This window comes from Vigna unguiculata, chromosome 2 (genome assembly GCF_037176805.1).
Source record: "Vigna unguiculata cultivar grain cowpea cultivar isolate G323 ecotype 2 chromosome 2, ASM3717680v1, whole genome shotgun sequence".
In the NCBI taxonomy this organism is placed as follows: domain Eukaryota; kingdom Viridiplantae; phylum Streptophyta; class Magnoliopsida; order Fabales; family Fabaceae; genus Vigna; species Vigna unguiculata.
Genome location: NC_140793.1, coordinates 33,633,902 through 33,705,990, shown reverse-complemented (window position 1 = coordinate 33,705,990; position 72,089 = coordinate 33,633,902). Strand labels below are relative to the sequence as shown.

Genomic DNA, 72,089 nt, shown 5'->3' with positions numbered 1-72,089 from the left:
GATACTTATATTGGTCACTATATTAACTAACAATATGTGGTAACTAAAATTAGTTGTTAATAAGACATTTTGTCTTATAATGTATATTATAATTATTTAATTATTTTAACTTTTATCTTTTATATATTAAATAAAATTTAATTACAGGTGTATAACATCTAGAAACACTTTTATCATCTAAATAAAATATAACTATATTAATAATTATTAAGATCAAAAAATTTATTTAATATCACACTTAATTATGAATTTTATACTTATTTATTATATCTTAATTGGTTTATTAATTATATATGTTCTAAAACACTGATTAAAATATAATAAATAAACATAAAATTCATATGTAAGTACCGTAACTCAAGACAAAGGTTAACATATAAAGGAGATTCCCCTTTTTGTGTCCACTTTTCAAAATACCGATTTTACCCTTTAAATATAATAATTTATTAAATTTTTAAAAATTGACCGTTATTTTTACAAACTTTTTATAAAATCAGATGTCTCTACTTCTTCTTTTCTTTTTTATTTATCAATGATTATTCTTTTATTTGTCCTGATATATTTCACTTTATTTTTAATAAATATAATTTATATATATATATATATATATATATATTTAAAAAATACATACACACAGACACGATAGCGCCTGTGTTACGTTAGTTCTCTATTAATTAATTACTATAGGAAATGCGGCTTTATTATTAAGTACTGTAAATAAAAAATAATTAGCCAAATGGAGAGGCTTGGGACATGAAAAATATAGAGAGCAGAAAAAAAAGGTTTCCTTGGAATCAATTTTCCACCTTCCCCTCTCATTGTTGTCAAAAGTGATTCTGACTTTCACATAATTGCCGTTTCCATTTCCTGAAACGACAATTTACCAACGAAGAAATTTCAGTATCAACCAATCCCATATACATTCATTGGAATGCTTCAAACCGTTCTTCCACATTTTTCTTTTGTTTTTAAGTGATTACACCACAAAATACAGGGGAAAACTTTTACCCGTTCTTCCCAATGATCTTTCTAAAAAAATTTACTTATGCTTTAAGGAACAAATGTTAAAAGAAATTATGTTAAAATTCGATAAAAAACAACTATATATTATAACTACGAATTTATAAATAATATGTAATCTCATAAAAAAAAACACTTGATTAATTAAATTGATTGTTCAAAAAACAAATTATGTCGTTTAGCGAAGCATATCCTTATTAGATACAGTCGCTGGACGTTGGAGTGTCTAAGTGTAATCATAGTTTTATCTTGATTAAGATGTAACTAATAATTATTGCCTAGGTGAACATTCAAAAGCATGCGTGCAATTTTGATACTTCTCAGAAACCTTCCTGCTTCCTAATTGTTGCTAAAAATAAACACGACAAAAGGGAGATATTTGGTTTTGTAAATTTAAATTTCTAAATGAATAAGGGATATGAAGTAGTTTAAGTTTTAATCAAGGATTTCAAATTTAGATTTTAAATATGTATTAGTATTAAGTATTTAAAGATATCTTTTATCATAGTCATGTTCATTTTTTATTAATTGGAAAAGGAATAGCATTATAATTGGGTTGATGATTTAGTGAGTCAACCCAACCCAGTTCACTTTTTAGTGAGCCAAAAAAATTCAAACGCGACCCGACCCACCACGGATTGGCAGATTAAACGAGTTGACTCACGTTCACTTAATTAAAAAAAATAACTTATTTATTTATTTTTTCAGTCAAAACTAAATTATAATTTTAATTAAAATATAAATAAACTTTAATACAATCCAAATACAAATCAAAATAAAAAAATATAATTATTTATGTGTTGGCTAAAAAAATAACCTAATATGACTCAAATGTAAAATTTAACATAAAAAAAAAAACTTATATGACCCTTTTATCTGCGGTTTGGTGAGCTAATCCGGCTTACCACGGGTTCAACCTGGATGTACCGGAACAAAAATCAATCTATATTGAAATTTGTAAAAAAAATTCAACCCAACCTGATCCAAACCTTTGGTAAGCCAGATTGACTTGCAAGTTCCAACCCATTGACAACTCTAATTATAATCTATAACATGAGAAAAAAAAAAAAGCAGAAGAAATGGCCTCAGCTTTTTACTTTGGCATATTTGACGTGCAATCAGAAACTGCATATAAGCTGATTAGCGTTATGATAAGGCTTGCTGGTAGACTTTTGTTTATTTTGCTCGCTCTATTATTCTTTTTTAGCTCTGTAAACCTTATTGATTGAAATATTCAACTATTCATTTTTTCCCTTTTGCTATTATAATCTTAATATCACAAAAGAAATTAAAACTACAAAAAAACTGGTGGAAACAAAGTAACAAATTTGAGAGAATATGATTTAGTGTGAAAAAAAAATCGCGATAAAAAAATATTTTATTTGTGAAAGAATTGATATTTGATAATATTTGGGATAATCTAATTTTACAATATTATTATCATTTGTATTTTTCTTTTATCAGGAACAAATTAATAAATAATTATAGTACAACACTTATGAATGTTCTAACCTTTCTATAAAAAAATACATTTTAAACATTATTATATTCTGATGACTAAATTTATATATTTCTAAAATTTAAGGACTAAAACTCAATGATGATTAATTTCAGTTTTTATTTCAGTTTTTATTGAAAGTTAAGATACTAAAAACATATTTACGCTTTAATTTTTTTAAAACATTTTTTTAGCCGAAGAGAGTTTTCTATTTCTACCATTATCGTTACATCAGTCGAGTATAAAATAGATTTAAAGCAGTACAAATTTTATCTGACAAACCATATTGAAAGATTGAGTTAATTTAAAAATTTACTTATTAAGATATATTATAGTCATCTAAAATCTATCTAAGTAAAATTCGTTATTTATCGGACATATTATACTATACTATGAAGTCTCTTTTGAATTATACATTAATATCTGGTTTTACATAAGATGTATATAACTAAAAAAAACATACAAATATCAAATGAATTTAAAATATATATTCCTTAAAAATATAAATAAATGGTGGTTTGCATAATACAAGGTGAGTGAGGATTGGGCTTGTTTATGAAGATTAAGAAAGAGATGAATAACGTAGAAAGTGGTGAAGTCTATGAATTAGGAAAGGAAAGTTCCCTGAAATTTAGGCTTTCCTAAATTTTGATGTTGTCACGCTCAATTGTGACCTTCCAACAATGGAGGCAAAAAAGAGGACGAGGAAGAGGATCGTTTCCTTATCATAAAGTTTTGAAGAGATTAAGGAAAATTAAACAACCACCACCACCACCCTTGACATGATTACCATGATTCGACCCTTCTAATTCTAATCCATCCTCGGAACCACTGCCACCAAATTTATCATACTTTCTCATATCACCCATTCTCAAACCAATATACATATGTTCATGAATTCTTCACTTTACCAACATCATATTTAGACACTTTTTGAGGACAATGATGTTTCTGCTCTGTGATATACCTGAATAACAGCAGCATCAACATTAATCGTGATTACAAGCTTAACTGTGAAGCATTAAAACCCAAAGATATTCAAAGGGTGCGATTGAAGGAAGAGAATGGATGATAAAACGCAATCATGCTTTAGCTTTTAATTTGTTTTTTGAACCAATATTGTAATTAATTAACCGCTATGCTGTCGTTTTAATTTTTTTTTTGCTGTAAATGAAAAGTCAAACAGTAATGTTTATGTAATATTTATGTAATATTATTCATTTTCGTACGTTGATTAAGTGGTGAAAGAGAAAAACAATGTAAAGGTCACCAATTATATGATCCTTTCGAATATTTAAAAGTGGTATCTGTAGTTTTATGCCTACGTGTATGATGTGTTCATTGCAATACCATTTCTTTTCATTAAATTAATGTCGATTATGACAGTGGCTACAACTCAACTTACATTAAGGGTTATGGCTTTAATTAACAAGGTAAACGATTCATTAAACTAATCCTTTTCGGGTTTTTCAAAGCAACTGTTATCTCTAATGCCAATTCACACACAAAATTGTCGTTTTTTTTAATAATAGTTTAAGTTAAACATCGTTATTATAATTTAGGTAACATCAGTTTCGTAATCAGAATTCGGAAGCCAAATAGGTATTAACTTAACCTTATAACACATTTAAATCCGAGGGCTTACCTAGGCTTTAATTCCTTTTTTATACTTAATAATTAAAATATTTTAATATGTTAATTATATATGTCATATATACTAATTAACTCTTTAAAGTAAATTTTCTATATAACTGAAAAGACATAACAATAAGCAGTAGTTACTATTTATAATATGTGTTTCTTGTCCTGATCATTATTGGGATGATAGAAATGCCATGCCTACCTAGGATATTTTCCTCTTTCGGATAAATCATTATAAAAATACCTAACATAAGTATCCAATGTTGTTCTATAATAATAGAGAAAAGAACAACAATAAGTGTCAGCTGACTAATTCATTTGTGAACTCTATAATTAGATTTGTTCTTTGACATATTCTACATAGAATTAAGTTACATAAAAGAGTTAATTATTTTAACCTTCGCGAAAGGACAATAATCCATATATGCAACTATAAAAACAAAACTTATTAATTAAAAGTTAAATATGTTTTTCTCTTTTCAACCTAAAACTTTATGGGTGAGTCTCTTTTGTTAGGGGTTTATAGAGGAGGAGGTTTCACTGGGGATATAACATCAACGAAACCTGAATCCAACCATATAAAGCACTAACATCATTCTCAACTCAAAATCTGAAGACAATAGGTTTATGGGTATTTATTTTTATATAGCGTTCTACTTTCTCATTTCTAGCCAATGTGGGACTTACACTCACACTTGAATTCCTAACCGTTTACACCCTTTACATATGTTCGTTTCAATAGTAGCTGAGAAACGCGTTTTAAACGTCAAATAAACTTAAAAAAATTTGGTTTAAAGGATTAAATTCACATATTTCTTAAAAATAAGGAACTAAATTGGTTTAAAATTTTCAAGAAAGACTAATTTTAATTTTCATTAAAAATTGAAGTACCAAAAATATATTTAACCCTTAATTAAATTCTGAAAACACACCCATTATGGGCATCGTTTGGAACAAAACTCTGGTTCATTGTAACACATTAATGGCCAACTTGTTAACAACATAAATTAATAATCAAATGTTCCTTGTTCTTTCCGAGAAAGGGGCCACACTTTAAAAAATTTATTTCCCTCGCCTGTGGTTTATTAAAAAGTGTTAAGCACGATTAAAACAAAAGAACATCATTAAACAGTGGACCACGTGGTGATAATGACACTATATTGTCGTTTTATTATCATAATTCATATTGGTAGACCTTCTCAATTTGTGGGTTCTTTACATCGTTTTTCTGTTCGCACATGCAACACTCTTCTTATATTTAATTACAAAATAGTTATTTAAGTAGGCTCCAGAAACTGCACTCATTATGCACTTCATTTTACACCATACATATCTATTCAACTTAAAGCATTTCTTATATAAAAACTATGAATCTGGTTCAAGATACGTTTAAACGTCTCTATAATCAAATTTATTCACAAATTGGGCTTCTGTAAGATTTGAACCACCGGCCCCTACAGAGTAAAGAGACATAAAGGCCAACAAATTGGTTCCATAAAACATTATATGCATTCCAACAAATTTATTCCGGAATTCATTTCATGCATTCTTTAAATACTTATTTTGAAATTTTTGTTATGAAAATTCTGTTTCAAAATTTTTGTTCTGGAAATATTATTCTAGAAATTCTAAAAAGCTTATTCGAGAAAACTTCAGTAGAAGTCTCTTTGACAGAGGATAAAAAGGTTATTTTAAAATTTTAGAGTGTGCATGAGAAAATTGAGAGTGCAGGCAGTAAAAGCCCAAAGTAGAACAAAGAAAACATTCCAGGACTAAACAACGGGGCCTTCTCCCTGCACTCCAAAAGATTCTTCTGTACCCCCCAAAATGTCTCTTACACCCTTATTAATTAGCAGTGAGAGAGTGGGTGAAAGTGCGTTCGACGCAGTAAATTTCATTTACTGCGTCACCAACTCCTACACCCCCAAACGTTATTTCTTCGGCTCCGTTTCGTTTCTTCTCCATCCCGACATTCATTTAAAATTTTTCTCTCATTCTCTGTACTTCGTGGTCCCTCAAAGTTCTGTGCTTCGTAGTCCCTTATAATTTCTCTGTCATTCCTTCATTGTCTCTGGTTCGTGGTCCTGGTTTGTATGACTTTCCTTTATTCTTTTTTAAGGAATGTTATTTATTCTCTGACTCACTCTCTTCACTCACTGTCTTTACTTTTGTGCTTCTTGTGATCGAAGGTTGTGTTGTTCTTTGAAGGAAGGAGGTTGCAAGGAACTCCGTTATCTTCTCTAAGTGGTAGTTTCCATCATCAGGTTAGCCTTCCAGGTTAAATTTTTTGTTTTTCTGTTTGCATGCTTCTGTGAAATACAAAAGCCGTTTCATAAAAAAATCATAATGTATGCAAAATGGAATACAGATTCCGTTTCATAAACCTGTGAAACGGAATCTGTATTCCGTTTCATAAAAAAATTTGCAAATTTTTTTATGAAACGGATTACAGAATCCGTTTCACAGTATTATGAAACGGAATCTGTAATCCGTTTCATAAAAAAATTTGCAATTTTTTTTGAAACGGAATACAGATTCCGTTTCATAATACTGTGAAACGGATTCTGTATTCCGTTTCAAAAAAAATTGCAAATTTTTGTATGAAACGGATTACAGAATCCGTTTCACATGCATTTTGATTTTTCCATGCTAAAATTACACCCCACCCCATTAATTTTAAACCTTACTCTCATGTTCGTAGCTGGTTCTGGGATGCTACCTTTCTTAATTTAATAAGGATTTTCTTTTTCTCTGGGAAGAGGAATCCTTTTCACAATTTTTGAAATGGAAAGTGTATGCCGTTTCCGAATCGTATTCACAAATTTATGAAATGAAAACTGTATGCCGTTTCTGATATATTTTGTTTTTTTCTTACACCCATTCATTAAAAAATTACACCCTCACCCTCACCCATTCATGCACACACCCCACTATGTGTTCCTTTACCAATTCAAATTCAATCATTAATACTCTTCTCTCCACCTCTCCAATGGAAAACCAAAAAAAACACCAAACGGAATACATATTCCGTTTTAATAAAAAAAAAAACAGAAACGGATTTGGAATTCCATTTCAGCTTTGTGGGAAACGGATTCCAAATTTCGTTTCCTTTAAAAAAAAAAAAAATACAGAAACGGATTTGGAATTCTGTTTCAGGTCTGTGGGAAACGGATTCCAAATTCCGTTTCCTTAAAAAAAAAAAAGGGGTTTGAATTCCGTTTTAGCTTTATCGATGATTTCAGTGGCAGAAGCAAACATTCTACTGGGGAACGTGATGATTTTCTTCGTCAACAGTCGGACTCAAGTTTTGAAGACAATGGTGGCAAGCAAATCCATGAGGCATATAATGTTGAAAAGGGATTGTCAGATTCAATTCCAAGTAGGCCTTTGAGAGGTGGGAAGCCAATTAATCAGCCTCCTCCACGTTTCCGAGAATCTGGTAGAGGTTCCTTTCCTCCAAGATTTGATGACAGCCATGGTGCGCCTGGTGCTTTGGACAACTCAAATAAATCTTCCAAAATTGATCTTGCATTTCAGGGCATGAATGTGGCAGAAACAAATAAGGATTTGGGGCAATCAGGAGACAATTTCCTTGACAAATTCAAGCTTGCTTTTGATGATAAAGCAGTTAATCAGTCAGAGGCTGCTGCAAGCAAGCAATCTGAAGAAGCAAAGTGGTCAGATTCCAATCCAAATGCTCAAGAGCCTGTGCCACAAGATGCTGATGAGATATTCAAGAAGATGAAGGAATCTGATTCCTCTTTACTTTATTGGGGTACGTTTTGGGGGGTGCAGAGGGCGAGAGTGTGTGCTTTTGGGGTGCAGAGACGCGGTAAAAAAAGATATCCAGTTACTCTTCATTTTTACCATGGGCAAACATGGGAATAAAATTAGTTTTGGGGGTACTGAAGATATTATTGGAGGTGTAGGGAGAAGCCCCCCTAAACAACGCTTCAGTACAATATCCATTTAGCTTGAAAGCCCATTTCTGTTAGTACCCCCAAAATGTATGCAAGAAAAAAAAGAGAGGAAAGATTCCTGAAATTTGCTTTGACATTATTACGTGCTCAATTTCAAGGATTGCAAAAAATTGAAAATAGTATGAGTACGCACGAACTAAAATAAGATTATTTTAGCCACAAGACTGAAATGAATAGTTTTTGTAATCACGATACCAAATGATTAACTAAATCTTTAACCGTCAATTTTTAAAGATAGTTTTTTTTAATCTATTAAAATAATGTATTATTAACTAAAAATCTTAATTGACGGATAATTTCTTTATAAATAATTATTTCTTTATAGATAATTATTTCGTACAAAATTATAAAATTTTTGAGAATCTTTTATAAAATTTATCGTGAAAAGTATTTTATATAAAATATTTTACAAAAAAATTAACATAAAATATAACAAAATTTGTAAACAGTTTTTGAAAAAAAAATTCAAAACAAAATTAACATAAAATATAAGTTTTTTTAGAATTGATTATTTTCTTTTTTGATATATAACTAAAATTTAGGAAACAGGAGACATTGTCTTACTTGATTCGGGTAACTTTTGGACTTATAAAATACTAGTTTTATTTTTAATTTATTTTGTTTCAACTTATTTTTGTACACCCTAATCAGAGAAAATATTTAACAGGAAAAAAGAAATGCAGGAAGAAATAATAGCATCGATAATTATGATAAATTGGAGAGAAAAAAAAATCAGTTTAAAGACGAAGTCGTATGTTAACTGAGTTTATTAGTGTGTAATCATTCCTTAGGAAACATTAGTTAATTAATCTGACAGAGACGTATGCAAGATTTGTTGTGATGCAAGTTTCCAAGAATTGTTCCCTTTCTTCTCCTTTTGTCTTCTTTCTGAGCGACCTTTATCATTGTCTTTTATTGGATTAGTAATAATCTGATATATCACATACTCATCCAACTGCAAAACAAGCGATGAGAGCTGGGAATTGGTGACACCAGCCACCACGAATATACTTCGGAACGATAAGGCTAATAATCCGATAAAGACAAATTTAAAATATCCAAACAATTCGTTACTCACTAGACTCAGAGACAGTGAAACAAATATAACATTGCTTTGAACTGCATTATAAACGTACCGTTATATACTTCTTCAGTAAGTAGGATATATGCAATTGTTTATTTAACTAAGGAAGAACGTAACATGTTGAGTTGTAGTGCAAGTGAACTATAAAATTAACTAAGTTTTCATGTCTGTATGGGAATTTAGTGGCATGGACTAGTGGGACGACACAAACAATGACACTACAACGTATGGAAGGTGTTTCTTGGTTTGTTCGTTGGCGAAGAAACCTATGTTTTCTCTTCAGGAAATGTTAATTTCTTCACTAATTGTCCTATATGTGCTGCATTCAAGTGTGTCCGGTCGTAATTTATTACTGCACTTTTCATTTCAATCCTTAAAGGTTTTTCTGCTGGGGCAGTTGCGTGTTGACAAGGAAGAACCTACAAAAGAGAGCATTAGTGTTGCTCTTTAATTATTTTATAAAATTATTCATTTACTTTATTCCTCCGTATATAAAGACAACCAGACAAAAAAGTTCCCTCTCTTTTAAATATCACTATTTTTTAATTCGCAGTTTTCTTTATTAAATAAGAAACCGAACAAGAAAATTGTATAATGGCATAAGCACACACATAATATCTTGAGCAAAACTTTCATGCAGACACAGTACTGCATGCATACACATATATAAGTATAAACAAAATTCAAGATGTATTAAAACAATAAAAAAAAAATGTACAGATTGGCGGGATTGTTTGCAGATCATATTTTACTGGAACGTGAACCTTTAGATAGATAAGTGACAAAATTTGAGTGATGATTTGAACACTCCTAATTGTTGGAATAGAAGAAAAGATTCGTGTAAAAAAAAAATCTTACGCTGAAGTCAATGAAAAAGTTGTCGGATAAATAGAAATCATATCTCAAATTTCTGAACATACATAGCATGAATTAAGGGATTGTGATGGTTGTTGATGTAAGTGATTATTGGAGAGACCAAGTGTGATATTGAAAGTGGGAAAAGCCGATACCTCTGAACACTAACGTTTTCACTCAGAAGGTATATCTTCTCCAGTATGATGTAAGATCATGACGATTTTGATTACTTTTATACAAAAGATTGGTTTAGATTGTAAACTAACAACAAATTCTCATGAAAAGGAGAGAGCTACAACTACATCAGCAAAATCTTATACATGTCAGAGCAATGAAAAAGTTTGGTTCATACGTCTTTTTGAATGCAGAATATACATATTTTGTGAGATTTGGATGGAATGTCTCAGTTGCTGTTTGGGATTTGATTATGTCTTGTCCAATAAAGGCAATACGCAATCTCAACATTTTCTGGTTTACTACTTTCTTCATAAATTTGTTCATTGATTGATTTATTAATTTGTATATATGGCTGGTAAAAGGTCAAGTGTGTTTCTTCTAATTCGTGGGATTTATTAGAAATTTTGAACCTAATCAAATCATTAAGTCCAAGTAATTGAAAGAAAAAGTTGTGGCTATATATATATATGTATATGTTTGGGATTTTATGTTCGAATTGTGTTGTGCGACTAAGGAATAAAGCTATTTGGGACACTTTGATGTTGGAAGACTCACATTCTTGAAATGACGTTGTTAAAATCAATGTAAAGAATGTGACAGTGACAGTAACGTATCATAAATTAAAAGCATTTTCTAAAACTATTTTTGAACATTTATATAGTTAGGTTGTATTATTATTTTTTAAACTTTCTTGGGTTTAATTCGTTTGTAATATCCCTTTTTTCTGAGAAATGTAAGAATTTGAAGTTATGAGGAGAAGAGGATTAAAGATTAAAAAGAAGATTCTGCGTGAGATATTTGTGTGGCGTAGAAGCCAAAGGAAGAGAAATTGTCCATAGCAAAGGTAAAAACCAGTTGTGTGGACAATAATAAATTAATCTACTACTATAATGTCAATCTCACTATGTTCCAACTGCTTATTTCAAACATTGGTGATACATTCGATTTGATGTTTTAAAGCTTAGTTTTGTCCTGATCCAGATGCTTAATTACCACATTCCCCTATTTAAACCGATTTAATTTGTTTTTAATTTGGCTCAAATTTCATCCCCATCCCCTCTATCTTTCTATCTATCTTAAATGTCAGTGACTGTACCATGGCTGCAGAGATTGGCCTAGTCTCCATGACCCAGATCCAAAAATTATCACAATCCCAACACCACAAAAAACAACAACCTCAACCAAACCCTAACACCACCACCACCACCACCACCCCCTCCTCCTCTTGGATGTGGAACCCTACCCAACAACTGCACCACCAAGAAGACGACGATGACTCATGGGAGGTCAGAGCTTTTGCAGAAGACACAAGGAACATCATGGGAACCACATGGCCTCCACGCTCCTACACCTGCACATACTGCAGAAGGGAGTTCCGCTCCGCCCAAGCTCTCGGCGGCCACATGAACGTCCACCGCCGCGACCGTGCACGCCTCAACCAACCCCCTCCTTCCTCCGCCACCGCCACCTCTTCTCTTCCCACTTCTTCACCCTACATCAACATCCCTCCTCAAGACCTCGTTGCAAATGCTGGCTTGTGCCTCCTCTATCACTTGCCGCCAAGCCCTACTGCACCACCCTTCCCTAATTCCCCCTCTACCAATGCCCTTTCTTCTTCTCCCTCTCCCTCCACTCTTCTCTCTATCTCCTCCTATCCCTCAAGCAATTTTCTGATGCAAACCTCCTTCAATTTCCCCGGTGCACCCTCAACTGGGATCAACACTGCTACTGTTTCCTCTTTCTACTCTTCCAAAGTGGACCAATCGGCAACTTCTTCCTCTTTTGCCACCGGCCACCTCGAAGAGCTTGATCTAGAGCTCCGCCTCGGCCACAAACCAACACAAACCTCATAAATCTCGCCCCCAGAAACTCAAACACATAAATAGATATAAAGCTTAAACCACGACCATATACAGTGGTATTAGCAAGTGAGAACAGAAAGTAAAGTCGCTAAAGTATTGTTATTTGGGTGATCTCGTTCTTGGGTGTGTGTCCGGAAGAGATGGACAGTGATGTTATTTGAAGATGTTTGTGATATGATATAACATTAGCAATAGGCCTGTTGGGTTTTTGTTTTGGGTTCGATTTTGTTATTTTTGTTGGTTGATTGATTTCATCTGCGTGTGATTGTTTTGTGACTGTGAAGGTGCACATGGAGGGAGGAGCAAAGCTATGGGTGGGGATGGGGAAGAAGGAGAGAGGCAGCACATGTAAATTTTTCAAAGAAAAAAAGAAAAAAATGTAAGTTGGTATTAATTTTTGGAGTAATTATGGGAGGAGATTAGGGTTTGGGAGTAAGACACTGAAAAAGGTTGCAGTGAAGTGTCATTTTCTAATTTAGAGTTGTCTAAGTACATACATATATGTCTGTCTGGGCATACATTTCCGTGGGGATTACTTTCCATCCTTCACCTGTTAAGTAATCTTAGCAATATATATAATATTTTCACTGTTCACACCTTTCTGTTTAGACAAAACTGCAAACTTCCATTGTCGTTATGTTCAATACTTCTTTTGGTTCATTGCTGATAAATTTATTGCACCTGCCTGTACCAAGCTTTGTGTAAAAAATTAAACTTCCAAGTGTTTCTAATTCTAAGAGATGAAATAACGTAAACCTTTTATGGTTATGGAATATCGACCCTAAAATTATATTTTTTAATTGATTATATTTCGTTTAATTTACTTTTTCTTAAGTGCATGATATAATTGATCCTCACTTCTTGTTATTTGCTTATCTTCAGTATTAAATTAGTCATTAATATAAAATAAAATTACACTTAATGTAAATAGTTATGATAAGGACATTCTTTTTTGGTTGTTGATGATGAAGAATTATGACGACATGCACTAGTAAAATTTAGTTGTCTTACATAAGTGATATTATTTTATGTTAGTTATGAAATCTCAAAATTTTTAATATGTAAATACAAGTAAATAAGATGACATGGTAACATAACAGATATATCATCAATTAAAAATAAATAAATAACACATAAAATATTTAATTAAAAAATATAAAAGATTTGAGTACTGAGAAGATAAAAAGAAAATTAATAGAAACTCAAATAAAAATATATAAACTTATATCAAACTTAAAACTTAACTAACTGTTTTCCTATTATAAAAGAACATTACTAATTTTACATTATTTGTTAGAAATCTCTCAAGAAACCATTATTTGATTCATGCACACACTTTAATTATTAAGTTTTAAATTATTTGAAATGAGTTAATTATCTGGTCTATTTTTTACAAATTAATAATTTGGAGTTAAGTAAAGTTTAAAATTTGTTTCATTTTAAAATAAAGATAAATAAACTTTTTCCACCACTTCAGGTCATCTTAACTATTTATGAAATATCTCATTACACAATTCATATATGAATTGTAAAGTTTATTTTTTCTAATCCTTCTACCTATTAAGTGAAGAAAATATTAACTATTTCTAAGACATTTGCCATTGTATATATTTAATGCATTCTTAAGGAAAAAAGAGGAGCATATTTTGTACATATATCATTTTAAATCTTTCTATTTTTTCAAAAAATAATTACATTTAATACATTAAAAATTGTAAGATGTATTTTATTATAGAAAAAAATTGTAAAAATCATTAAGTTATTCTATAGAATAATATGCATCTTATCAAAAATAATTTATAGGCTATATTATGGATAGTAATTTAATATTTTTCCACCCTAATTCCATTTTAGTAGTTATATAATGACTTGGTTTTATAATTACTTAATCTCTTTATATATATATATATATATATATATATATATATATATATATAAATATAAGATTCGTTTTAGTCCACACTCATTTAAATCAGTATCTTTCGTAAAATTGTATTTGGAAAGGAAAAATTCTTAGACCAATAACTTTATGACTTTATTTTCAAAAAATATCACACAAAGTCATCTGACAACTATTTTCGATCCATTCACTCAATTAACCATTATGTAAGATGCGACAAAGGATAAAGAGCGCACTCATAACTTGATTTAACTGATGATAAATAAAAGGTATTTTTCAATTCACTTACATTAACATCAAGGTTAATAACATTTTCTAATGATTTGAAATAACATCGTGTTGGTTAACTTCAACTTCGTGTAAACCAATTACTTATATCATATATTTTGTTATATTTTGTTATATATATAAAGAAAGTTATGAATAAAATAAAATAAAATAACAAGTTCGTCATGTGACATATTTCTTATATCAAAATTATATATATATATATATATATATATATATATATATATATATATATATCATTTTCACAATCCTTACAAATTCCTAAAACCTATAATATTTCATATTATAATTATATGATCCGTAATATTTCATATTGTAGTATGACTCTTAAAATTTTATAAGTCCGCATTTCAATTAAGGTCACATCAAACTTTTAAGATCAAAATGCAAGACTTGAGCGAATATTTAATGTATTATATTTGAATTCAAAATTATTGTTTTGCAAATTCATACTTTTAGCAGGAGAAAGTAATCTGTAAATGAAAAAAAAAATTGTACTGTACATTAATTTATTATATAAAAGGGTAGTTTAAAACATTTTAATAAATATCTTTTTAAAACGAGTGTCCATCGTATGTTCAATATATGTGTTAGGAAGAGTAAATTCAAGACAATAAAGTTATTTTTTAAGAAATAATGTATATCATATATGAATGCTAAAAGTAATTTAAAAAGATAAACTTAGTGCTATTCTTATATAATTAATTATTTTAATATTTATTTATTTCATAAAAAAGTTGGACAGTGTATTTATTATGAATAACTTTACCTGGTTCTTTTCCTTGTCTAAAGCCAATAAGAGTATAATTCTTCCTTTTGTTTTTTTCACCTGTCATCATTGTCATTGAAAGGATCAATGGGATATGGTATCATTGAAACAATAAAAGCCTCAAAGATTAAAATATAGTAAGATAATAAAGGGGATGTGAATTTGTGTTTGTTTGGTTAAAGGAAAACAAACCATGGAAATGAATCACATTTAAAACAAATTAATTCAGCTGTGATTATTCACTTCAATATTTTAAAAGTTTTATCATAAAATCTAAAAGGATGAAATCCCAGCTTGTTCTTGGAGGTAAAAAACTGAAAGAAGATATAAACATGTGTTCAAACTTAAACCTTAGAGTGAAGCTTCATTTCCATGAAAATGGTGTTTATCAGTTAGTTCCATGGTATAGAGTGTCATCACTGCGAGATATGAAGCAACTCAGAAGAGAGATTAAAGTAATGTAACAGTAGTACAGCAGAACTGTAGTATTATATAGGCAAATGGGTGGCTTTTTTTTTCTTCAACTTTGTAGGCCTGGTCTGTTTCTAAAGATCCACCACATCCTTTGTTAAAAGTTAATATTTACCTAAAATTTAGTATATAAAGAAAGTTTATATATTTTAAAAAAGTTACGTATTTAGGTATCAATTGATTCCACTCCTGTACTTTCTCTACTGCCAGTGTGAAGTTTACAGAAGTTGAATGTAATTTTCTGATAGCGTGTTAACAATAGATTGCGCCTCATTCTCAGATAAATTGCACATCCTCTTTTCCTTACTTGTCCCCCAGTAAAAAGACAACATCAGATGCTTTAGAGACATAATTTTAAGGAGAGAATCATATATTAACTCAGAATCAGGATACAAATTACTTAAGCTTCCACATCAAAATCCATTGAAGAGGGTTAATTAAGAAGGAGTAAGTTTTTGAAAATAGTAATGTGAAATGTTACAAAAATATTTAGTTCAATAAATAAGGAGTGGCATATGTTATGATTTCATGTTATTAGGTGACAGAAGTATGATTTCTCTCTCTTTTGTATATTTGTTTTCTGAATGAGGATGTGGACAAGCCAATGCATGTCCACCAAACATTTTCCTAAAACAAACTTAAAATGGAGACAATAAATGTGAGTCAGTGGGCTACAACTATGCAGGGGACCCCGTGGTACATGTGCATGTGTTCTTGCTAGTTATTAAGCAGCAGCATTGGCGTGCAATCTTTGTTGAGGAAGGCTTGAGCAGAAATCGTACATTTATATAGCTTTCTAGTTTTGTTGCATACTTCAATATCAATGTCTTCTCCCTGCGTGTGGTCCTAACTCCAACCCAAATATCCGAAACTTGATTCACTTTTACGTGAGTAATCATATGACCTTTGTTTCTTTGATGATGTCGTTTCATTACAGTTATAATACAAACACATGGCCCAGAACGCCACTCCAACCTCAATTCTTCCGCAATCACCACTAATTTCATCTCATAATATCAGATACTCCACACTGTCTGTGTATGTATACATTAGTCAGAGTTGTAAGTATATGTATTCATTCATAAAGGGCATGATTTCTTTATCAGTTTGAAGCCTCCAACTTTCGATAGATTAGACTATAGAGCATCACATCAGGTTTGTAGGATCCAGGTGCTGCTTGCGTCTGATTTTGACCTTCACATTCACATTTATGTCTTCACTTCTTCAGTTCATGATTAATTCCAAACAGGTATAATTAAATACTCGTCTTCATTTGATTTTGTTTGGGTGATCAAGAACTTTGATAATGTTCTGAACCGATATGTCAGATCACAAATCTAAGATGTAAAAAGATGAAAATAACCACGATTTTTTTTGTGATAATTTTTTTTTTCCAACTGTAGGTAAAAGATGAAAAAACTACGGTTTAAAATTGTAATTTCTTGGACTACTCTTTTATTACGTTACGAGTTATTTTCTTCTACACTAAGTCATGTGACTACTCTTAAGCACAATTTTATTTTTATTCTTTTCAAATACATAAATCCAACTTTAATGTAAAATTGATGCCAGTTTAAATTTTAAATATTAATACACTATGCAAAATAAATTATATTTTTAGATTAATTAAAATTTAAAATCACTGATTTTTTGTAATGACCATGTACCAATATTGATTATAAGCGGTAATACTATTTATGTCACTTAATTATACTAATGTCACGGAGAAAAAATAGCATGAATTTGATTTATATTTTTTTATGTTAACCTGCTAAAACAATATATATATATATATATATATATATATATATATATATATATATATATATATATATATATATATATAAAGTAATACTTAAATTTATTTTTTTGCATGAAGTTATTGTAAACTAAATAAATAGTGGGTAACATTATTAAAAAAATCATTAAATTTGGTTATATCTATCATTTTATTGTAATGAATTAAAAAATGTATGTTTCTATGAGATCATTAATATTAATTTAAATGTATATGATCATAAATTAATTGTTTTGACGATTTTATTTTAGTAAGTGAAGGATGGATCATATGTCTTATTCTATTGAAAGTAATGGATAAACTACACATTTTTGTTTCATGAAAAATATCATAGGAGTACATACTTTTTTTTCTTTTTTAGAACTGGTACATAGTTTGTTTCCTATTCTATTGATAGTAATGGGTGGACTACGCAGTTTTGAGAAATACCAAATGGATACACAGTTTTTTTTTTCTTTTCTAGATCTGGTACACAATTCACGAAGTTTTGTTTCATGAAAAATATCAGATGAGTACACAGTTTTTTTCTTCTCTAGAACTAGTACACATTTTTTTTTCTAAGATGTGGTTTTGTTTCATAGAAAGTAATGGATACAGACCATATAATAATTATTATAAGTAATGTTTAAATTTATTTTCTTTATATAAAGTTTTGTGAAATAAATAAACAATCAATATCATGTCATGGTACATAAATTATTAAATTTGGTTATATATGACATTTTATTATGAATTAATGAAAGGTTCAATTTTAGGTATATTTATCTAATTTGATGAGGATCATTCATCTAAATATGAGCAAAAATTGATTGTTAAATTGAGATTTTGTTTTAAAGTAAGTAAAGAATGAAAAATATTTGTTTTAAGATGATGTGAATATTATTAATATTTAAATCATGGAGAAAATATTTCAATGTAAATGAAAACTTTGTATAACATCATACTAATATATTAAAGATCTTGGTAAAAAAATTATTAAATTAAATTTGTAAAATTTTTAATATTTAGTAAAAAATTTCATCATTTTCTTTTGATAATAAAAGTAGTTAGCATAGGAAAGGGAAATTCTAGTTTATAAATACAAAAGTAATTCCTTTGTTTTGCGATAATTTTTTTCAAAAGTATATTAATCACTGTAATAAAAATTTTGAATAATGACCGACTTTAACGATAAAAATTAATTAATCTAAATATAATTTATAAATTAAAAATTATTGATAACGAAAATAATTTTAAAAAGATTATAATTAATCTCTAAATTGATTATTAATATCAATTACAATAATTTTGACTAAAAGAAATAGTTTATATTTCTAAACATGATTTTGTTTAATAAAATTGGTTTATAGTGAAAATAAATATTTAGTACTATATTTAAGTAAAGGCGTACAAGGATAAAGAGATTTAAGAGATACTAAAATTATTATTGAATTAGATGAGTATAACGGAATATACATAAAATCCTTTAATTATTTCAACTCCATTCCAAATTAAATTATAAATCGCTTCCACATGTTAAATCAACATTTATACACAGGAATCAATTCATTCACTGATCTTACATATAAAACAAAAGAATGTTCTGCACTATAAAGGAAGGATGATATTCAACGGTATCTCATAGTAGATATGTAAGCACTATCTTTATCATCCATGTTTACTTTAAGATGTGTATTTTCATTATAAAATAAATACTCAAATGATGACAATAATTCGTTACTTGATATAATAATAAAAACAAAATAAAAATAAATAAAAATATATTTTTATTTATAGATAACAAAGTTCAAATTACTTTAAAATTTACTTTTACTCATTATAAGTTATTTTTTTCGTTAAAAAACTAAACTTTACATATTACGAAATTAATTTGTAAAATAAAATTTATACTCAATGATATATTAGAGTCGATATGATCTTTTAACACATTCTTACATTTGTTTATGTTAAGACATATACATCTCTCAAATAATAGTATTAGACACTAATAAATAATCTGACAATACAAAGAAAAAAAAAAACAGATCCAACAAATAACAAATTTTATTAAAACTAAATTTCAACGTGACTTAGATATCATGTTAAAAATGAAATTAAGTCTAGTTCTTACTTTTTTAAATGAAATGTGAGATCTCTATGTTTGATTTTAGAATGAGTGAAAAATTAATCTGTGAGTAGTGTGAAAGATGTGTGTTTGTGTTATTACACGATCTGATGAGTGATGAGAGTTAGTTAAAGTTTATTTTGGTGTATGGTGTCCACATTGTAAAGAGTAATAGAGAGTGTTTGATGAAGATGTATTTGAGAATAGGACAGATTGTATATAATTAACGTTACCCTGTCGCGGTCCCCGCGAAAACCATAGGAGCGCAGGACAGCCAGCTAAGAGGAGCACATATATTTATGGCCTCTGCATAACTCTTCAACCCTCATTTCTCACCTTAATTATTGGTCCCCCTTTTCTCTTCTCTTCTCTTTTCTTCCAGTACTATACTTTCTCTATGTCTCTCTTCTCCTCTCTGCGTCTTTGCATTCATCTGTGCCTAACATCTCTACATTTTTTTTAACCAAACCCATGTTACTTTTTTAGGCTATAAACCTAACATCTCTACATACTCACAAAAAACTATATTTATTTCTAAAGCTACTGTGCATGCATGCAGTTCTTAATAAGTGTTTAAATTAATGATTATGGTTATTAATTAGTGATGGTCAGGGTGTGGGCTCCGATACCCAGTCAGTGTTCACAGATGAATAATCATTGCCCTTTCCTTATGCTTACCTTACCTGCATCTGCGAGGAACCCTATCTCTCTTTTTTTTTTTTTTTCTTTCCCTTCCTTCTAAACAATTGACTGTTCTTAACAGTGACACTTCCCGCACAGAAATAGACGTATACATTACATATACATACATGCATACATTCACATTTCTCCTCTCACTCACTCAGAATATGACAATGCCCACTTGGTCTTTTTCAATTTTCAATTCACACACATTTTTTTATTATTTTTTTATTCTTTCTCCTCTCCTTTTGTACGTATCATTCTCATCATATTTTAGCTATTATTTATATTTCCTTTAGACCATCCCAGCCTTAATGTTTTTTTTCCCTTTTTGTTGAAAAAATTAAGTTTTTTTTTTATTATATTTTGGACTAAAATACTTGCCATACAGTGGGTTTATTCAATTCAATTAGTGCTGCTGCAGAAGTGCAAAATGGAAAGTGTGAATCATAATATTAGTTTTAAATAGGAATGTGGAATGTCACAGGGCATTAAAGTTAGATTCGAGTTTTTCAATTCGTTAGTCTGTGTTTGGCTTGCTTCGCCTGATCTTTCAATTTGGTATGGTAGAGGCGAGGGATGGCAAATGCGGTGAGTCATCCGGGTTGGTCGCCAATAAAATATGTGGGACGGAGAGGGTATTTTGGTTTGTGTGGACCAATGATGGATCAATTCGTACTTGATTAGCATAATTCATATTAACTTAAATATAATTCATAGTAACTTCAATTTTTTAAATTTAGCAGTAGCACTGCAATGTCTTGTGTATGTTTTTCTTTTTGTCGTAAGTAATATCAATTATCCTGTAATAAAGATCAAGTAAGTTGAATTACAATAGAATTGTGACGTTTAGATTTTTATATTCTTAAGTAAAATGAATTGCATTATAAACTTTTGATTTGGTGGTAAGTGCAAGTTGCACAATTGTCTCATTAAAATCTTATGTGACATGTGGACTAACCCACAAATTCACAAGCCAAACCTTATACAAAGTGAGTCAGGAAAATTAACCCACATTTTTTATGTGGGACGAAACAACATGACTTATTTTTATTTTTATTTTTTTCTTTTAAGGTAAATGCGAGATAGATCGGTTCACGTTACCATCCCTAATAGAGACGAAATAGACGAAATGAGAGTCATATTTTTTTAATAAAATTAATTTTTTTTGTTATATTACTTAAAAGATCCAACTATATAATAAGATTTAAATCATTAAAATTTACGAATTAAATTTTAACTATTAATTATAACAAAATAATTTTATATGTAAGTAAGATAATTATTTTATTTTATTCTACTAGAAATATTAATTAATTAAAATTTAATATTATATATATAATATTAAATTTTATAAAAATATAAGTTTAAGGATGTTAAGAAAAATAGGTGGTGAGTAAAATTGAATCCCACAATATCTAAATAGTTCAGAAGTTTCAGATGGAGATTTTTGTTTATTACTTTTTATCTTCCGAATTTGAAAGCTGAGTAACTAGATGGGCTGGAATCGATTTTCATTCTATTGGCCCATTATAAGCTGAATCTGGGTCCTTAATTCAAGGTGGGACACCGTAGCCCAAGAACGAAGTGTGCACCGAAACCGAACGAGGAGGATAATAACGTAACGTAACTAACAGGTAGGAATGGAATAAGAGTGTAAGAAGAAGAGGAAAACTGAAAGAAGAAGAGGAAGAAGAGAAGAGAAAGATTTTGGAAATTCCATGGCGGAGAAGTTGTTAACAACATTAGGGGATCTGGAGAGGGACACGTTCGTGCCTCTTCTCTCCAAGCTGATTGGGGAATCAAAGCACGTGCAGAACAACCCGCCGGAGCTCGTTCCCGAAGAGGACAGAGTGGTGAAGCACGTGTTGGACGTTCTATTACCCTTCAGCACCACCACCGGAGGCGGTCCCTTGCTCCTCAACCACGTCACCTACACCCCCGGCCGGGGGAACCTCATCGTCGAGTACCCCGGCACCGTTCCCGGCAAAATCCTCTCCTTCGTTGGTTGCCACATGGACGTCGTCACCGCCAATCCCAACGATTGGGTATCCATTCATTCATTCTTTCTTATTTTTGTGCCATTTACCATCTCACATTATCACCACAACACGCACAACCGTTTCGATGTGATGCAGGATTTTGATCCGTTTTCACTGAGCATTGATGGGGATAAGCTTCGGGGTCGTGGAACTACTGATTGCCTGGGCCACGTGGCACTTGTCGCGGAACTCATGAAAAAGCTCGGGCAAACCAAGCCGAATTTGAAATCAACCGTCGTTGCTGTTTTTATAGCCAATGAAGAAAATTCTTCAATTACTGGTATTGGTGTGGATGCGCTTGTCAAAGATGGCCTCCTCAATAAGCTGAAGAATGGCCCTCTGTAAGTCTTTGTTATCTCTTTAATGCGTGTCTAAATTAAAATTAAAGAAATGCGTAAGTAACTCTGAATTGATCTCTTTAAAAAGCGTTATTAGCGATTTCAGTTCCACTGTTTACATTTCTGCTACTTTTAATTATGTACTGTTTCTGCTCAGGTACTGGATTGACACGGCAGATAAACAACCGTGCGTAGGAACTGGTGGTATGATACCTTGGAAACTTCAGTTCACGGGGAAGCTCTTTCACAGTGGATTAGCTCATAAAGTATGCTCTTACATTATTGTCTACAATTATGTTCTTATTTTTTGAGCAATTATATTTTCTGTCTGATAAAGTCTTCACATAGTATTGACAAAGTTCTCTGTGCTGATTATCCAAGAGGCTAGCACAATGTGACTGATCCAATCATATTTGCTTCTTGAACTCTACTTTTGTTTATGATTGCGTCCGTGCACGTTTTTTGGGGAACGGATGAAGTATGATCCTCTGAACCCCCTGCCCCAAAATTGGTTTACAATAAAAAATCTTTAAACATTTGAAATTAAAAGAATGCCTTGTGAACTGGCCATTTACCACTGGAATCTGTGAAAAAAAAATGCTCTGCTTTAGTTCAGAAGGTAAGCAAATATGAAATATAATAATTGTTTCCTCTATAACGGCATGTAAAATATGAGCAATCATAGCAAACTTGAAGATATTAAAATATTTGGGAATTGTTTCATACTTAGACTTATTATGTAGGGATTCGGTTGTGCAGAAATGCTACAGCTCAAATTAATTCCAGCTTCACATTTATGCTTAGTAATAGTTTTTACTTGATTAACTTGAAGGATCCATGACCTGTCCCTTGGAGCTGAAAACTATTGGAGTAACTGACAATACAAATTTGTTCTTACATCTATTTTAATATTAAATAGAGTCATCTGCCCATTATAAGGCCAAACTTGCTTCAGATATGTTGCAGTAGCTGTCTTGGTCTGGTAGCAATAGATATTTTAATGTGAATCTGTAATTCAACAGATTAGAGGACCTTTACAGTGGTAGGTAGGGATAGAAGCTAACAAATAATAATCTATTCTATTACCTCATGTCTATTTATTATGCATTAGATAGAGTAATAATATGCTTATATTTTTTGTTAAGGAAAGAATTTTAGTTTAGCTTATCTGCAAATTTTTTAACATTATTAAAATTTAGAATGCTGGGAAAGTAATGGGATAGATTACTGGGGATTTTAAATTTTAATTCTATCTTTTATTCACCACCAGGTCAGGTGTTAAGTAGATCTTTGATTGTTTGAGTGTTGTGGGTAGCCATGTATTCACCATCTAGACTAGTCTTAAGAGATGTAGCTTGTTTGGGCTATACGAACTGCATCCTAAGAACAATAGTATTGGTTGGTTTGTAATTGGTATCAGTACCTACGGGCTAGTTTGTGGCGTGATTGGTTTGGATTTAAAGGGTTGGGTAGTTAGCACCTGGAAGAGTTATAACTGAGGTTTGATGAGGACTGTACTGTGGTTTTATTTGTCGATATTTAGGGTATGCTTATTTGAGCACAAAATAAGAAAAAAGATGGTAAAGTAGTGAGGTAAAAAAATTAGCTATAGTACTTTATACATGGCATAACAAAAATGTGGGACCATTGGAAGAGGTTTGCTACTCTGGCACTCTAGCCCAACAATATTTGGTAAATGCTGCCTATTTCCTACTTTGAGTAAAAAATTAAATATTTCACTTCCTACCATATTATTGAAAAAATTAATTAAGGAGCAGAAAATGGTTTCGGCTGCATCCTGTGCTTGATTGTGTGTGTATCATGTTACAATTACTGGGTATCATTCCTTCAGATATAAAGGAAATATCAGTTCTACATTTGTATTTTTCTTGTGTCATATCCCTGCTGCCTGAAAATTGGGCATATTTGTTGTAAGTATCACAGTTGAAAACGTATTTTCCGTTTGGCTACTTGTAGGCTATTAATGCAATGGAGCTAGGCATGGATGCTCTAAAGGAAATCCAGTCCCGATTTTACCGAGACTTCCCACCTCATCCTCAGGAACAGGTTTACGGGTTTGCAACTCCTTCAACCATGAAACCAACCCAATGGAGCTGTAAGTTGTCTGCCTTTTGTTTTTATGAAGAACAAAACCTACACATTTCATAATTATTACATGCTTACTGCAGATCCAGGAGGTGGAATCAACCAAATTGCAGGGGAATGTACTATTTCAGGAGATGTCAGGTTAATTCTGCTCCTTGGAATTACCCTGGCCATTTATTAAGAACCGCATTGCATTACAGATATCTCTCGTTTGTTTGTTGCAGGTTGACTCCATTCTACAAGTAAGCTACATCTTTCAGTACGGTCAAATTTTTGGTTGAAAGGAAGTTATATGGGTTCATTTTTCTTTCTTTCTTTATTTTACTAGCTTATTGTAATTGCAAATTATATATTTATAGGATAACAGTTTTCAGTTTTACTTGTTTTATGTAAATAATATCATATCCAATGCGTAATGCCTTGGTCAGTGTAAAGGATGTAATGAAGAAGCTGCAAGAATACGTGGATGATATTAATAAGAATATTGAGAAGCTAGAAAGTAGAGGTCCAGTTTCAAAATATGTCCTACCCGATGAAAACTTAAGAGGAAGGTGAGATCTGTTATCCTCCCTGAACTAGCAAATTCCGGTTTAGCGTTCAACTCCAAATAGTCAGCCTTTTTACTTAAAAATCTCTAAATCACTTGTATCTTCTTTGATCTCTTGACTGGGTCGTTTTCTTTTAACTAAAGATTATCTGTAATTACTGCTTAGGCTTCCTTCCTCTTCTTTACAGCATTACTTTAAGTTTTAACGAGGCACTGTCTGGAGTTGCTTGTGATCTTAATTCTAGAGGTTTCCATGTTTTATGCAAAGCAACTGAAGAAGTAGTTGGGCACGTAAAGCCTTACTCGATTACTGGGAGTTTGCCTCTCATTCGAGAACTACAGGTGAAAGACAAAAACTCTCATTGGTTCATGAAAAGCGTTTGTATTACTTACATTGGATACTTAAGCTCCCTCTTTGTGTCACAGGAAGAAGGTTTTGATGTCCAAACATCTGGCTATGGTATGACATGCCTAAGAATAATTTGATGCATATTGAACATGGAACTAATTAAAGTACCTTACTGTATTTCACGTTATGTCCAGGTCTAATGGCTACTTACCATGCTGCGAACGAGTACTGCCTTTTCACGGATATGTCCCAAGGATATCGGGTCTTTGCGAGAATCATCTCTAAACTGGAAGATTGAGAAAAACATAGGAACTAATAATAATGCTGTTCCATGATAGGGGAAACTAGTTCTTCACCGGCCAAAGTACCTTTTTGATTCCTTGAATACTTAACGTTTCTTTCCCTTACAATGGCAGCAAATAGCAACAAGGTTTGTACACAAATGCTGTGTAAATTACTAAATTTCCTTATCATTGTCTTGCCTAGTGTTTTTTTTTAAGCATCAAATAGTAACTGCCGTACATAAAAGAAATATTTATTTCATATATTTAAAATTTATAATAAATATTTTTAAACATATAAATACTATAATTAAAACTCACAATCGCTTGTTAACATTTACATTATACTTTAAATGTATGATAAATAATTTACATTATGAGCAGTATTTTAAGATTTGGACCAGACTAGTTGATTCAATCGAAACTGGATCTAGGTCAGATATTATACTTTTAGATTGAAAATGGACAACTTCCTGCACCTCCATAATTTTAGCATGTACTCATAAATTTTTATGTTTCGGCTGGAATGGGATAATATATTTTTCATCTTGTATTATAGAATATATAATTCAATTTTTTTTTATATAATTTGGCAGAATACAAAATTTATGTAGGTGGGGGGAGATTATGGGAAAAGTCACTTTAAAATCGTTCTTAACTAATATTTTTACCTATGGATACACCGGACTTATTTAAAAGTATATATATATATATATATATATATATATATATATATATATATATATATATATATATATATATATATATATATTTATATATATATATAGAGAGAGAGAGAGATTAAATATATTTTAGTATCTAAATTTGACATATTTTTGTTTTCAAAATTCAAAAATAATAAATATAATTATTTAACTCAATTATGTTAATTTTTTATGTGTTAAATATTTTTCATACTAATATTTAAATTATAAATTATGTATACAATTTGACACGTGAAATACATATAATGGGATTAAAAATGATTAAATTCATTATTTTTAAAATTTAAAGACTAAAATGTATCAAATATATATGAATGAATTTTAATTTTATGTAAAGAAATTAAAAATATAGTTAATCATTTACTTATTATTGATCAACATAGTTTGTAGGTTAAAAAAGTAACAATAGCATTACAAATCATAATTTTATTTGAATAATAATAGTAATAATTAAAAAAATCATGGACTTGATAACTTATTCGTTTGGTTAATAATAGTAATAACTCATTCGTTTGGTTAATTGGGATGAGAAAAGCAATCCTGATTGGCGAAAGCCCATAATAGGAATACGAATTTACAAAATTTCCCTAATAAAACGTGCTACATCCACCCACTCTTTCTCTATCTTTGGTTGATGATGCGTTCTCTTTAGGCATCGCTCTTGAGTCTCTCTTCTCATCATTTCTCTTCCCGATATGCACAATTCATTTATCGCAACATCTCGTCAATTCTCCAACTCAGTCTCTCCATTTATTTCTCCCCTATTTCTCTATTTTTAGGTGTCGTTTATGGATTGAAATTTCGATTTCATACCCTTCCATTGCTAAAATATTACTAACAACTAAATTAATCATTAATTTGACACCTAAGTTGGGTGAAAAAATGATCCAATTCCCTTGTTTATTTTACTTACCAGTAATTTCGTTAAAAGAATTATTGTTTTTTGGCATTAAAACACATAAGCTCGTGTTCCTTTTTTTTTCTTGTAAAACGGACCTCTTCCTTTATTATTATTCCTTTTTACGTTCTGTTTGGTGTTTAGTAACTAGAAAATTTGTTTAGCAGTTGCTTTTAAGGGCATTCATGTGATTAAAAGAGATAATTATGTTTAACAATGGAAGGGAATACGTTTATTAATTATCTATGCTATAAACCTTGTATTGCTGACCAAAAGAACCAACGTTTTCATTATTATACCGTTTTACTAGTGGCAAAAAAGGTCACAACACTTATTTCGAAAATTGTGTAAAGAAAACCTGCATATTCTTTATGTACGAGACAAAAACTAAAATGAGTGTACATATCTTTATACAGCAACTCTAATATACACTTCTTTTTAACCAAAAACAATGATACTATTTCAAAATCTAGTTGGTGTTTTTGTCCTCTAACTTTAACTTTTGGATTCTCTGACGTAGTCTACGCCGGTGGTCATGTATCTTCCAAAGCCCATGTCCCAATATCACAGTGGAGTATATGCCATGTGTGATAATCGGAGCAAGAATGTTATCAGTCTGTCACGTTACCATTCCAAACAGAAAAAAATAAAAAATTAGTTTTTAACAAACCAAATAATTTTGAAAAAAAAAAAAATAAAGTTAAAGATTACCTGGATCCACTCAAGACCTAGGTAGAGGGCTAGTAGTCCTTCCAGAAGTGGAGAATAGATTTTTTTCATTTGCCGTTTCTCATACCAGGCTGCAAACCAAAATTAGAGTGATTCAGATCAAGACATCATAAGTAGAAAATGAACTTTTTTTAGTCAAATGATAAATGATGTTGTTCAAAGGCATTTTCTTGATCAAATGTACCATCATTACTTGTCAGTAAATTAACGGGTCAAATCTGTTCCCTTAGAGAAGATAAAAAAATATGTTCATGGAAAGAAACAAGAACTGTAATTCACTCGTCTAGAATGATTACAAATAAGGAAGATGTGAAATGATTCAAAAATTCTGCTACAGGAGAAAAGAAAAGAACAGAACCTTCAAACAGCTTTTTCAAATCTTGACGACCAGAGCGAGATTGTGTAACAGGTGCGACAACATAAGTAGGATCTGAAACAGAAAGAAAAAAGGAAAAGACATCATTAATCAGACTGAGAACATAGTAGGGGAAAGTGTTAAAAGAGAAATAAAAAAAAAAAAAAAGTGACCTTTAGGAGAGGCAGCCATGTAATAGAGAGATCCAGTAAGAACTGCTGCAAGAACTGCTGCAAATGCCTGAGCAAATGGAACAAATGGAGGCAGCACACCAGTCTACATTTTACCATACAAAAATCATAACTTAGCCATTGGAATCAAACTTTTAGCTTCATACACTTATAACATAAAAAGAAAACAGAAAAATGGGTTGTATAGTCAAGTTAAGAAATGGTTAACATACCAATGATGCCATTCCTTGAGCATCTGTTATAAGATTACTGCCTCTTAAGAATATATCAGCCAATGCCCCCTGTAGAATTGCAATAATAACTCATTAGATGCACTATATAGTGTCCTATGCAGAAAACAAATTTCACTGTGAAGAAATTTTCACCACAAAGCTCTAGTTATCCGTCCACCGACAAGTTTGAAGTACACAAAATGGATTTACGACAGTACCAGATCTAATTCGTCTGAATACATTTATTCATAATTGAATTGTTCATCATAGGTACATTAAACCCAAAAGACATTTCATTATTCCCAATTTTAAGCTTATCCAAAGATTGATCAAAACCAGAGGCAGAAGCTCCTAAACAAACCTGAACAGCAGCTCTGTAGAAGAGCTCCTCTCCAACTGAACTCGCAGCAACCATCAGTATAAACTGCATAGCACAATCAATCAGATCCTTCTTCGTCATAGAACTAGATTCAAACAATTCTGAATGTCAAAGCAAGGAAGTTTCACCAAATTACCTGCCAAGGGGACATCCCATAGAAAAAGCTCCATAGTTCTTCATCTTCTACATCTCTGATGGCACGGGCATGGGGTGATAGCTTCACAACTTCGTCCTATTAGTTCACATGTAAAGTCGTTAATTTGAGCTTTCAAAATGGGGAAAGTTTAGTTTCACAAAGGCTCAATTCGTGTGTGAACAAACTTACATCGAGTATAAACAAAAGGGCCATAATTGGAGGAGCTGCATATCCAAGCCCTTCCAAAATGGCATCTAACGATAGATGGAAACCCCCCAGAGAGTCAATTCCCGTAATCGAACAGATAAAACTCCCCGCAACAGCCATGGCACCATAAATCCCTGCAACAAGGAACTCATCACAATCAAACCCATGCTAGAAAAGGTAAAGTTCCACTCACAAACAAAATCTAACTTCCATTTTCCCAAATGGAAAATTCATTAATTTGATTGATTTAAAGAGAATCTTCCAACACTTTTACTTCATTGGCTACACAACAAAGCAACTCTGTGCTTCAGTTCAAAGAAAGTAAAAGGGAAGCAAAAAAGTTCAGAAGATTTGAAAAGTTATCGTGATGTCATCATAACTGAGCTAAACTCACCGATGCCATAACTGAGTCTGACCACAGCACCAATCTTTTCCCAAACGGGAAAGTCAGCGTCGTTGAAAGTGCTGCGGTTGAATGTGGTGACCTCCATGGCAGGAGTAGTGAACCCAGTTCGAGCCTTTCCATCATCGATTGCATCGCCGCTTCCCTCCGCCGAAGCCTTGGCACAACGCACCGAAAGCTTAGGCGCGTCGAAACACACGTTCTTCTTCTTCTTCCTGGGCTGAAATTCACAGAGCTTGGAGCAGTGAGCGAGTGCTGCAGGAAGCGATGAAGCTGAACTTGAAGGCGAAGGAGTAAGTCTCAGAGACAGCTCCATGAACAACAACGACAAGGATTGTTCAGAGAGAAGTAAAGGTGTGAGATTTGGCGTTGTTCATTAATTGCCACCAAGGTTGGAACATAGAATAACATATGACAGCATCTCCTATATTGTTATACCAATGTCTGTGTTTGTATCTCTGTGGGTGTGGTTTGTATGAGTCGTGAGGAAGAGAGAAGCTGATTTGAAGATGGAGTGGTCAACTTGGAGAAGATTGATTAGAATATCCTAACAACCAACCACAACCTGCCATGTGGAGATAACGTTGGCAACTCTCCAGTTACGTGAAATTCCATGATTTTTTATGGTTTTCCGCTTATGTTAAACCCACCAACTAATTTCCATTTGTTTTCCCATTTCCGAGGTGCTAGCTTTAAACCTACCTTAAGTAAGCTACTAATTTTTCCAGTTCTATAATCTACCTTGCTACGTAAAGCTTTCTCAAACTTCTTTCACAGTTCACCAAATTCATTAATACGGGTGGTAATTAGGGTATGTCCGGTCCGGTCCGTAGATCCGTGAGAAAAATACGGGGTTTAAGATAATGAGTTTGTAGGTTTGCAGTGATCCGGTTTGCATAAGTATGTAGTTTGCACGGACCGGTCTGTAAGTCTGTATAAAAAAAACTTGCATTTGTGTATATTAATTATTTTTTTATGGATTCTTATATTAACATTTTAAACTCTTTTATAACTGGAAAAGAAAAATATTTTGTATTTTTTAATGTACTAAAATTTAAAGAATACATTGTGTATGTCATACTATGGATATGAATATGATGAAAATGTTGAATTATTAATTTATCATCCAATTCTCCAAAATCTTTAATTAATTTTGTGAAATTCTTAAAGTTTCCCAATTTTTAAACATTGAAAATTTGATCATAAAAATTTAAAAAAAAATTAAAAAAGCGGGTCAGCCCGCAGGCCTGCGGGTCAAGTGCGGGACAAGGCGGGCCAGTGATTGCAGTCCGCATAAATTATAATTATGTGGGACGGAACGAATCAGCCCGCGATATATAGACCTTATATGAATCGAATCTAAACGAATCGGGTCGACCCGTATTATCATTCCTATTCATTAACAGTAGCACGAGATTTCATCTCAACTCAAAATAAAATGGAGTTTATAATATATAAAAGGGTAGAGATCTTATTTTACAAATTAGTTTAATATTGATACTATTGTTTTAAATATTTCATACACTTTTATGCTTGAAATTATCTATTAAACTGATATAGCTTCTAGCTGATGTCGTGTTTGGTGGAATGAGACATTTTCTTTTTCTTGAAATATCTGCATTATTGAAAATAGAATTAAAATGAGACGTGCTGATAACTCACTATCTGGGAAAATTACATTTAATGGGACAATATCTGTAAGAAAGAAATTTTTACAAGCAAAAGCAAGTTGAATTCTCAATTATTAACCATTTATTGGGTTCAGTTGTTTTTTGTAATTGGCGTCTCTCACTTTCTAATTAAATTTTTAACGGCAACGCTGAGATAATTCCTGTATTAATGGTTGTTATTTAAGATATATTAGTAGTTGATAACATTAATTGTAGATAAATTTGATTCCGTGGTCACCAAATAAGTTTCTACAAATATATCATCAATAAATCCATGTTGTCTTTTCCTTATATGGGCTAACTACCACAAAAACTATAACAATTAACATGGATTTGAACTTCAACGTGGCAAGATCCGAGCTAGGTTTTAGATTTTCATGTTGTCAATTACTTAGAATATTATGATGTTTTTTAATTTGTTTATAAATATATTCTATGTAGTTTTCATCTTGGTAAATAGAATATAAAATAGCCTCTTTTTCTAGAACATAAAACTACAATGTTAATTTCTTTTCGGAGACAATGTTAATTTATATTTTTCATACATAAAAGAAATAAAAAAATAAATTTCAATACCAATAAAAATAAAATGATAATTAAGTTGGTTAATTTGAATTAATAACTTTATATATCGATGTTCTATTCAAGAAATATACATAAACTTGAATTATTTAAACATTGGTTATAAATAACATCGTTTTTAGTTCAGGATTTTTTCCAATTACGTGATGGACTTAAATTGTTAACAGACGTAAACATTCACTTCTGTATGTACATGTTTGATATGATTAAGTATTTTATTAAGAAGCTTTAGTAAATTGAGACCGCAATAAATTAAGATTATAAAAAGAAGTGTATAATTAACTCATTTAAAAATAAGTATATGTTTTTATTGAAGTGAATAAATAATAAAATAGATAATACATAATTTAACTTTTAGCTGACAAAATTCTCAACACCTTTTCCTACGAAAACTGTAACGAACGAAAGACATAAAATGTGTCCCAAAGAAATGAAACTCAGATCTGCTTGTGAAGTCTGGCCCAGAAAAGAGCCCAAATCAAGAGCCTTTTAAGTCATCATTTTGAATGTTCTTGGTAATTACGTCCTGGGCCCATCAATTTTCAAAAGTAACCATTTATCTTTATAAAAGTGAGTTCTGGACTATGAATGTCAGAACATTCTTCCGTAATAATATTTTCGGAAAGAAATTTTTTCAATCAGAATTTTCGGAATGAAATTTTCGAAACGATTTTTTTTATAATAAAGTTTTCGAAACAAATTTCCACAATACACTTTTCAGGATGTATACAATCCATTTAGTTTTAAAGAACAGAATATTAAAGTTTGAAAAAGAAGAAAATTTCAATTTGAAATCTATTTCTAAGCCTCCAAACATATCTAATCCTTATATGTATGATGACTAAAGACTAACAAAATCAGTAATCTTAGAGATTAATTTTTTTGATGTATAATTATTTTTAACGGTGATTCTGAGTCCTCAGCGGTGCACCATTTTATGAGCAACTTTTGATTCTGATTCCTTTCTGACTCTTGTTTGTCGTTAGTGTTCATTATGATAGTACTTTTTCAAGATTCAAACCGATGAATGTTATTTGCCAACGATGGTTGTGTCATACTTACGTAACCAAAGTGGTCCGATGAAAATAACCCTACATATACATTTTCAATGCATTACTTGTTGTTTTCAATGTTCGAAAGTACCAAGTTACAAACCTAATTTTAAAATTTAAAATTTATTTAAAAATGCAACAAAAAATTAAGATTTCGGTTTGAAATGTTTTATCATTTCCTGTAAAGAGACCTGGATTATGATGTTGTTTGTTAGAAATAAATGCAAATTTTTATTTATTGATTCGATTTCTCACTGATGATCTTTAGCAAATTATTTTTCCTGGCTTACAAATGAAACCATGATTGAGTAATGTCTTCTACAATTATATCGATTTCAAAATTAAATCTAGCATTTAAAGTATTCAATGTGTACACCAATTTTAAAAATGAGTGATCCTGGGGAAAAACTTTGTATGTATGACTAAATCAAATATCTGGAAGAAAATAATGTTTTTCACAATTATTATATTCAACATAAATAAATATATACGAAGTTCTTTTACCAAAAAGTGAAGATCATCACATACAACATAGATGCGTAGGATCTATATTTTAATTATTCACCTCTTTCCAATTACTGCATTTTATTCTTATTTTAAAAGTGATTTAAATATTTTTGAAAAATATGTAATCTAAAATAATCTTACATCATAATTTAAGTTATTCTTTATAAATATAAACACTCATTTTTATATTCAAATATTCTTATTTATTACAAATGTAATCAAATTATATATATTATAAATTATGGTTAAATATGTTTTATTTTCTAAACCTTAATGCAAAATAAAAAATTATTCATGTTCGAAGTTTTTATATATTTTAATTTTTTAATTTTAAAATTGAATGAATATAGTCATCCTATGTCAATGGTATTAATATTTTTTTAATCTATTAAACGTTTTCTTGGATGGACATTAAAGTTAAAATATGTCAAAAAGTATAAAAAACTTAAACACAGCTTAGACATGCAAAAATGAAAAAAATTAACGCAATTGAACTAAAAGAGTTGTATCAAGTCATTTATAAAGTTTGATGATCAAATTATATCAAAATTTTAAATATAAACAAATCTCAATTTCACGTTAGTTTATAAATTAAAAATATATTTATCCTCTTGTTTATCAAATGCAATAGACGTATTAAAGCGTTAGCTTATAATTTATAATGTAAAAGTTGACACATTATATATTTGGTGTAATTGGGTAAATGTTATGTACTTACACTTTTTTCTTTTATTTCCTATAAAATATATTCATTATAATGTTAATTCTAATATATAATAAAATCTATGGAATTGAAACACCTAGGCTTGTATATAAACCTAGGCTATCTTTTACTTTCTACATACAATAATTGATAGGTCTTTTTCGCGGTATACATTATCAATAAGACCTAACTCAATACACATAAAATAATGAACCACCTTCAACTAAAAATAATGTAATAAATTTAGGAGTCTTTTATTAACTTTTTATCTTTATTTAATAAAAGAATTAGGCTTCTAATCATTATGAAATTACTAGTTATTCCTTTGTTAACTTGGGCAATTTGGATTTCAAGATTCGAGGCAATATATATCTCAAATGCTTCAAGTCAAACTTGTGACAGGTTAAGTTTTCGATAAATAACAGTAAAATGATTGAGTCAAATAGGATAGATAAATTTGTTCCAATTTGTCTCTGGTGACAGAAGGAACAGTGTCGCAATCTAAAAGAAGTAAAAAAATATGAATTGGGTAGAGAGGTTCTAGAATTTAAAGTGATTGAGACACTTACAAAAAATAGCATATATAAGGATCTAAACTAAAGTATCTTTTTATGTAGATTCTTACCTAGTGCTTTGCAGGGATATTGTGAAGGTAGTATTTGGTTCCATTAACAAGACTGTGTATAATATTGAAATTTGGAAACATTCTGTGGAACCAATTTAGGCACAAGCACATGGAATTATCTGTAGAGGAATATGTAGCAGTGGAAGCTTATAATTATGTACCAAAATCAACTTTCATCTACATTTTCCTAATTATGTACCAAATGCATTAACTATTGGATTGATACTCTTCATGTTCTATCCTGTTTAAACATCCATTTTTCTCATATTATACATAAACTTGTTGTATTGGTACCACACACCTTCTGTCGACTATATTTTTAATTTATATATTCATTATGTTGTTGTGGAGGGAGAAAAAGAACTATGAATAAAGTCCACTCAGCATATATTTAACTCAACTTGTCACAAGTTAACTGAGTATATAGTTGGAGAGTTGAAATGGGTTCTGATGATAATTAAATTTTAGTAACTTTCTTGATAGTAAAACAATGAAAGATCTTGCAAAAATATATTGTTGATACAATAATGAGAAGATGCATTTATTTCTTCTGACCACAGTTTGTTGTCATTCTAATCTTAAGATGTTCAAAGTTGAAAAATATATAAAATCACAAAATAATTGATTATCATCATGAACTAATCAATTATGGCCAATAAATAATTTATTGTTTACAGTTTTTCTAATAGAATGCATCTTATATGATAGATTAAGATCATAAAAGCTTTGTTTGTGGCTTATAGATAATAACTAGTATAATATTCACAACTCTTTTTAATTTTTTTTTTATAATTGTTTTAGTCACAAACAATTTTTTTTTCTCTGAAAAACATTAATAGCACTGGCACGCAGTCCTAACCCTCCTGCCACAAAAAGACGGGGCAAAAGAAAGATTTTCAATACTCAAATAGTCAAAGGCTAAAAATTCACAACCAGTCCAAAATGTTGGTTCTTCTAACAATTGTTTATTATATTAATTAATATTGATACTTCCATATAAATGAAGAGAACGAGGAAACAAAATACAAACAAAAATTAATTCAAAATTATTCTGATATATTAAATAGTATTAAAAAGTTTAAACTAATTTAAATATATTTTTTAAAATCAAGACCTTAATATACTGATGAATTCAAAATTAAATCTTTGTTACCTCATGACGTAAAAGAATTATTTAAAGAGACCAAATAAAATGCCTAGTAATAAATTTTAGTCTTGAATCTTCCTATTTAGATCTAATCTAATCTTTTTTGCCCCAGTTATGTGGTAATTGATAAATATACAGAACAATAATCGGTCATTAATGATTGTTATTTTTAGGATGGACAAGAACTATTTGTCCCACAGTTAGTATTAATTCAACTGCTGTCGACAATATGTAAATTTACCAATGGTCGTTTTGCCACATGCATTTGTAGCGGATATTCTACACACATGACGATAGTTTAAAAAAAAAAAAAAGTTGACTTAAAATAATAATGTTTTAATTATATTTTTGTCTAATTTAAAAATTTAATACATGTTACTATATTATTAAAGTGAGCTATGAACTAGGTATTTTATTTTAGATTTCAACAATTATTTTGAAACACTTTTATGCGTTGTTTTGCATAAGGTGTGCAAGTAGGTATGGGTGCACTGCAGCGTAAGAACTCACTGGACCGCTATAAAAATGGCACGGTAAGCGAGTGCAATTGAGAAATAAAGAAAAAACCTCTCAATTCTCAAAGGAAAGGTCACACATGAACGGAACAAATTTACACACCTCCATGGACGCATCAGAACCCAGCTGGTTTTCAGATTTGGTAATCGTTTTCATTCATCATCACTATTTTCTGTGATCAAACATATAATGATTTACTAATACTTTTATTTCATTTCAGCTGTTGCTGGAAACTGATGATTGCAACTTGTTCCGACAATGTCTTGAAGATGATGAAGAGTTACTTTCCCTTGAGATAGCAAGTGCCCTAGAGAACTTGCAGCCGCCGCAGCATCAGCAACCTTTGTCTTTGGAGAGTCACATGTTGTATTCTGAAACAACTAATTTGAACATCAAGCAGTTCAAAACGAATTTCTGTGGTTGGAACTCATCCCTCAACTCCACCAAACACTTTTCACCCAATCTTTCCTCTTCTTCCTCTTCCTCATCTTCACCACCCTCCCAGATTATGTTTTTAGACAACTCAAACTCATTTTCTGTGGAGAACACTCACTTTCAAGGGATTGTTTCTGCTGCGCTGAACCCGCAACCTAACAAAGGTGTTTCAGTTTCAACCCCAGAGACCGGAAAAAGATCATCAGAAAATCTGAACTATGAAACTAAAGGCCCCAAAGGCCATGGAAGCTCCAAGATATCCGGTGGTCACAGTCGGGATCATATCATCGCGGAAAGAAAACGGAGAGAGAACATGAGCCAGGGCTTAATTGCTCTAGCTGCTCTCATTCCAGGCTTAAAGAAGGTACTGTTCACTCTAAGCTACTGATTCAAATTAATCTCCAGAAATAAAATATGTTTTTTTTTATTATAAAAATATGCAAGTAAATACTATTTTTATATATAAAACTTTGTTTAACCTAATAATTATGTCAAATTGTTTTTAGTTAAATATTGTAAAGACAGAAAATCCTATTGAAGATGGTATTGTACTAAAATATGTTTAAATTTCTATTTAAAATTATAATTACAATATTCGTTTTATTTTAAAACGATCATAATTTTAGTATTTTAAAAAAAATTAAATATATTTTTATGAATAGTGATTTATTTTGAATGTTTATATTTATAACATTTTTCTTACATTAGTGTCAAAAATTTTAAAATGGTTGGAAATCCAGTTAAACCCAAAACAATAATTATCTTCACTCATGTTTACAAGATCCTTTCAACCAATATATTAATAGACTTCATGGAAATAATTTACAGCATTTACTACTATTTTTAAAAGTAATTCAATTAACTAAAGATATTAAAAAAAAAATAATGTATTATCATGCAATTATAAACAAGTACTGCATAAATGTCTTATTTAAAGGAATTGATTGATTCACCATTTACACAAATGATAGGAGATGTAAGAATCAAGCCATTTATGCTCTATTAGGTAAAAAAGAGAGAAAAAGAAACTAGCACAAGTGAAAAAAAAAAGAGTTTATTTATTATTAAAATACGTTATTCTTTATTAATATTGATATTATTTTTTAGTTATTTATTATTATTATTAGTATTATTATAAATTACATGCGTGATTGATTATAAACGTTTTATTTTTAACACATATTCTCAGTATTCTTTTCTATTCTTTTATCTTTTCCGTACAAAGTTGGTGATGTGACTTACTTTCTTATTTATTCACTTGCCTCACAAGTTTTGTTTATTTTTAAATATCTATATAAGATTTTTATATTTGAGTATAGAGAAAATATTAGTCGAAAAAAATTAAACATAATTTTATTAATAAACACAATAAGTTTTTGTGTTTATTTATTCTTTTAAGTATAATTTGGTTTGGAAACGGAAAAGAAAGAAATTAGTGTATTATACAAAGATAAAATAATTATAACTTATTTTTAAAATTATAAAATTATTCGTGTTATTATTTCTATTTTTTTTTTCAATTAAGCATGCTCATTGCACACAACACGAAATTAATATCAGAAAGGTTCATTGGATTGTAAGAAGAAAAGGTGGTTAACTGGGTAGGGTGAATAAACAGATGGACAAGGCTTCAGTGCTGGGAGAAGCTATCAAGTATGTGAAAGAGCTTCAAGAGCGTCTGAAAATTCTTGAAGAAAAGAACAACAAGAACAGAGATGAGAAGTCTGTGGTGGTGATGGTGAAGAAGTCATGGCTGAGCTACCACGATGGTTCACCTTCAGCCGCCGCCGATGGTGATAGGTGTTTCAGGGAAAGCCTCCCTCGTGTAGAAGCACGAGTGTCAGATAACGATGTGCTCCTTCGCATCCACTGCCAAAACCGAAAAGGTCTTCTGCTGAAAATACTTGTGGAGATTCAAAACCTTCATCTCTTCGTTGTGAATAGCAGTGTCCTGTCTTTTGGGGAGTCCATTATCGATATCACCATTGTTGCTCAGGTAAAGAAAAGCAAATACTTTTCTGGGTTCTTGATAATTTACAGTGATAAATGACTACCATTTTTGCAGATGGGGACGGAGTACAAGTTGACGGTAAATGACCTTGTAAAGAACCTACGCATGGCTACTTTGAAATCCATGTCATAACAAGAACATGTGGTGGTGCGGTAGGTGATAATATTAATAATACATCGGTGCACGGTTGTCCAAGAAATCATTGAATCTCAGACGCAGCATTCAATGTCCCTCTTTTCTATTTCAAAAAGGACAAATATATGTAACTTTTTTATATTATGTTTTGTTATTTTAATTAAAATCAAAGTTTCTTTTTGAGAAATATATTCAGATACAGTAAAAAAAAAAAAAAACATTAAAGAACTAGGTTTTGCTATTAAACATTTGATCCTGCTGGCCCCACATTTTTTACATCTTTAGATGAAAATAAATTGTTTGTCTTCATGATGGGTTATCTCATTGACTTGCATGTGAAACATAAGACAAAAATTTGTTTCCTGTTCTCCTAATTATGACACGAATTTTATCAGAAGATGATAATAATAATAATAGAAATTAATATTCCGACACGGGTATGTTACCTGAACATCTTAAATTTAAAATATGGATTTTGAATAGAAAGAGATATCTAAGAATAAAAGTATTTATTCATATAATTGACTCAGTTTATAAATCACAAAAATTTTAAATAAATATAATAAAATTTGGTGTTATAATATCTAACTTAAAATTGAAAGAAAATCTTAATGATATGATATAATAATAAGACATACGCTTTAGGTGAAACAAAAATATATATGATTGAGAATACTGATTATAATTTACTGTTATAACTTAGAAAACATAAAATATCATCATAGTCTAAAAAGTAGAAATTGAGAATTATTATTATTATTATTAACAAGAAATTGAGAATTATTATTATTATTAACAAAATATATATATATATATATATATATATATATATATATATTAGCTTAAGTGTATATGTATTTTTATTATAATAAAATAATATAATTTTAAAAACATATAACTTTGTAAAAATAATGATATTCAAAAGTTAAAAAAAAAATATATTAGTTAATTCTTTTTAAATTTATGTGGATTAGATATGTAAGCTTGTGCACACAGATTTATACGTTAATGCATGTTGTTCAATCTGTTTTTAGTAAATTAAAATATAATGGATTAAACCCTATTGGTATCACTAATTAAATCAAATGTATATCATATAAATATAAATATATATATATATATATATATATATATATTATATTTATAACTTTCAGTCGCGTAACCAGTAGAATTAATAATAAAAGTGGAATAGAGTATTAAAAAAAGCATATACATAACACAATATCTAATAGTTTATTTCTGTAAGGGCAGAAGAAATGTATACAGTAAGGAAATATTTACCAAACAACAATTCCTTCTATTAAGTTATATATAATATTAAATTCAAATCATATATGTAGCAGTTATTTCTAAATAAATAAATTGTTTTATTATTTTTTTAATAAAGAGAGATTATTTAATTATTTAGTTTATAAAAAATATATTTATTAAAAAATGAAGTTGTCTAATTAAAAATAACACTAAAAGTATAAAACCCAACCATTATAAAAAAAACTATATTAAAGTGGAAATTAAATTTAAAATCAACAAAGAAATCAAATCAATTACATTAATGTAGAAATAGAAATAAATTAAAAAAAAGTATAATTAAATACTAAAGAATTTGCTACATTTTATAAATATAGCACTATTTCTTGTTATAATTGTAAAATGCCACTATTTGAAATTAATAACCTGACGATAACAAAATTTATGTTCTATTACAACAAAAATAACTACATAATGTCAAAATATGCAATATCATTTAAGTATCAATAATAATAATAATATAACTTGCAATAATATATAGATAGAATAAACTACAATTGTGTGATCAAACTACAATTTCACAACTTATATAGGTAGGGAATTGTAAATGATGAAAGACAAAGTACATGTGAGGTTTAAAACTATTTTTAGACTATAAAATTTAGTATTCAGAATCAAACCATTTCTATTTTAAATTTAAACGGATAACAAACTTTTTAAATTGATGTTACCAAAGCCAAAGTTATCTTATACCTTAGGAACTAAAAATGTTATTAGGAATTTTTCACATGTCATTATAGCAAATAGTGGATTAAATATTGCCACAGTAGATTCACTGGATTATAATTGTAACAAGTAAATGGGTCATAACCCAATTCTAAACATTTTTTTCTTCTTATTTTCATATTTAAAAGACCCACTTGAAATCACCATTTATATATCTCTAAACTTCTGCTAATAACTATGAATTTCACATGAGATAGACGAATTCTTCAACTGCACTTTTTTATTAATTTTTCACAAGCAGCTCATAAAAATGTTAAAATCTCTAGTTCTAGTTGTGTTCATGTGTTCATTTCTTTTCTATCTTCATGTATTCTCTAATTGAATCAAGATCTGAAAAAGATTTGCAGTTAAGTACAGACAAATGAAGACTAAATAAGAAGTCATCGTTGCACGATGTTTGGAACTATATGTTATTGGTTTACCAGAAAGAAAAGAACATGTATGGACTAAATATAAAGATTCCTTTATGTATGCTAGATAGAAGTTTGCACAAAGAATCTAAAACAAATATATAATTCAACAGCTAATTTTTCCAGTCTGTGATACAGTTGGGTTGAAAAGCAATTCATTTATATGAGATATATTCTTTGTAATCCTTTCTGGATATGAATTGAAAAAATAAAGTATAATTTTGTGAGTTTAATTATAGAGTCTATGTTAACAAGTGTCATAACAATATTGGTTAAATTTTGATAAATAATATATCACTAAAATTATGCGATTAAGTTGTTTTGAAGAACTAAAATATACTGATCAAAATTTTATCTTGGGACGAATTTTGTAAGAAAAATAAATAATACAATCAAAATTTATATATTTAATTATTGTCATTAATACAATAAATATCAATACATAATTTAATATAACTATAATTAAAAAAAATTACACGTATTTAAATAATTATTTTTCATTTTTTTATATTTTTTAATTCATCAATAATTAAATAAAAAATAAAATTTTAACTATTTATTTATAATATGAATAATCATTTTATCGATAATATATTTATTTTAATGGATAATATATTTATTTTAATGGTGACTTCCTTTTATAAATTTTAAAAAATAAACTTGTTTTTATAAAAATTTAATAATAAAAATTAAAGGCGTAATTACTAAAATAAAAATATATGATAATTAAGTTATAAGTTAAAGCCATTTCTAAAAAATACATAGTAATTATTTTTCTTTTATATTAATAAAAAAATTATTAAATTAATATTTTATTATTAAATAAGATAAGATTTATTTTCAGAAGGTTATGTATGAAAAATTAGAAAAAAATAGAAGTTTCTGTCTAATTTCTTTTTTATTCATAAATAAAAAAAAAACATGTAAAAGTGAAAGATCAATGTAATATATTAGAAACTCAAAAAAAAAAAATATAATAACACAAATATATTAATAATATTATATTTTATTTTATATTTTATTATTTATTAACATTAATTATTATGTTTTATAAAAAAAATAAAAAATATATCTAATTTAATTTTCATGAATTTTCAATATAATTTAAAATTAAAAAAAATCAAATATATAAATTTAAAATGTTTTAAAAAAAATTAGGGAAATACCCGTGTCTAAAGAAGATTTGCTGTTGATCTTGATCAATTATGAGTTAAAAAAAAAAACACGTGCCTACAAAGAAATAGAAAACATGAAGAGAAGTTTTAATCTTTCTATTACTAATAAGGAGAATTACAGTTAGCTTTGATGCTCCCGAAGAGTTTTAAATGAAAATTCATCAAAAATATTCAATATCAATAACATTATGGTAAGAATCATATAAACAATTAAAATCACTTTTAATCTAAAATTTTAAAATGATAAATTTATAGATCACTTTATTAAGCTAATGAATTTATAATTTTTCTATATAATATTTGATTTTTTTATTTATAACAATATATAAAGAGAATTTTATCTTGTGTTTACATTTCAAAATTTCAATTTTATTCTTTAAAATATAATTATTTATTAAATTTTTAAAAATTAATCGTGATTTTTACAAGTTTTTTATAAAATCGTCTATCTCTGCTTCTTCTCTTTTTTCTTATTTATCAACCGTTATTCTCTCATTTTTTTTCTGATATATTTAACTTTATTTTTAATAAATATAATTTTATTTTATATATTAACTTAATAATATTATAATATCATTATCTACTAATATAATACTATGTATATTTAAAAAATACATACACATATATGCTGGTATTAAATAAAGAAACTTAAATTTTATCATTTAAAAAATATAATTTAAGTAAACTTGTGAATAGATAGGGATGTTTCGAGCTTGATTATTCAGAAAAACCAAAAGCAAATAATGAAAAAAAAAACGGCATGTTGCCATTTAGAAAAGTTAAACAAGTTACTAGAAATAGTAGTATTTGTAGTTTTACTTCATAAATTTTAAAATAAAATCACTTCTTATATAATATGAGATTATTTTCATTTTGGTATTTTTTTAATAAAGATTATTTCAATTATTACTTTTTGATCTTGATTTCATTCCTTGTAATTAATGTGTTTCGTTATTGTTGATAAAAATATACACACGTTGTATCAACTGCGATAAAGCTGAGGTATATACTAGAAAATTTTACCATTAGAAACCGACAGCAATAATTAAAGATGGAATATAGAATACTTTACCAGAATTATGATAAAAACTAAAAGGAAGGACGACAACTATTTTAATGGTTAATAATTCTAAACACGGATTACCTTAATCAGTGTCAGTAGCCAAAAGTTGAAAAACTGAACAATGCATTGACATAAACGCGATTATTGACCTCACTTATTTATCACGTGGAATTAATCATTCATTCTTCATTTTATGTTCGTAGTTATTTACCAGTTAATTAACTAAGCGACATGATACTAGTCATCATTTAATCCTTAATCATCCAACAGGATATTAAACACGTGGAGTGTGTCGGTTCCTGAGCTACCTTGCATATTAACATTCTCAGAGTGCATTGGATAAAAATATATATTATTTTAGTATTATATGTTTAATTTTTATTTTAATCATATATTATTTATTAGTGAATAAGTTCATTCAACAGCAATTAAATTGATACTTGTTGATGTAAATATTATAAGATATTTTCTCACTTTAAACTTGTAATACCAGTATCAATAATATTTTTAACACGGTTTTCAATATTTTTAATTATTAAACATAAGTTCAGAAAAAAAAAATCTTTAAATAAAAAATTAATATTTATACAATTTTATAATTTCTAATAATTTTTAATTGTTAATAAAAATATTGTAAAAAAACTATTAGGAAATTATGTTTCTTCCACAATTATTTTTATTTCCATAATTCTTGTACTTTCAAAACAAGGTTTATATATAAGACGAATAATGTGATAAAGGCAATCGAAAAAAATAAATTATTAAGGATGTTATGCTATTTATCATACACTTTATTTATTACGGTCAGTAATATGATAAAGAGTAGCACAAAATTAGTCTTCTAAGTCAATTGTTTTACGTTGGACTTAAAAGAGAAAACGACGAAAAAAATGTGAGGTATTTTTACAAAATAATTAAAATTATTTAAATTAAATGTCTAATAATTTGACATAAAAAAACTTAAATTAAAGTTTTTGTTTTTTTTTATTTCTTTTCTTTATCGTTTTTTGTTCATAAAGTGGTTGTGGACGTTTTAAAAGTTATTTTTGTAATTAAAATTAGTGGCGGTAAGTATTTATGAGTCCTCTTATTAAATTAGATGCTCTATATTTTCACTATACTATTGAATTTAAAATTGGATAATTTTTTTTACTTACTCCTTTTAATTCACTTTTAACCTATTATTTTAAACATCATTAGATTATCTATTTTGATTCTTTTTAATGATGTGATGTGATGATCTAATAGTGATTAGAATAATGAGTTAAAAGTAGATAAAAGGAGTGAATTAAGGTACCATTATCTTTTAAAATTATAGTTATTTTTAGATATCTCAAATTAGGACAATGCATGAATGCTTTTCATTTTTTTTATTTTGTTGTTGCTTTGTTTCGTTGTTTACAGTTTTGTTTTAAGTATTATAAATATGTTGTATTTTTTTTCTTGCATTTGTTTATTTTTATTTTCTTGTTAAAATCACTAAAAATAAATAAATAATGAGTTTTGATCCAATTTTAATTTTTCTAATGCATATTTGATAATAAAGTCCTTACATTTGATGAAATGTTTATATATATATTGAAATACAAAAAATTGATGGAGTAAAACTTCAAACCTTGTAAGTTTTGATATAAACCTAGGCTTGAAATTTGCTTAAAATGATGAGAGGAAGGGATCGGAGATCCAAAATTTCTTGAAAATCCACCATTTGCTAATAGTGTTTTTATTTTGTTAGTATTTTTTGAATTATTACTTTTTTAGATTTTAGGCATTTTACTTAATTATATTTGTCAAAAAAAATTGAAATTGTTTTTTATGTTTTCTTGTATCAAATAGAGATTTATCAAGTTTTCTATTTTAGATATTCTAGACTGTTGTTGAAAATATAAATGTGAATTTAAGTCATGCATTAAAAAAGATGAGAATATTGACCACCTCGAAAAACTAATCAACTTTCATGTTTAATTTTTTTTATTTATATCACTTTGTTATGTAGTTTTTATTTTTTTTATTTCAGATTTTTATTTAATGTAAAATCAAATAAATTAAAAATTCATATCCAACACTATCAAATTTAACGTAAATTTACATCAACATCAACATTATATGGTCCAATGTAAATTTATATTTGATATTTTGTATGACTTAAATTTAATTATAAATATCCAACATAAACGACTTTTTTTAGTAGTGTTTGCAAATAGGGGTTATAAAAATGAGTTTCTCTTATGTAAAACTTGAAGATTCAATTTTAGGTCATAAAAATAACCTAATAGTCGAGTAGAATCATAAAATTATAGGCTATCTTATTTGATATAATTGACCTTATTATTTGATTATTTCAATTGTTAATTAAAAAATATAATTAATATTATGATATTACTATCCCAAAATTCTTTAAAATATGGTATATATCAGAATTAGAAGTTACTTTTAGTCACAAAAATAAAGCTTTTCGATTAATTGTTTAATTTATATAAGCAAGAAACCGAAAAGGTGCGAAAAAACTCAAAAGTTAAACTGAAAGCATTTAATAAAATTAGTTAAAAGACGTAAAATTAAAAAAGAACATGATTAGTTACTGAATCAAACCTTAATAGAAGACAATTACATTTTTTTATGATTATAACTTTGTATTTTTTTAAAATTCATTAAAAAAATTTATAATTTAAACTTTTATTTTGATTAAAATTGAAGTAGTATTTCTGCAAAAAAAAAATATTCATTATAATTTAAAATAGTTATAATTTCTCGGTAAAAATATTTATTAAAATAAAAATAACCAATGGAATAAATTAAAGGATAATAAACAACTGTAACACAACTGTAACATTAACTCAATAATTCAAAAAATATAACAATGAAATGATAATTCAAAAATTATAGTGATAATTAAGGTTTAAACATCAAAATTTTCTTATTATTATTTTAAGACATAGACCATATGTTTACTGCCAAAGAAATATCATTGTCCTTTGTCATAATACATATTCAACTCTCATATTTATTCAGAGTAATACTTTTTCTCAAATTTATTTCAACCAATTACATATATAGGTGACATGAAATATCTATCGACACTTCTTTAAGTTATGATAAATTTTATCATCATTAAATAGAAAAAACTTTAAGTTTAGTGTAATATTACAAAATGGTGAAATTTTTATCCAGTATATTATAATCTTTGACAATTATGAGATGATTGAAAACGTATATAAGAGAGAAAACAAAGTTGAGATTCATTCGTCAGTAGGCTTACGCGAGCGATAATCCAATTCTGGTTTGAAAGTGATATACGAAAAAAAAAAACGTGTAAGCTTAGAATGGGTACTTCAGAAAGGCAACGTTAGTGAATAAAAAAAAGTGTGATGCTATGATTTGTTGGGGGCAATGTACATAGGTTAATGAATAATCATAAAATTAAGGAAGAAAAGTGATAGTGGGTGTTCAAATAATAATAAATATAATTGAGGAAAGGCATGTTGTTATTATTCTATTTGATTTGAGAGGGAGAGTGTCTGCGTTTCTTTCCAGTTTGATGGGAGTGGGAATGAACAAAGGATTGGTACGCGTATCCACACATAACCTATGCTATTATTTATAAATAGACTTATTGTTTTGAAAAATATTTAATTCTAAACAATTTGTGAGATTAATAATTTTAACATAATCACTTAGGCTTTTGTTAGACCGGAGTATATTTTTAACTTAACCATTCTATCATTACAATTACTTCAAACATAACATACTAACTAAGCGTGGTTTAGAAAGATAAGATAGATAAACACTATTGTGTTAAATCAATGGATTCTTTATTTTTTGTATGAATAATGTGCGTGAAAAAAAAAGAATATGAAACTCATGTGGTGTTTTGGTTTTGTTTGAATGAACACATTTATTACAATGAATTTGTGGTGGAGTAGCATTTTTCTCCACCCACACTTTTCAGAAGATATGAGAGGAAAATCTGTTGAATTGAAACTTGTTTATTTACGTCTTTTCTTCTTTCTCTCGTTTTTCTCTTTTGAGTCCAAATACCGGCTCTAGGTTCTGAATGATGGAGCTGCTAAAAAAGTTCGAAAAGAGAGGAAGATCAACAAAATTACACATATGATGAAACAAAAGAAGAACCCATAGTTTGACCAAACGTAAATGCGAGTGAAGACAGGGCTCAGCCGCATTCAAAAGTCACCAACTGACCACCAAAGAACATGGGATACATTTTCACACGTGCTCCTATTGACCCGGGTATGAAGCGTGTACGGTGTCCCTTTATAAAACATTTCCAACAACATCGTTTTTCTCATCTCCCAACTTCACAACCTTAATCTCTTCTCCTCAATCTCCACCCTCTCCTCCGCTCTTCCCATCTTCCATTCAAGGTACCATATTTCCCCAATCTCTTTACTCATTCATGTTTCATTTATCACTTCACCTCCTGCATATGCACATCATTTTCAGTTAACTATGCTAAGAAAGTTCATTTCTTGATCCTTCAATTATCATCTGAAATAATTAATTGATGTTTTTGTTGACTTTCAGGCCTCTATAAACGAAGGAAACTGAAGATGATGGAAATCGCGTCCACCAACTACTTGCCTGAACTTGTAAGAATGCATAGCAACTCATCATAATTCACACCAATTAGGAAAAACATATAAGCAGAGAAAGTAATCTTACTTTAACTTTTGACAGGAAATGGAGTATCCAACTTTTGTTGATCAGTACCAGATGGATTCTTTTGCATGTTCACTGGATGATTTTGACTTCGAGTCTTTCTCAGGATCCCCAGAGAGCACTCCAAATTGTTTCCCAGCTCAAAGTCCTGATCACTCATTTACCCCTCCAAGACCAACCAAGAGGCTCAACAACACATTCAGTACCTTCAAAACTTGTTCCACTGACTCAATTTCCCACAGTGTTTCCGCTTCTCCATCCTCCCAGCTCATTTCTTTTGGCCACTTTAATCCTTCACCGCGTGCTTCCCAACAATTTCGCAACTTCCATGTGAAGCCTAAAAGCGAAAACCCGTCCAGTGAGAACATGGACTTCACAGACTTCGTTTCTCAAGGTTCATATCAGGACAAAAGTTTCTTCATTTCTGATAATCGAACGAACCAGGTTGGCATAACTGCTAGGAACCCAATCCAAGCGCAAGAGCACGTAATAGCCGAAAGAAAACGAAGGGAAAAGCTCAGCCAGAGGTTCATCGCTCTTTCTGCCGTCCTCCCAGGCCTCAAGAAGGTACTCTCAGCTTGACTTTTTCTTTCTATCCAAAAGTTACAATTTATATATATGAACAATTAAGTTATGTGGGTGGTTGCATGCGCAGATGGACAAGGCTTCTGTGTTGGGAGATGCTATCAAGTACGTGAAACAACTGCGAGAGCGCGTGCAAACTCTAGAGGAGAAAACAGCAAAGATCACTACTGGTTCTTCAGTCCTGGTGAAAAGATCCATTCTCTTTGCTGACGCTGAAAATTCTGACAGCCACTGCGACAATTCACTCCCTGAAATCGAAGTAAGAGTTTCTGGGAAAGACGTACTCATCAGAACTCAAAGCGATAAACACAGTGGCCGTGCGGCAGTGATTCTCAGCGAATTAGAAAAGCTTCATTTCATTGTCCAGAGTAGCAGCCTTTTGCCCTTCGGCAATAACAATATTGACGTAACCATTATTGCTCAGGTAAAAAAATTATGTTTTAGTACTCGAGAACAATGCTCATGCAATGCAAGTGTGGTTTAGTTAATCACCATTTCAGACTACATAATAGTCTCTCATAGCTAGACCAAGACCAACATGGTATTTTTCTTTCCTGCAGATGAAGGAAAACTACATGGCAGCAAAGGATCTCCTAGGAAGGTTACGAAAGGCTTTGAAGCAAGTTGATGGAGCCTAACTGTTCAAGGAATTTGTTTATGATGTGCATGATATGTAGAAGAATAAGTTTAGTGAATAATGATTTTCATCGCAGTGCTTTATTTTTCCTTTTTCATCCATGAAGTGGATTCTGGAGTTATATATGAAGGGCCTGCGGAGTAGTTTGCATAGAGTGTACATGGGTTTGTTCTGCTCTATATGGTGTGGGGATCTTGAACAGAAGCACATGGTGCCAAGGTGTTTTCTTCTGTTGCTTTTTGCGTAGTTGATTATTCGGCTATGTTACCCTACACCAGAATAGCATTTTCAGATCTTTGGTAGTTTTTTTCCCCTCTTCAAGAGGGGTTTTTGAGAGGCTTTGACTTATCATATAGACCTCTTTCTTGTCGTTTCTCAGCTTGTGAAAAAGGTTCTGGTTTGATAGATACTAAATAGCAGACACATATTTTAAATTTGTTCCTCTTGTCGTTTTGTGCTTGGTTGCTTCTGTATAAAATTCTTCTAATTGTAGCAGCGACAAGTTGCTATTATTTTCTTCCTTAAATATACTTTTTATTCTGTTTAGTTGCATATATCTTTTTTGTGGGTCAAGTTATATATCTATATGTATCTTGCTTCAATATTCATTCATTGATATATTGTTTTGAAAATGATGGATCTACACTCCAATTCATATTTATAAAGTTAAAAAAAAAGAAAAGTGTGATAAATAACATCTTTAATTACTTCGTTCTATGCTTAAAAAAACTTTGCTTTTAATTCCTATACTTAAAAAATATACTTGTTTAGTTCTTATATATATATATATCATCTTTAATTCTTTTGACTTTTTACTTGGAATAAAATGATTGTAAAGATTAAAAGTGGTTAAAAATAATATGCGCAGCTATTTAGAAATGAAATGAATAATTAAATCTGAAATGTTATTGGTATGAATTTTGGTTCTAATAGAGGAAACCACCACTTGGTCCCACCATAGATTATGCGATCTCCTTGGTAATCTGGTAACCATTTGAATATACCCATGCCTTTCTTCGATCTACATCTATGTTTAATTATTTCATATTATTATATCATTATAGTTAATTCATAAATCAATCTACAAGTCTCTTTGTCTTTTCGAGTCATTCCAATTAAAAAATAAATGAGAAAGCAAATTTTATATACACCTGACGACTAGTTGACTTTTTACTATTACAGGTTGTTCAATTTTTATTTACGTTTTTTTATATATGAATAGAATAAATCATTCTGGCCATAACAATTTCAAAACAGTAAATTGTAGTATATGGACTGGGTCTCCTTTAGTGGGCTATACGAATTGGGTGAAATGGCTCAATTATTTTCAATTTTAATTGGGCTGAATCTCTTCCAGTTATAAGAAAGTGTATATGTTTGTATGTGTAATCTTTAGTCAAAACATGTATGTGGTTGAATTTACCTAAGAATTAAAGTAAAGGGGCACCATTTGATGTGGGCCGTGAAGCCCAACAGTATGAATGTCTAATTGTGGTATGTATAGTTGAAATAATTTGGTCTTAATTTAATATGTAACATTTTTAACTTAAAATATCCATATAATTTTTTATTGACCGTAAAACTGTATCTCATAATATCACTTTTGAAAACGAAGATTTACAAAATCTAACAACGTCAAATTATTTCTTTAATTTTTTCATTGATATTAATCATTTATTTCATCGTAACATTTTATTATAAAAAAATATGAAAAAATAAACCCCTTTTACTTCGTTCTTTTTCAAAAGAGAAATATTTTTTGTTTCTTCCCTTTCTATTCCTCTCTGAAATAAACAATAACAATGCATAAATTGCATACTAATTTAAGTTAAAAAATTGTGAAGAAAAAGCAAGTGCATTTTGTTGGGTGATAGGAATTGGTCACCCTTATCATGTAGGAAAAGGGATAAGCAGAAATTGTTGGATTCAAAACGACACAAACACGCATTTAAAACCTTCACTGTTCTCTTCCTCTTCAACCAACATCGTCATTTCTCAATCACACTTCCTACTCCGTTCATAATTTCTCATACCGATTATTTCTCGTTAAAATACCCATCCATTTATTCAACTTTTAATTCTATATACTTCATTTCCTTTTAAGAAAAAAGGTATAATTAAAAAAAATATTATATATGCACATGGAAATTTTAAAAATAGCTTGAAATGTATATTTTTTTGGTTAAAATCTGTTTTTTTTTTATAAATAACTACAGTTTATTTATTATTTTTACTGTTCTTGTTTCCGTGGACAAACGTATTTTATGTTTAAAATTAGTAAAACATTATTTGCGTCTTAAAATATCGCTAGTAGATTTGAATAATTTACGTACTTTACCAATTTTACAAAATTTAATATAGAGCTAAAAGTTATCTTTGCATTATCACAAAAAACAAGACTTTTTAATTGTGGCATTGAAATATATAAAATTGGAAAAAGTTCTATTTACAGTACTTTATTTGAAAATCTATTGCATAATTTTGAATATACAACATGATTAAAAATAAATTTGTAAATCATATTTTGGTGAATTTTGTTTCATCTAGCAAAAGATTAGGATAGGAAACAGGGACCTTTAACTTGTTTCTCAGAATTAAAGGGACAGTGACATTAAAATATATAAGACTTTGTTTTGAAGTTTGGGATACAGAATACGATGGATTTGAACGCATTCTCAATTTCAGGTCTAATTAGTTGTATTATTAGTTAGAGTGGTCCCCTAATCAATCTGCACTCTCAAAACTACTCTATAGTAATGTACTTCAGTTTATTATTAATCTTTATTTTATGCTTCATCTAACCATTTACAGTATAACAACTTAATTAAAAAACATGAAATTTTTTCATCTTTTTTGCGACGGATTTTCTCTAGTATCTTGAAGGTTTAATATCTGTATGGAGTTCACATGACGTATGAAAAATATCGAGGATGTTACATCAAAGACATTTGAAATAATGGTAGCAGTGTGAGTCGAATCTGAAAGGTGATGAATGAATCAGCAACTCAAAGTTGGGTCTCGATAATATGGAAAATTATGTAGTTTTTCTGTGGTTGCTTGTTGTAACGTTATCGCGTGGAAAGTGATTCATGCAGTGTTGCAGTAAGCATGAGGAAGAACAGTGACGTGACCTCTGGTGCCATTATGATTCAAGTGAGGTTCATAGTGTTTAATAATTAAACTAATTGGTAGGAGAAGGACAAGAAGAAAGGAAAGGAGACACGTATTAGAGAAAAAAGGTGAAGTGGGTCAACGTTGGACATCTTCGATTCAAAACTACCATTGTCCTTTTGGCATCATTGGTATCTGCTTCCTCCTGTTCCTTATTATCAATATCAGGACATCGCTAACTTTCTTTATTTTCAGTTTTGGCAATTGCAACCCTAATCAAAACTCTCATCATTTACAAAATTCCTACGATTCTGGGGGTGTGGCTAACCTGCATACTCTCGTGTTGTGTTTCTTTTGATTTATGGTTTATAATGATGGAAAGACATGTGCGGTGATGGAAAAAATCAACGTATGGTCTATGAGCTTCCCTTTGTCAACAAAAATACTATGAATAGAATCAATTATTAATATCTTATATGTGTATGATATATAATATATATAATCTCAAATAATTTAATGACTATAACTAATTTGTATGAAATATATAAATCAAATAATGGTATTAAAAATGTTCGGAATGACTGAGTGTATAACCATAACCAAAATAGGTCATCATACACACTGATTAACTACATAACCATAACAAAAAAAGAGTTACCATACACATGAAAGGAAATATACCATATAGTAAAAAAAAAAAAAAAAACTTACACTTGAGAGAAGATTGTTGGAAATAGTCTAAATGTAAGTCAAAAGTCCCATATAAACAAAAGTAAACAATATATAAGAATAAAGATTTATAACACCATTACCTTAAAATATTGATGTAAAAGTGGTATAAAATACCTTATAGGTGTAAAATTAGTGTCATATAGAATTACCATCTCTCGATTACTATAACCAACATATGAAAAATATATAAACCCATCAATTATCAATACTACTTTCAACGTGGATTTGCATGGAATGGTAGAGATTCATTCAACATGGCAGAGATGCCTTCTTCATTTGTGAGTGGTGTGTATGATTGCTAGTGGTAAAGGGTGTGTAGTTTTTGTTGATTATGTGAGAGTTGTAAAATTATAAAATTATAAATTAAAAAATTTTAAAATAAGAAAATAATATGGGACTATAGTTTAATAAGGAGGCATAACAAGACATCAATTATGTCACCAATTTAACGCTTACATTACTCATTCAACATAAAAATAAAAATTAATAAACTAATTAAAAAGTAATAAATTTATGGAGAATTCAATAAACCACAAATATTTAATAAGAACTCAACTAAAAAAATTTTCAAAATTATCAAAAACTTAAAATATAATTAAATTTTAAAAGTATTCATCATAATTTTACCAAATATTTGTAAAATTGTTCTCAAATTTTTTTGGTTATTTTGTAAAACCAAAACATATTCACTCTCACAAATTAGAAGATGAAAAATAAAATGAATTTTTTAAGTACTTTAGACTTCAATTCCCTATACTACTTTATATTTATATTTATAGATTTCGATTCCCTTAACAACCAAAGTCTATTATCCTTTCATAATTTTAAAATTGTCATCGTTTTTCTTGAAAAACAAACCACACAAAAAATTCCAAAAATATATTTTACACTACTCTATATAATTCAAAACTTTCAAATCAATTTTATTAAAACAAGATTAATTTTCCATAACTCCACCAAATTTTCGTATAATAATGGAAACTTAGCAATTAACAACTCAAAGTGATAATTCTAACACATATAAAATAAACCAAAACAATACTAAAAATTATTACCTTAATAAAAATTAAAAAAGAAATCAATCATCTATGAATAAATCCTAAACTCCTGCATGAATTAATTATACCATAAATTTCTAAAATTCCAAAGTTTTAATTTCATACATTCTATTAGATTTTTAATGTATCTTGTTTTCACGTTATAAGTATATCATCATTATTATAGAACATTCCTTCCCAACCTTACAAATAAAAATCCAAATATACATTCCAAAAACACATTGCATAAATATAAAACTAATTTCTAAAATAATATCTACCACTCTCATGAGTTCAAAATCAACTTATTTTTTATTTACCATCATCATTAGTTTATATGAAGTTAATTTCTTATAGCTCATTTTCATGCTCTGTGTGAAACTATGCATACAATCTTAAGATTGCCAAATCAACTCATTCTAATGAACGTTGTCCTAATTTGTTATGATTCTAAGAGAAATATTTTATATTAATTGAATATATAAGTACGAGGAATATTTATTTTTTCTTTAAATTGAATATGAGGTGAAGATATAAATAATTTTTTAGGTTAAAATAAAAAGACCATATTATGTGCATAAAATCTTATTTCTAGATCATTTGCATGAGAAGTTAAGGTTAGGATGAATGAGAAACAATAATGATGTATGCTAAGTGGGTTGTTTAAAAGAATAGAGTTGGTGAGGAGGTGGATCCACCACATCCACCGCTTCTGCACCAACTTCAGAGATTCAGCGATCACCATGGCTTGCCGTGGGTCAATGATTGATGGTTAATTCTATTTTCCTTTTTGCCCTTTTTTCAAAAAGGTAAAAAGAGTTGAATTAGAATTCATAACTTGAGAAAATTCCCTCTCCTTTAAGATAAGAGACGGGGCCTGAGTGAGTTTCAGTTCTTTCTCTTTCTAGCTTCTACCCTTCACCTACACTCTCTTCTCTTCTCTTCTCTTCTCTTCTCTTCTCTTCCTTACCCCAATGCGTGTCCTCTTTCTATTTCTGTTTTTCCATCTTCATCAAACCCTTTCGTTGCCATTCTCAGACTACAACGCCCTTATCTCTATTCGTTCAGCCATTACCGACGATGCCACTCCACCCGTTCTCTCTTCCTGGAATGCCTCCACCTCTCACTGTTCCTGGCTCGGCGTCACATGTGATGCCCACCGCCACGTCGTCGCTCTCAACCTCACCGGACTCAACCTCTCCGGGACTCTCTCTGCCGACATAGCTCACCTCCCATTCCTCTCCAATCTCTCGCTCGCCGACAATAAGTTCTCCGGCCCCATCCCCCCGGCGCTCTCGTCCCTCTCTGCCCTCCGCCTCCTCAACCTCTCCAACAATGGCTTTAACCAAACCTTCCCCCCGGAGCTCTCGCGCCTCCAGAGCCTCGAGGTCCTCGACCTCTACAACAACAACATGACCGGCGCACTCCCTCTCGCCGTCGCGCAGATGCTTAACCTCCGCCACTTGCATCTCGGCGGGAACTTCTTCTCCGGCCGGATCCCGCCGGAGTACGGGCAGTGGCCGCGCCTCGAGTACCTTGCTGTCTCCGGAAACGAGCTCGACGGGAAAATACCGCCGGAGATCGGGAACCTGACCAGCCTCCGGGAGCTCTACATCGGCTACTTCAACACCTACGTGGACGGCATTCCGCCGGAGATCGGAAACTTGTCAGAGTTGGTGAGGCTGGACGCCGCGTATTGTGGTTTGTCCGGCGAGATTACACCGGCGCTGGGTAAGCTGCAGAAGCTGGACACGCTGTTCCTTCAGGTGAATGCGCTAACAGGGCCTCTGACGCCGGAGCTGGGGAACCTGAAGAGCCTGAAATCGATGGATTTGTCTAACAACATGCTCTCCGGCGAGATTCCCGCGAGTTTCAGCGAGCTCAAGAATATCACGCTGCTGAACCTGTTCAGGAACAAGCTTCACGGAGCAATACCGGAGTTTATAGGGGACCTTCCGGCGCTGGAAGTGGTGCAACTGTGGGAAAACAACTTCACAGGTAGCATTCCTGAGGGTTTAGGCAAGAACGGGAGACTGAACGTTGTTGATCTTTCTTCTAACAAATTAACCGGGACTTTGCCTCCTTACCTCTGTTCTGGGAACACTCTTCAGACTTTGATAACTCTCGAGAATTTCTTGTTTGGTCCAATTCCGGAAGCGCTTGGGAGTTGTAAATCCCTTACTCGGATTCGAATGGGAGAGAACTTTCTAAATGGGTCCATTCCGAAAGGGCTTTTTGGACTTCCCAAACTGACCCAGGTTGAGCTTCAGGATAATTATCTCTCTGGAGAGTTTCCGGAGGCGGGTTCTGTAGCTGTTAATCTTGGTCAGATAACTCTATCTAACAATCAGCTTTCTGGGGCCTTGCCTCCTTCTATTGGCAACTTCTCCAGCGTGCAGAAGCTCCTTCTTGACGGTAACATGTTTTCGGGTCGGATACCTCCTCAGATTGGGAGGTTACAACAGCTCTCAAAGATTGATTTTAGTGGCAACAAGTTCTCGGGTCCTATTTCACCTGAGATCAGTCAATGTAAGTTGTTGACTTTTCTGGACCTTAGCCGCAATGAACTCTCCGGAGAGATCCCAAATGAGATTACTGGAATGAGGATATTGAATTACCTTAATCTCTCGAGTAATCATTTAGTGGGTAGCATTCCCTCTTCAATATCCTCGATGCAAAGCTTAACTTCTGTTGATTTTTCGTACAACAATCTGTCTGGTTTGGTGCCCGGTACGGGTCAGTTCAGCTACTTCAACTACACGTCTTTCCTTGGAAACCCTGACCTCTGTGGTCCCTATTTAGGTGCTTGCAAGGATGGGGTTACCAATGGTGCACATCAACCTCATGGTAAGGGACTCTCGTCTTCTGTGAAGCTTCTACTTGTTGTCGGTTTGCTTTTATGTTCCATTGCTTTTGCTGTGGCGGCAATATTTAAGGCTCGATCACTGAAGAAGGCCAGTGAGGCTCGTGCATGGAAGTTGACTGCATTCCAACGTTTGGACTTCACTGTTGATGATGTTTTGCATTGCTTGAAGGAGGATAATATTATAGGCAAAGGAGGTGCAGGCATTGTATACAAAGGGGCTATGCCTAACGGGGATCATGTTGCCGTGAAAAGGCTTCCCGCTATGAGTAGAGGCTCTTCCCACGACCACGGGTTCAATGCGGAGATTCAGACACTTGGGCGAATCCGACACAGGCACATTGTTAGACTGCTGGGTTTCTGTTCAAACCATGAGACTAACCTTTTGGTCTATGAGTACATGCCCAATGGAAGCTTGGGTGAGGTTCTTCATGGAAAGAAGGGAGGTCATTTGTATTGGGACATAAGGTATAAAATTGCCGTGGAGGCTGCCAAAGGGCTTTGCTATCTGCACCATGATTGTTCTCCGCTCATTGTTCACCGTGATGTGAAGTCAAACAACATCCTTCTTGATTCTAATAATGAAGCCCATGTTGCTGATTTTGGGCTTGCCAAGTTCCTGCAAGATTCTGGGACATCTGAATGCATGTCTGCTATTGCTGGTTCATATGGATACATAGCTCCAGGTACAGTTCAATTTTGTCATAATTAATGCATTACTACATGGATGTGGTAACTTGTTTTCCCGCTCGATCATTACTGTTTGTACTTTCAATTATTGTTGAGAATTTGACTCACTGACTGATCATGTTTAGGTGTTGACTGTTGATATTCAGGTGATGCCCCTAAATTAATTAACATTGTCATGTGGTTTTTCTTCACTTTGATTTTCTATCATACCTAAATGATCACTTGATTGGTCTGCTTATTTATTTAGTATATTTATTTCTAAGCCAAAGTACTGAAAGTAAATGGTAGGTAGTCTGCTCTGTTTGAATTTGATTTTTTTCCATAGCCCGCTCTCCACACCTATGAAGTAGATAATACTGTAGTCATAGGTTAGAATCATTCGCAACAGGAAAGTGATGGTTATGGACAAAATACCAGATGTATAGAACTATATACAACTTTTCACGTACTGCCTTTCTTTTACTTAATTTCTAATCAAGGTGGCCTGCTTTAATTTTGCTTTTGATAGTTCCATGTTTGGTTGGTACTTATAGTTTATAATTAGCCTGCTTCATTTCAGTTCATGATTCCTGATTGATGTTTGATTGCAGAGTATGCCTACACATTGAAAGTTGATGAGAAAAGCGATGTGTACAGCTTTGGCGTGGTTCTTTTAGAACTTGTAACTGGCAGGAAACCAGTTGGGGAATTTGGTGACGGTGTGGACATTGTGCAATGGACAAGGAAAATGACGGACTCTAATAAGGAAGAAGTTCTTAAAGTTCTTGATCCTAGGCTTTCGTCGGTTCCCCTCCACGAACTGATGCATGTTTTCTATGTAGCCATGCTATGTGTTGAAGAACAGGCCGTAGAGAGACCAACTATGCGCGAAGTTGTCCAAATACTGACGGAGCTTCCAAAGCTCCCTGGTTCTAAACAGGAGGACTCAACAGAATCCTCTTTGACATCATCCAATGCTTTAGAATCTCCATCCACAGCCTCTAAAGATCATCACAATCCTTCTCAATCTCCACCAGCCGATCTTCTTAGCATCTGAAGTGCTCTATTTAGTGTTTCATTTTAGTTCCCTTGGTTTGTCATAGCTTATTCGTTTACTTTTTTTCTGTCTGTCTTCTGGGGATTGGGATATTTCTTTTCTAACCGAAGGTGTTAGTGTCTGGATTTTTTAAAGGTTTTTGTACAGTAGGATCGGTGGGGGTATTTTCTTATAAAGTCATTGTCCTCATCATGCAGTACTGCTTTTAATCTTTATGTTACAGCCGTCGTTGTGTTCATCGAGGGGATCAATAATAGGGAGAGTTGAAAGGGACACAACGACGCAAACTGGTTGGGGTATTGAAACAGTGGGCTAATATGGTATGGGTGAATCCTGAGAGGATTGCCTCAGAATTGTGAGCCTGAGCTGTGACCGAGTCTATCAATCAGGTTTTGGATTAGCTTATTTGAAGAAGTTAACATTGTTTCGAGAAAATCGGAGTGAATCATACGTGTTTTAGCTTTATGTTTGTTAGTAACTCATTTCCTTCTGCTTTTTCGTTTTCCCAGAAGATAAAATTAACTCAGTGGCACAAGATTTTGTGGCGTAAAAAATGATAGAAGAATTTCCCCTTTTAAATAACAGAAGAGAGGTAGGATGGGGATAACCGAAAAAGATAAATCTTGTGATCTATTTATATGTTTGTTCAAATCTTAGCGTTAACGCTCAATCATTCTGGTTATGGACCACACTGCTTGAAACATGGTAGCTGGCCTTCATATAATCCCAAGACAATTGTAGCCATTGAATTTTAGTTTCACCTTGCAGAAAGAGCTAGGCGAAGGTTAACCACGTGATGCTCTACTAAATATTAGTTTTTTATGCGTTGAGTTGTCATATTTCACCTCGTACAATAAAGTGGTCATTTTTTAGCAAGATTGACCAGTTATTTGTCTCGTTGTAAATTCACATAAACCTTTGCTTGGGATGCCTTGCTAGCTAGCAACCATAAGAATCTGTGGTGCCACAATTTCTCTGAAGAGTCATGTGAGGAAATGTTAGATTTAGAGAAGTAAGAAGCATCCAGTGTTTTATGAGATGGGGTTGGTGCATGTGTAATAACAATAAAAAAGAAGAATGAAGTTGAAAAGTTGAAAAGTTGAAAAAGAAGGACAATTTTTCAGTATCTATCTCATTGGGAAGGGTAATGCATTGTATTATATCTCTGTTCAGATTTCCATAAAGTCTTATTTTAAACTAGTATTGTATTTATTCTGAGGACCTGAGAGTGAGAGGAAAATGTTTTTTCATTCTGAATCCAAAAGCACGAGATGAATCCATTTTGTGCAGCAATGTGTAGGGAAGAGGCTGACGGTTGTACTAACTAAGGAGGATGGGGTTCTTTCGTTAGGTCTAACTGAACATTCATGTGGTCCCAGAAAAGATATTAATAAGTAGTTTGTGAATCAAAAATTTATCAAATATTCAAATGGCTGGTAGAGGATCTCATTGAAACAAGCTAAATAAATAAATCATAAAAAAACAAAGGTAACTGTTTTTTTTTATTTAAATATTTTATTTTATGACCGGTAAACAATCTTATCATTCCACACCTTTGAAAGAAATAATAGAAAAAGAATACACAGTCAATCAGATAGTTGGAAAAAAAATATTCAATTCAATTAATTTTCCGAAAAAGAAAATCATCAAATGATTCCTTAAAAATGCAAACATAGGATGTTTTAATGCTTCCATCTATTGATTCCAAGGATTGTGGTCTCTCTTATGCTATTTTGAAAATGTGAAATAAAACGCTCTGTAATTTGAATATTTGTATTTGCTTACAAACTTTGTTGATAGAATTTTTTATTTAAACTTTATTTAAGTAGTTGGTTAAAGTAACTCCTATAAATCCGTTTTTTTTTTGGCTATGTAGAATGTGAGTTTTCTTTTTTTTTTCATCTTGGTTTTTTTACATTGTACTGTTCATATAATTGAATATGACGTAACATTTACATGTTTGAAATAGTTGTACATAAGTTTGTAAATAGTGTCTAAATACTAAAAAAAACATAAAAATTTCATGAAAAGTTGGCTACTGAATACAACAATATCATTTAAAAATATATATTGTTTTTTGTTAAGAAATAACATTTACAAAATAATTAAATTAAATCATATTTATAAATATATTTTTATATTTAGTTTGAAATTGATCAAATTTATTTACAAATATGGTATCAATAAGAAAAATAATAAACTCTACTTATCTAAATATGAGTTTAAAGAAAATCTTTAACAAACTAATTTAATATAACTTAAATGAAGAAAAAATATTTAAAGAACCAATAAAAAAACTCAATAATAATAATAATCTAGATTAATTATAATAAAAAAAGAAGATAAAGCATTAATTGTGCATGATTGGAAAGTAAGTGATTGAAAAGAAAAAGACGTAATATAACTTGAAATGGTAGTGATTATTGGTGTATGATTGGAGAATTGAGGATTGGAAGATGGAATTGAAACCAGAGAAGCTCTCGACAATGGAGACAGCATAGACATGGGACAAAATCTATACATCAATTTTTGTGTGGTACTATGTGTAAGATAAATCCAACACGTTAGAACACAAAATAAAGCCCTTCAATGCGGCTTTCAAGTTCAAATTATTTGAAAGTACTGAAATTGAGAAATGAAAGAAAAAGATGAATGGTTAAAGAAAGATGAATCTCTCCCAAAACGACAAACAACTTTACCCACAAATCTATCAAAACTCATACAGGAAAAGGATTGCTACGATATGAATCATTTCAATCAATTTTTAAGGGAAAATATTTTTACTTTTATTCTTTTTTAATTTTATTGCTGATTTTTAAATTGGTGAATTTAGTTATCTAACTTTTAAAATATACGATTTTAGTTGCTTTACGCTCTGCATTTATGCAATAACAATTTTTTTACTGTCAGAAACCAGATAAAAACAATTAAATTCACTCTATATAGGTTGTTGGTATCTCCTTATATCTAAATTTAACATTTTTAGTGTATATATTTACTAAAATTTTGTGAATAAAATGAAAATTGTAAAATGTTATGATTTTTTTATAATTTTGATTAATAGTAAGTATATTTAAGGAAGGCATGTGTCTGAAACAAGATGAATCGAAAATTTTGTGTTATCTTCTGCATTTTCTCGCAGTTGTTTGTTTTGAGTATTTGCCCAAGCTCTCCCTGTAAGATTCTTATTTAGCAGTTTGCATTTGGAATATCAGGTCAAACATCTCACATTTTTTTCTTGAAAAAAAAAATCTGGTGATCATTAAAAAAGTATGCATTTAGTTATCTATTTTTAATTAAACAACACCTAATAAAGTGACTTTTAGATATAATTTTGATTGATATATTGAAGTAGGAATTTGCTCCAGAGATACAACATCATTATAATTTAAACTAAATCACATTAAAAAATTGACACCAATTTTAATCTAAAATCTCAAATTAATGAGTTTGTGAATTTTTTTATTGTATATTCCTCAATTTTATTATTTTTATCGGACAACATACTTAAATTCACATCTAGATTCTTAACACAGTTAATAATATTAAAAAAATTCCACACATACTTGACAAATAAAAATAAATAGAATATAGCACACTCAAATAATCTAAGGTTAAAAAGTTTGTTTTCATGGTGGGAAGAGTACATGTATAATGAGAAGTCCAAGTAGTAGCTAGAGTGATTGATTATTTGTGTTGTGTGGTTGCCTACAACATCTGTCATTTTAGTATTGTTCCATCTCATTATTTCTTTGACTTCATTTATTATTGCAGACACCACAGTAATTATTATAGTGTTTGTGACATCTGTTCATTTCTCCTTCAGCATCTCACACATTCAAGGATCAAATATGATGTTCCACTTTTCATGAGCTAATGTTTTCTGAAACATTGGCTCATATATTTGTATCTTTTAATTACTTTATCAAGTACTAAAAATGACAAGTATTTATCGGTGAATGTGTTTAATTCAGGTATATATTACCCAAACAAATAACCATACAATATATTTTTCTTTTATCAACATCTTTATGTAAATACTCACATGTTTTAATAGTTATAACTCAATATTAGGTTTAATTAGTCAGATTATATCTTTCTATTTTTTAAAAGTGTTAATTGAGAGTTTAAATTTTTAAAAAAGTGTCTTAATTAGGTCTCTTCCTAACAAAGTTATTAACGTAGTTCACTTTATTCATAAATTTTACCGTTGAATTTTAATATAAATATCAGTAATTAATTTTGTAAGTCATTTTAAATATTAATACCATTAACGAAGTTACTAATTTTGTTCTGCAAAAAATCTAATTGAGACATTTTTACAAAAAATTAAGACTCAATTGACACCTTTTAATAGAAGATATCAAACTAACACATTCAAACGATCAAAATGGATATGATCCGACTAATTAAACCTAATTAGTACCGGTAAACTTATTATATGTTAATGATTACTCAAATAATTTGTGTTTATTTTCACGTGTAGTGTGATATCACATTAAAATACCAATTAATATAATGTTAGGTAGCCTTAAAAAAAACAAATTTTACCACTAACTTAAAGTCTAGACTTAATTATCATAGCTATGTCTATTTCATAGTATACTTTAAAATGTGAAAAAATAATTATCATAGTCAGTCATGTATTTTTCATTTTCAAATTAAATTGAATAAAATAAAAATATTATTTATCGTTTTTTCCGTTAAAGTATTTTCCATTGATTTCCATATATATAAACAAAATATTTAAAGTACAAAAATGTGAAGAACTAAAAAATATGCTTTTGACTTTGGTGTTTGTTTGGACTACAACAAAAATTACAAAAGCAAATACCTCCACGTAAATACATAATAGATCCTAAATAAAACAAGTATATTTATTAGACGTAAATAGAAATATTTTAATTATTCATTTATTTATGAAATAGATGTTATAATAATTTATTCACCAATACCTTTTATTTATGTATTTTTTATAATCAAATAATTAAAGTAAATTTATTGATAAGAAAATCATTGACAATTTTTTTTTTATAATTTAATTCCATAAGTTTATATATTTTTTGTTTATATTTATGAAATTAAATTGATTCTATTTAAATTTATATTTTTTTGTATAATTTATTTAAATTTACTTTGTCAAAAGACTAATTTTATTATAATAATATTCTATTATATAATTATAATTAGATTAAATTTTAAGATTAAATTTTTATTTTAGTGTATCTGTTGAACAATTATTTTTAAATGACATAGCTAATATGCATAACTAATCACAAACATAAAAAGAATCAGTTAATTTTGTAGTAAATATGTGAAAAATAATAAGTTAGTTTTTTTTTAATTAAGTTTTTAGTTATTTTTAATTAAATTCTTTACATATTTTTATTATATTTAAAATTTCATATTTTTTAATTAAATATTTATTATTTAATTTTTTCATTAAACGATTAACTTGGTTATTATTTATTTACTTATTTATATTTATATAAATCACTCTTATTTTTAAAAACACTGACTTTTACTGTAATTACATGGATGACGATCACGAAAGTTTTGTATTATTTAATATATCTTTTAATTAAGATAATGAAAATGATTAGTTATTGTAAGATTATTTTAACTCATATCCACGCCAAGGAACCTTTTATTATCCCTAGAATGCATCTGTACGTAGGACAGGTCCCCCAATTTAAGTTATTTGTGCTGTTCCCACTGCCCTACGCTTTTAGGGCACCACATAGACGTAACAAAGACAAAAACGGAGATTTTGACCGATGGTTAGGATCGATGTGTCACCAAAAACTGAAATTACATTACATGTTCATTTCTCATTTCATGTCCAAATTGCAGCGATATTAGTATCCAGTAATAAAATAAAACATTTAATCAATAACGTTGAAATGCTGATAAAAAATTCAATGTTTTCTATAACTTTTAATATATTCTATGATTTTCAATAAAAAAGTTAATTATGTAATCCAATGTTCAGAGTGTCTACGGGAGACAAACGTGTTGAGAAATACGAACCCTATCAAATTCAAAGATGAAGGAAGACAACTAATTATCCATGGATGTTCTCATTCATATCTAAAAATTAAATTCATTCTCTAATACCTTCTGCATGCTAATTGAGGAAAAAATCAATTTAATAATAACGTACTTTAATTGAGATTTTTTTCCCTTTTAAAAATCATATGATTGACATCATAAAAATCAAAGAAGTCATTAGAAATAGAAATTTAAAATTAGTAAAAGGTATTTTAAGAATATTTTATTGAACCACTTTATATGTTCTTTTATTTTTATTTTTATTTTTTACTTTGTGTTCAACACGCGAGAGAATTTATTTTCATTCAAGTGTGTGAATTTTGTTGTATCTAAAGCTATGGTGAGAAGCCCAGTACGAAGGCCCAACATATTGTTCTAGGAGTCCGTATAATCGTAAGGCCCATGTTTACCTTCCTAAGTTGTAGGCAGAGTATTTGAACATTCATCAAATAGAACTTACACTATTTACTCGAGTTTTTATTTCTTGTTCTTGTTACTAATTTTTAGTTACAACTTTTTATCTTTTTTTTTTTTTCATTTTCCGTTTTAAAAACATAAACACATATTATTTCAATCTTTATCTTTTAAAATTATTCATATAATTTTTACTTTTTAAAAAGTTTTATTTTAAATTTAATTCAATATCACAAATTCAATTGCATTTTTTTATATACTCTAAATCTTATATCTAATTGATGTAGGATCTCTGATACACCTCTCATGTCAAGATGTACATCTAGAGTGTGAAAGTAAACATTAATAAGTAATTCAATAACAATTGATATAATAAATTGCTCTAATATACTTCATATGTATTTGACATGTTCTTTAAAGAAAATATGTTTTTTATATAATTTTTTTGAGCAATTTATATATATTTAATGAGTTCAAAATTTAAATATGAATCTAAGTCGTTAATTATAAATTAGAAAGGTTAAACAATAAAAAGACTCAATATCGTTTTAAAATTTTAAATTGAAGATGAAGTCAATATTGGATATAAATTAGAGTCATTAGTCATTAATATTGTTTCTATGTTGTGAATCTTCTCGAAATCCCATTATGCCAACATCTACTCTCATGAAGACATTCATCTTCGAATTTAACAGTAGCATATGCCTGCCATTTATTACAACGTGGACATCGTATTTACTTTATGAAAAGTAGTTTATGTTCTAAGAAAACACTTAACAACATTTCAGTTTAATTAGTTTGAAAAACATTAAATAACCAAAATCATGTATACATTTATCTGTGCATCGGGAAAAACAGGAAAAAATTTTATACACATCATTCCTTTAACACTAATAAATAAATCATATGTTAGGCACATTAAAGACTATAAAATTTCATAATATTATGTGCAAAAGAGGTGACTTTACGAATTTAAATAAATTTTACCTGAGAGTAGAAATTTTAATACTTCTTGTGCTTTATCATAAAAATTAATTCATTCATAAGAAATAATTTTATCATATAATATATTTGATGCTGTTTTTATTAATTTATTTGTAATATCAATTCCCATTAAATTGAAATTACATAATTCAACATAGTTTATATTCTTAATTTAATTTGTCCGCGCCTATGTATGTGTGGTGTTGGGGTGAGTAAGAAGCCCACAAGACAAAGGTGAATAAGCCCATTACAAAATACAACAAGAGAAAGAAACTGTGTTTTTAGACCCAAAAAGAAAAAGAAAGAGAGGAAAAAAAAACTATTTGAGTCCAACAACAAATGTATTACAAATATAGTGTAATATTAAAACAAAGTCCGTGAGTATAATTTATACTCCTTTATTATAAACTTATGTACGTAAATATAATAAGAAAAAATACCTTATCTTCTTGTTATCTTATTTAGAATAAATTCTCATTATACTCTAGTAAAAAAAAATTAAATATGTTTTCGATTTTTTATTTTTAGTGAAAATTGGAATTAGTCTCTCTTGAAAACCTTGAATAAATTTAGTCCACTATAGTTAAAAATGAGTGAATTTAATCATTTAAACCAACTTATTTTAAGTTTATTTGACGTTTCAAATACATTTCATTATAGTATTTTAGTTTGTTTATATCGTTTGACACATTTTTGCTTTAATGTTAGCGGAAAAACGCATTTGAAAGGTCAAATAAACTTAAAAAAAATTGATTTAAAAAACTAAATCCTCTCATTTTTAGAGATGAAGGACTAAATTGGTTTAAAATGTTCAACGTGAACTAATTTCATTTTAACAAAAAAAAAACAATCATGCACACAATTTAGAAAAATAAAATAAACTCTAATTTATTTTTTCCCGTTAGGAATAAGATGTTGCTATATAGACTAAAAAACACAATTCCAAACTAGCCTCTTGTTCGGTCAAAGAAAATGGTTCCATTCCTTTTACCATTTATTGAGACCGCACGTGCAAAAACTTTATTAATTGATTGTTCGATTCGATGATTTTAATAATTTTGCAGTTCCAGAAACACAAAGAAAGGCACAAAATGCAAGAGTATAATGTAAGGTGTTTTTTCCCATTTTGTTGAAATTGGAATCTCCACCACAGTCCAGTAAACACGGTGAGCGTCAGAAGTTGTCTAAGTAAAGTAAATGGAAATCCCGTTTTATTTCAGTCTCATTCACACCGGACACTCACCTCCGTTTTTTTAACACAATTTCCAATTAAACATTTCATATAGAATCACCACGTTTTAACGATCACAACCAACAAATTTTTATAAAGCATTCCTATGTAATGAGGAGAGATATTTACAATTTTAATTTCTTTCTTCTTTCTTCTCAAAGAGTAATGTTTATATAATACATTAATTTTATACCCAACAAATAGTGGGTCACACTTGAAATAAAGTGGTGTCTTTTACAGATTTGAAGATTAGCTTTATATCCATGTACTCACACAAAAGTCATATTAAATACTTAAAAACTCTAAATGGTAATAGGAGATAATCTTGTTTAAGTCAATTTTGTAAAAGTATTTTATAATATGAGATTTGTACCATATATATATATATATATATATATATATATATATATTATAAATTAGTTTTACTTATGATTTAAATGAGATTTCTAATACATTTTTTTTCTTTGTCAAGAAAATGTGTAGTGATAAATAATAAATTTTATTAATATATATTATAAGAAAATGTTTAATTAATGACTAATTTTAATGACATAAAATAATCAGTGATTATGGTGATCAATTTAAATATTAATTTATAAACTAAAAATTATTAATAACTAAAATAGTTTCTAAATTAATTTCTAAATTGGTCAATATATTAAATTGATTTTTAAATTGGTCACTAACATTGGCTACCAATATTTTAATTATAAAAAAAAGTTATCACTAAATTTGTATATAAATTGGTCACTATTTAGTGACTAATTTTTTGGTAGCTAATAGTGATTAATTCATTTTAGTAACCAATTTATAGATTAGTTTAGAAACCATTTTAGTTACCAATAATTTTATTTTATAAATTGGTATCCAAATTAATCACTATAGTAGTTAATAGTTTTTTTATCCTAAAATTGGTGATTAATTAAACATTTTCTTGTAATGATATACTTTAAATGACTTTAACATCAACTCAAGATATAAACGTTATGTCTAATTTAACCCTACAAAATAAGCTTGTAGGTTGAGGATTGCACTCACTTATATATTATAAATTAACTTGATTTTTAGTTGATGTAGTTAAGAAAGATATAGACAATAAAAACTAACCTCAATTTTTCACTTGAGAAAAATAAAAAATGTCAACTTAGGTTTTTAATAAAAATCTCATTTATTATGTTTTTAGCTTAGTTGGAGAGATAGGTACATCATAGAAAAACTTTTAAAGGATACATCAAGATATAAAAAGTCAATATTGATAACGTGTTGTGGATCTTTGAACTAGGAATCCAAATACAAAGTCCAACATAATAAAAAACACTAACCAACCCGCCTCATCACATATTCAACCTAGATGAGCCGAGTTCTAGGTGGACATATTCAAATTTGTAAACAAATTTTCAACCCAATCTAGTCCGGACATGTGGTGAGTTAGATTAACTCGCGAGTTCCAATTCATTTTGATATCTCTAATTATAATTGCTGCTTAATCATAGTTGAAATCAATAATTACTGGTGTAAGAAACCTTAAAGACAAGATGAATGACTCCGGAATGAGTACAGTAAATTTATAATTATGCATGTTATCACAAAACTATCCTTTCTCTTTATAATAGTTAATTTTAAAATGATATCACTAGTTAATGCCTAATTGATTGCATTTGTAAATTTGTTTTACATCACCACTGTTATAGCACCCTCATTAACTTCAAAACTAAAGACAGTTAAGAAATAGTCGAAAATGGAGGATGGGTTTGACACGATTTTTGTCGCACAAAACCGGCCAAGAACTGCTTAAAAAATCCGTCAGCATTCACACACACACACACATGTGATGGTTCACGATATGGCGAACACTAGAACATTAATCCGCCAAATACAATTAAGATAATGTAATTAATAATTAATGTGGTAATATGTGAAAGAGAAAAGGAGAGTTTTGTGTGTTACTAAAAAAAAAGGGGACAAAGCGTAAGCCGAAAAAGGCCCGTCACCGGCCGAAAAACGCATTTGATTTGCCGCACGGACAAAACAAAACACACTTCTCTTCTCTTCTCTTCTCTTATATACCATTCTCTTCCTATCCTATCTCATGCTTCTTCTTTTTCTTCTCTCTCAGAGACAACAACAATGAAGAGAAGAAGAAAACACTATTGCACACTTCCTTTTCTTTCTCTCCCTCAGCACACCAACACCAACACCGACACCAACAACATACGCTAACATTCCCACCTTCTCATGCTGCGCCAATAAGAGCTGAGGTTGTATAATTTCTCCGCAGGATTGCAATGTAACTCTGCTCTTCCCACCTTTCTTTTTTCTTAATTTTCTCAAAGGAAAAAAAAAAGTTTATCGTCTAATCTAGATAGATGGATAAAGAAAAAAAGGCAGACAGAATGGAGCCAGGCAGTGGTAGTTTTAGATTTGTGGTTCCCTTTATAACATAGAAAAAAGTTAATAAATTTGGTCCAAATTTCTTTTCTCCTTCTTTTCTTCTTCTGAAGAGGAGGGGAAGCACATAGAAAAAGGCCAACTTTTTTCACTTGGGTTAGGCCATGTGTATCTTCATTATCTTTAAGGATATCTCATATTCTGATAACTTAAAATGCTCATTTTGTGAGCTTAGAAATTATTCATATTGTGCCTGTGATTTCTTCGGTTAACTTTTCGTTCATAATGGATTCAAGTTCTTCCTCTTCTTCCTTTCTGTACTTTCTGTTCTGTCGTGAATTATTTGTCCAGAAAATAGCTACTGATTTTAGTTTAAAGCATGGTGATAGGTTTTTTCATCGAACATCTGTCGGAGGAGGAATCCGGTGCAATGAATCAATTATTTCAATGAAATTTCATCCACCCATATTTTGTGGTTCAGATATTTATGTTCTTAATTAGAATGATTATGAATCTTCTTTTAACTTTTTCTATTAATCCACCACTTAGTAAGTATTAAATATGTTTGATATGGTACTTAATCTTTTCGTAATTCCTTGTGGCTGCTTCTGTTCGGATCACAAAGAAATATATGTGGCAGGGCTCGTAAAATTTTCTTCGTTTTTTCATTTTCTGTTCTGGCGAAACAGTTTTCAACTTCTGCTGTTATTTCAGGAACTTCTTCAATCATCAGTTCCTAATTTATTTAAAATTTATTAAAGATGTGAATTGTACACGCGATATTGAACACTTAAAACTAAAGATTCACCTGGAAAACATGTAATGTTATATTACTTTACTCATTTCGCAGAAACTAAAATTTAAAGTCCCGATTAAATATAAAACTGTGAAGCTTGAACGGACTATTATTTGGTTTAATAAATATAATTTATAGTTTGATTATTTTTTATTTCTGAAACTAATATTTTTAAAGTGTTTTTTTGCCATTATTGTGTTCAAGATAATAAGATAAAAGCACAACTCCTTTAACGAATTTGAGATATTACTTATTCAGGAGTTATCGATTAAACTCTTAGCTACATGTTCAGAGAATAAAATCATTTATCAATCATGCTATACTAATTAATTAGTTGATGACAAATTTTTAATATGTATATAATTAGTGAATTAACATTTTCATAATTAAAATAGTGATCACATGAAATATTTTCCGTTTTTAAATTTTGAGTTTGTTTTTTTTAATTGAATTTAAAGATGAAATCAATTTGATATATTTATTAAAAACAAACGAACTTTATCGAAACCGAATATGTAAACAACTCATAGTTCAAAGTGTTGTATACCAGACAGATGCTAATTACATATTTTTGTCGAACACAACTTTTATTATTGGTTAAATTTTATCAATAATCATACTTTTTTTAACAAATCTAATTTTCTATTTATAAATTTATTTATACTTTTTAATAAATAAATTTTAGTTAAAACTGGTGGTACTTGCTAGCACTCCTCAAACTTGAAACCAACCAAAGACTCAACTACTGCTTCAAATAAACACAAAC

At 29.9% G+C, this 72,089-nt stretch overlaps 6 protein-coding genes across 6 annotated transcripts; 5 read left to right on the top strand and 1 right to left on the bottom strand.

The window, feature by feature from the left end:
- The first annotated feature begins 11,301 nt into the window (after positions 1 to 11,301).
- LOC114174312 (C2H2 and C2HC zinc fingers superfamily protein) lies at positions 11,302 to 12,711 on the top strand. Its single transcript, XM_028059138.2, has one exon. It carries the CDS (start codon positions 11,353 to 11,355, stop codon positions 12,106 to 12,108), a length of 756 nt encoding a protein of 251 aa, XP_027914939.1. The 5' UTR covers positions 11,302 to 11,352; the 3' UTR covers positions 12,109 to 12,711.
- Positions 12,712 to 21,752: 9,041 nt separating this feature from the next.
- LOC114174287 (Peptidase M20/M25/M40 family protein) lies at positions 21,753 to 25,983 on the top strand. Its single transcript, XM_028059103.2, has 10 exons — positions 21,753 to 22,176; positions 22,267 to 22,511; positions 22,666 to 22,774; positions 24,486 to 24,624; positions 24,698 to 24,755; positions 24,839 to 24,856; positions 25,043 to 25,165; positions 25,350 to 25,503; positions 25,588 to 25,621; positions 25,705 to 25,983. Exons 1-10 carry the CDS (start codon positions 21,850 to 21,852, stop codon positions 25,806 to 25,808), a joined length of 1,311 nt encoding a protein of 436 aa, XP_027914904.1. The 5' UTR covers positions 21,753 to 21,849; the 3' UTR covers positions 25,809 to 25,983.
- A 1,774-nt stretch (positions 25,984 to 27,757) lies between these two features.
- LOC114167032 (uncharacterized) lies at positions 27,758 to 30,512 on the bottom strand. The gene is made up of 9 exons (XM_028051944.2): positions 30,018 to 30,512; positions 29,606 to 29,757; positions 29,417 to 29,512; positions 29,263 to 29,325; positions 28,902 to 28,970; positions 28,672 to 28,774; positions 28,502 to 28,573; positions 28,126 to 28,214; positions 27,758 to 28,030 (listed from the first exon to the last, which is right to left on the bottom strand). Exons 1-9 carry the CDS (start codon positions 30,340 to 30,342, stop codon positions 27,884 to 27,886), a joined length of 1,116 nt encoding a protein of 371 aa, XP_027907745.1. The 5' UTR covers positions 30,343 to 30,512; the 3' UTR covers positions 27,758 to 27,883.
- Positions 30,513 to 36,785: 6,273 nt separating this feature from the next.
- Positions 36,786 to 39,598, top strand: LOC114174269 (uncharacterized). The gene is made up of 4 exons (XM_028059081.2): positions 36,786 to 36,970; positions 37,049 to 37,627; positions 38,882 to 39,259; positions 39,329 to 39,598. The coding sequence occupies exons 1-4, from the start codon at positions 36,908 to 36,910 to the stop codon at positions 39,404 to 39,406; spliced, it is 1,098 nt and encodes a 365-aa protein (XP_027914882.1). The 5' UTR covers positions 36,786 to 36,907; the 3' UTR covers positions 39,407 to 39,598.
- An 8,803-nt stretch (positions 39,599 to 48,401) lies between these two features.
- LOC114171280 (transcription factor bHLH25-like) lies at positions 48,402 to 50,424 on the top strand. Its single transcript, XM_028056413.2, has 5 exons — positions 48,402 to 48,473; positions 48,634 to 48,698; positions 48,787 to 49,335; positions 49,424 to 49,777; positions 49,914 to 50,424. Exons 2-5 carry the CDS (start codon positions 48,660 to 48,662, stop codon positions 49,989 to 49,991), a joined length of 1,020 nt encoding a protein of 339 aa, XP_027912214.1. The 5' UTR covers positions 48,402 to 48,473; positions 48,634 to 48,659; the 3' UTR covers positions 49,992 to 50,424.
- A 5,146-nt stretch (positions 50,425 to 55,570) lies between these two features.
- LOC114173321 (Leucine-rich receptor-like protein kinase family protein) lies at positions 55,571 to 59,924 on the top strand. Its single transcript, XM_028057621.2, has 2 exons — positions 55,571 to 58,419; positions 59,014 to 59,924. Exons 1-2 carry the CDS (start codon positions 55,845 to 55,847, stop codon positions 59,457 to 59,459), a joined length of 3,021 nt encoding a protein of 1,006 aa, XP_027913422.2. The 5' UTR covers positions 55,571 to 55,844; the 3' UTR covers positions 59,460 to 59,924.
- The last annotated feature ends 12,165 nt before the right edge of the window (positions 59,925 to 72,089 follow it).

Excerpts from the sequence above, each read along its gene's own strand:
- LOC114167032 (XM_028051944.2), bottom strand. The coding sequence starts at position 30,342 with ATGGAGCTGTCTCTGAGACTTACTCCTTCGCCTTCAAGTTCAGCTTCA. Across the intron at positions 29,513-29,605 it reads CCCTTTTGTTTATACTCGAT|GACGAAGTTGTGAAGCTATC; the intron begins GTAAGTTTGTTC and ends GTGAACTAATAG. Across the intron at positions 28,031-28,125 it reads TAGGTCTTGAGTGGATCCAG|ACTGATAACATTCTTGCTCC; the intron begins GTAATCTTTAAC and ends GTAACGTGACAG.
- LOC114174287 (XM_028059103.2), top strand. The coding sequence starts at position 21,850 with ATGGCGGAGAAGTTGTTAACAACATTAGGGGATCTGGAGAGGGACACG. Across the intron at positions 22,512-22,665 it reads AAGCTGAAGAATGGCCCTCT|GTACTGGATTGACACGGCAG; the intron begins GTAAGTCTTTGT and ends GTTTCTGCTCAG. Across the intron at positions 25,622-25,704 it reads TGTCCAAACATCTGGCTATG|GTCTAATGGCTACTTACCAT; the intron begins GTATGACATGCC and ends CGTTATGTCCAG.
- LOC114171280 (XM_028056413.2), top strand. The coding sequence starts at position 48,660 with ATGATGGAAATCGCGTCCACCAACTACTTGCCTGAACTT. Across the intron at positions 49,336-49,423 it reads TCCTCCCAGGCCTCAAGAAG|ATGGACAAGGCTTCTGTGTT; the intron begins GTACTCTCAGCT and ends TTGCATGCGCAG. Across the intron at positions 49,778-49,913 it reads ACGTAACCATTATTGCTCAG|ATGAAGGAAAACTACATGGC; the intron begins GTAAAAAAATTA and ends TCTTTCCTGCAG.
- LOC114173321 (XM_028057621.2), top strand. The coding sequence starts at position 55,845 with ATGCGTGTCCTCTTTCTATTTCTGTTTTTCCATCTTCATCAAACCCTT. Across the intron at positions 58,420-59,013 it reads ATATGGATACATAGCTCCAG|AGTATGCCTACACATTGAAA; the intron begins GTACAGTTCAAT and ends GTTTGATTGCAG.
- LOC114174312 (XM_028059138.2), top strand. The coding sequence starts at position 11,353 with ATGGCTGCAGAGATTGGCCTAGTCTCCATGACCCAGATCCAAAAATTA.
- LOC114174269 (XM_028059081.2), top strand. The coding sequence starts at position 36,908 with ATGAACGGAACAAATTTACACACCTCCATGGACGCATCAGAACCCAGC. Across the intron at positions 37,628-38,881 it reads TCATTCCAGGCTTAAAGAAG|ATGGACAAGGCTTCAGTGCT; the intron begins GTACTGTTCACT and ends GTGAATAAACAG. Across the intron at positions 39,260-39,328 it reads ATATCACCATTGTTGCTCAG|ATGGGGACGGAGTACAAGTT; the intron begins GTAAAGAAAAGC and ends CCATTTTTGCAG.